General features: G+C 32.9%; 3 protein-coding genes across 3 annotated transcripts; 2 read left to right on the forward strand and 1 right to left on the reverse strand.

The window, feature by feature from the left end:
• Positions 1 to 8575: 8575 nt before the first annotated feature.
• On the reverse strand, positions 8576 to 9644 carry LOC140442465 (uncharacterized). Its single transcript, XM_072533535.1, has 2 exons — positions 9293 to 9644; positions 8576 to 8907 (listed from the first exon to the last, which is right to left on the reverse strand). Exons 1-2 carry the CDS (start codon positions 9426 to 9428, stop codon positions 8576 to 8578), a joined length of 468 nt encoding a protein of 155 aa, XP_072389636.1. The 5' UTR covers positions 9429 to 9644.
• A 16021-nt stretch (positions 9645 to 25665) lies between these two features.
• Positions 25666 to 26229, forward strand: LOC140442466 (uncharacterized). The gene has a single exon (XM_072533536.1). The coding sequence runs from the start codon at positions 25666 to 25668 to the stop codon at positions 26227 to 26229; it is 564 nt and encodes a 187-aa protein (XP_072389637.1).
• Positions 26230 to 31225: 4996 nt separating this feature from the next.
• LOC140442467 (uncharacterized) lies at positions 31226 to 52915 on the forward strand. The gene is made up of 2 exons (XM_072533537.1): positions 31226 to 31403; positions 52383 to 52915. The coding sequence occupies exons 1-2, from the start codon at positions 31226 to 31228 to the stop codon at positions 52913 to 52915; spliced, it is 711 nt and encodes a 236-aa protein (XP_072389638.1).
• Positions 52916 to 72089: the final 19174 nt, after the last annotated feature.

Raw genomic sequence — 72089 nt, forward strand, 5'->3', positions numbered from 1 at the left:
TATAAATTTATTTCGTAAGGATCAAAATAAATGAAGAAACTCAATTGCGTACAATAGAAATCCATTTCTTATAGAACTGGATTCTACTACATTCTTACGTCATCGTTTAAATATATTCCTACATCAGTTATATAATGAAGGTATGAGCACCGAGGATGTATCTTTTACAACTAAAGACAATATGTTAAAGAGGGCGCACCTTTATATATGCAATACATAGCATATACACTACTAAATGCTGTTTTGTGTGGAAAAGATGCTACAGTAACGACCGCGACGCTAACGAAGTCAATTTTATTGAAGTGGAGCAATATGAAGCTATTTGTGCGCATCGTATGGTCATAAAATTTTTAACACTGATTACCAAGTATTTTGCAGCAATTGTAGTAACTACGATAAAATGATTATTAGTTCAATATGCGGCACAATTTCAATCTAAAGTTCCTCCATGTGTCAACTTTGTGTGAAATAAAATCGATTAGAAGTGCAAAATAAATGAATAAAATATGAAATTGGGATTAGAATTTTGTTTATTAAATGTAAAAGAAGTAGATTTTTTTTTAATTTTCCTAAAGATGTTGTTTATTTTATTATTGGGTTTAAAATGGTTAAGATATTGTTACAAAAATGCATTCTACGTAGCTCATATAACGGTTGCAGGCCGGAACGAGGATGATCTGTCCTTCTAGAAACGACGGAAAATTGTCGACCGCTTGAGAGTTCGACCCGACAAGCAAACGAATTAGAGGTGGACTACGCCAGAATATTCTAGTACATATTAACTTTTATATATTATAAGCAGACCTTCTATGAGTTGAGTTTAGTTGTTAAGATACTACCGTACTGTAAAGTTATATATATATATATATATATATATATATATATATATATATATATATATATATATATATATATATATATATATATATATATATATATAACTCCCCGACTCCGGCTCCCAAACGCCACTGTATTCTGTCTTGAGTTAGGTCTTCGTCCAGATTTCGAGCGCTAATCGCTTTCCTAACTCCCAGGTTCCAGCTCTGTGGTGGTCTTCCTCGTTTCCTCTTCTCTGGGGGTTGCCACATCATCGTTTTTTTAGGCAATATTTCGTCCCCCATTCGGCTAACATGCCCATACCATATGAGCTGTTTTCTCTCAATATCCTCAACTATAGTTGCCCTCTATACCCATTAGTTGTTTTATCACTTCATTCCGTATTCTGTCGGCTCTTGATATTCTCATCGATCTTCTGATGGCATCCATTTCCGTGGCTTCGACCTTTTTCTTATATTTTTCGGTTATTCTCCATGTCTCAGCTCCATAAAGTAGGCTAGTTTTAACCATTGTCTCATAGATGTTCCATTTTCTTTTCTTTGATATTTCTTTACTCCATAGAATTCCGTTCAAACATGCTATAGCTCTTCGTGCTTGTATAATTCGATGTTCTATTTCTCGTTCGTCTTTTTCACTGCGGTCGAAGAGTTAAAAGTTATAAATAAATATATTTTTATAAATTTGAACCGCTCGTTTTATTTAAATATGCTACACTCGGTGTTACGGTGTGAGATTAAAAAAATAAATTTAGCAGTGACAAAGATGCTGCTAGTAGAACTGTCAGTAAAACAGTTGCGTGAGCAACTAGAAAAACGCGATGAAGACTGCAGAGGGTTCAAGAAGATCCTCCAAGAACGATTGAAGACTGTTCTCAACAAGAATGGAGACGATCCAGAGACATTCCAGTTTCAATATCAGCAGAAGAAGCAGTTTTAACGAAAATAATTGACGGACAATTTGAGAATGTCTCGCAAATGATCGAAGAGAGAGTTCTAGAAAGAATAATGAAAATGTTTCCAAAAGATTCGATAAAACGCCTCAAATGATTGAAGAAACTTCTAGAAAGAATGATGAATGATCCGATGAAACGTCCCAAATTATTAAAGAAACAGCTAGACAAAACGACGAGAAACTCGAAAATATGTCTAGAAGAAGTATGTATTCAGAACAATGAGACATCTGAAGAAGTTTCGAGAACATTCGATAAGATACAGAAAAATGTAAACGACAAGATAGAAAGGGGTAAAAGAGAAGACCAAACAGTGACAGAGCATGATAACCAATACAAAAGTGCTGCCACCAGTTAATACAGTACCTTTAGATCCGGTAGTGAAAGAAGAATCACCTAGAGAAGAAACTACACATCATTTGATGAAAAGTCTTCTTAATCCATATACCTTAGACAATTTGAAGCTATTGTGACAGCCAATCATTGGACAGAACAAGAAGAGGCTGTTTCCTTGACTGCTGCTTTACGAGGTGATGCTACAGATATCCTAAGATCGATTTCTAAGGGTCAAGAAATATGTTACCAGACGTTGTTCACTTGACTAGACAAACGTTATGGATATGTTCATCTACAACAAGTCTCCAAGGCACAACTAAGGAGTAGAATTCAATGAGAAAGTGAAAATTTGCAAGAGTTTGAAGCAGATGTTGCTCGTATAGTGCGGTGGGCTTATCCGGAGATACCAGATAACATTTTGGAAGAAATTGCTGTAGATACCTTCGTCAATGGGCTAAAAGAACGTGAATTACAGAAAGCTTTACGACTAGCAAGACCGAAAGTTCTAGATGAAGGGCTCGCTATTGCATTGGAACATGAAACAGCTAGTCAAACTTCACGGAGCCATCGAGTAAAAACCATTAAAGAAGGCGACGAATCAAACGATGAACGTCTGGAAGAAATGGTACGAAAAGTAGTTCGTAACACGATGCCGAAGAGACGCGAGCCCAGATGTTGGAATGAAATAGTCCATGGACATCACCAGTAGTGCTAGTAAAGAAGAAAGATGGTTCAACGCGTTTTTGTATTGACTACCGACAGCTCAATGCGGTAACTAAAAAAGATAGTTATCCTTTGCCCAGAATAGACGATACTTTGAATAATCTTTCTGGTTCTCGTTGGTTCTCCACACTCGATCTAAAAAGTGGATATTGGCAAGTAGACACGGAGCCAGCTGATCGGAAAAAACCTCATTCTCGGTAAAATCAGGGCTTTGGCAGTTCACAGTTATGCCCTTTGGTTTATGTAATGCCCCTGCAACATTTGAAAGATTATTGGAGGCAGTTTTAAAAGGTCTAACATGGAAAACATGCCTGGTTTATTTGGATGGTGTAATTTTGGTTGAAAGATCCTTCGATGAACATGCCAATAGTCTGACAGAAGTCTTTCAACGATTGTGGACAGCAAATTTGAAGTTAAGTCCGAAGAAATGTCGCTTGTTTTGATGAGAAGTGAAGTACTTGGGACATATTGTAGCAAGTAATGGTGTAACCGATGATCCTGAAAAACTTGCAGCAACTAAGGATTGGCCAGAACCAAGAGATAAACACGAAATTAGAAGTTTCCTGGGTCTATGTACATATTACCGACGTTTTGTCAAAGGATTTGTCAACATCTCGAACCCATTAACAAAGTTGAGAGAAGAAGGCAAAGAATATAAATGGAGCAAAGAGTGTCAAAGAGCTTTCGAACACTTACAAATGGCTCTGATCAGTGCACCGATTTTAAGCTACCCTAGAAATTCAGGAAAATTTGTGTTGGACACCGATGCTCGTTGCACCGTTGGAACAGTGGAATAAGAGCTGTTCCTTCCCAAATCCAAGATGGACAGGAGAAAGGCATTGCTTACTTTAGAAAAGTCTTGTCGAAACCAGAAAGAAACTATTGCGTTACCACGAGAGAATTGCTAGGCGTAGTGAAGCCTTGCGAGCATTTCCATAAATACTTGTATGACAGAAAGTTTCTTCTTCGTACGGATCACGCCGCTCTAAAATGGCTCCTACAATTTCGTAATACAGAGGGCCAGACGGCAAGGTTAGAACGATTACAAGAATATTATTACAAGATCGAACTGGATCAGTTCATTTAAATGCTGATGCCCTTTCGAGACGACCGTGCAGTGCAAATTGTAAACACTGTCTTAAATTAGAAGAACGAAGACTTTGCCCCGTGAGACGAACCACCGTCATTGATAATCAATGGCAGCTTCAACAGCTACAAGACACTCAAGCAGATGATCGATGTATAAAAAGAATATTGGATTGGATGCGTCGACGTGAAAGACCTTCTTGGCAAGACATTAGTGTCCCCTAAACTGCAAAGACAATGGGAGGGTCTATATGAAATTAAAAAGAGAATAAATGACGTAATATATCGAATTAAGAAGTTGCCGAAAGGTAAGCCAAAAGTAGTTCACATAAATCGTCTTGCTCCTTATGCTGGCTCAAATGAAACAGAAGAAGCCCGAACCATTCAATATGAGATCAAAGATGACCGGCGACCAAGCTTTAATGAATTTATGTCTAACTACGCACAGACAAAGAGTGCTAGATTCGGTGTGACCACAGAAGTTCAGCAGGATCTTTTTAGTGTTCCGCATAACGTCTCTCTAGCCCACTGTGTTGCCCAAGATCTTGAGATGACTAAAGAAATCTCATCCGTATTTTATAAGAAATTCGGTCGTTGGACGAGTTAAAAAACCAGCAGCCTAAAGTTGGAAGAGTATTTATATTAGAAGATGGTTCTCGATCTTTGCTGTATATGGTAACCAGGAAGTGGTATACAGACAGGGCAAGGAGGCTACGAGGATATATGGCATGCTCTAACTAATTTGAAGAAAATAGTCTGCAATTATGACATCAGGAATTTGGCCTTGCCCAAGATAGGCCATGCACTAGATAATCTGAATTGGAAGATTGTCAGAAGCATGCTTGAAGTGATCTTCCGAGAAACCCGCGTAAGAATTACTGTGTATTGCAATAACCCGATGAGATCGTGCTCTTTAAAGTCACTAAACCCTTATTCCTTTCTGAGGAGTTTATGCAGAGCTGAAGAGTCCTATAGATTCCGCCATCCTGGCGGAATCCCTACATATAGAGTTGCTACATATAGAGTTGCTGATCGGGACGCTCAGATCTAAGAGGGGAGCAGTGTTACGAACATGCACTCTACGTAGCCCATATAACGGTTGCAGGCCGGGACGAGGATGAAGCGACGGGAACTGTCGATCGCTAGAGAGTTCGACCCGACAAGCAAACGAATTAGAGGTGGACTACGCCAGAATATTCTAGTACATAATAACTTTTACATATATAAGCATACCTTCTATGAGTGGAGTTTAGTTGTCAAGATACTACCGTACTGTAAAGTTATAAATAAATGTAGTTATATAAATTCGAACCGCTTGTTTTATTTAAATACGCTACAATATATTAAAAATGAAATAACATTGTACATATGTCAAATAGTTTTATTTTAATCTTTTGTAATGTATTGTGTAGCAGATAAAAAGTTTTTACTTACTTCGATACAAATTTTTATCTGAATTTCAATTTCCTCTAATTGTTTAAGTTTAGAAATGTCTTAGATTTTACAACTAATAATTAAAGAAGTTTAAATCAACGAATCTTTCACAAATTGTGTGAATACTTGAATTAACATATCTCATTTTTCGAACACTATCGAACACCTCGTCAAGTTTTCTCTTTGGCGACAAGACGTGATATAAAAAGTACCGAAAACGAATAGATCAAAGTCTGATTCAAAAATAAAGTGAAGACACAATGGGGCTATTGATAATTCTTGTCACGATCGGTGCACTTCATGTCGAAGCCCACCTTAAGCCATTTTATTAAAGCTCATTTATTCTAAAGCTTCATCAAGGATGCTTCAGTCTTTTTTAAAGCCTCGCATTTCACAAGCTATTGCTTCGAGATCGAACCGCACTTCATTTACTTTGCGATGGATATGAGAAGTGAAAGACGAAAAGGAGCCGAAGTTAGGGAAATGTGAGTTTTGTCACAGAGGCTATAATCGAATTTAGATTGTATGGTAAACTAAATCCTTACTTGGAGAACACTTGTTAAAAATTAAAGGAATGTGAAAAGAAAATAAAAGTCAACAATTCTTATATATTTTTACATTAAAAATTCACAAAAATAATTTAGATCTTATAAATACAAACCAATTATAGGACTGTCAAAATATTTTGTTAAGAACTATTAATGATTTCAGCTTTGAATAAAATTAGATTTTGGTTGGTGTATGCCAACTATTAAAAACAGGTTTGTTACTAAAAATGAAACTGAATTGATTTCCTAACTAGAGGAAAGAAAAATTGTAAGCACAGTGTTTATTCAATCCATATAAATTGAAATCCATATTTGAAACATATTGTATTGGAATGCATTGACATACAGACATTTTAAAAAAGTCGAAAAGTCCTATTAATTGTCAAAAATAAAATGGATAGCAAATTAAAAACTAATACAGCAGTCACCAAACAATTATCAACATTTTGAATAGAAACGTCATGTACAATATCTTCCACATTAACCTGCTTCAATACCGTAAGCAATTTCAATTTACCAACTAAAGAATAAGCAATTGTTTTATCGTCAGTACCAAATATAAAAATACAGGAATATAAAACAATAGGAATTTTATGACAACCAAAAAATATCATTTTCACGTTCAGAATCTCCAACAACAGGATATGCATTTACCCTATATTATGCATTTATCGCAGAATCACAAATCCGTTTCAATACAAAGAAATTATATTGATATTAGGAGATTAATTGGATGGTCTCATGCCAGAGTGAACCAAAAGCCGAAATTAAAAATTTTCAGTACGACAGTTTAAAGTTATGAATGTGTTATAAAATATACGCAATATGTTATAATCTCTTATAGGATATAAAAGGTTCTAAGACTATTCAAAAGAACATTTCTTTAAGACTTTTAGTAACAGCACATGATTTTGTCTACTTTTAAAGCTGTTTGGTCAGCATTTGCAGTACATGGTTCACTTTGGCAAACTTTTTAGCACTTAGTTCTGTCTGGCACGAGAAGTATAAATAAATTGTTCTTTTTGTTTGTAATCAAGTTTATTAATACATCATTAAAACTAACAATACAAAAGAATTAAATTTTCAAGAATTATGAGTAATTAAATTATACAAATGTGTAAAAAAGCTAATAGTAGCAATATTTAGATCGCATTGTTCATCTCATTTTCCTCTTCATTGTTATTGTCATTCTCTTCTTCAATGTCATCTTCCAATACTTCACTTTGTTGAAGTTTATTGTAAAATTGGTGATGGCATGGTGGTACGAATTGCAAAAGTGATCTGATATCATTAAGTTTTGCTTGACTTAATTTTCTTCCTTCGGGGTAAAGAATGCTTAAGTTTAAAGAATCTAGGTTTACAGGTCGACCTTTCAATCTCTTATTTAGATTTACTGAATAAAATTGTATTTCTTTGTTATGTGTGTATTTAAATTCCATAACTCCTGGATGGTCTTGAGTAAATTTCATTTGTTTTATTTTTAACCATTCTACTTTTTGTTCATCTGAGTCTTTTTTGCGGTTTACCAGATTTTGTTTTAATGCATCCATACTCTTGAAATCCTCTTTTTCCATGCATACTACTTCAAATTTGTTCTTTTTAACTCTTGAGTTTGAAATTATGTTATGCCATTGTGTAGGCACATAAATTTCAGGATGATATTTCAACTTTTTTTCTATATCACCAAAATCGCTATCGTTTTGTAGATATGAATGTCCTGGCTCAGCAAACTTACGAACTACTTCCTTTATGTTTAAAGTAGGGGACTGCACTATGTACATCCATAACGCGGCAATATTAATGTTGCGGTTTTGGCCGCCACATGAGTCAGACCATGCAATCAATATGTCCTTATGATCATGGGTATTTATGAATTTTAAAATACATGATCCTATTTCCTGGGAACCTCGTGAGGCAGTGCTCTCATCCCAAACATGCATTGTCCCGACATTATTTTCAAAATTATGTATACCAAGATTGTAGCATGAAAGCTGCCTCTTATAGTAAACAACTCCTGTGGTTAGTTTAGGAAGAAGCATTACTTTCTGAAGATCAAAACTAATTACTGTAGCTTTCCCTTCTTTACTAATCTTAACGTCTTCATTTATTTCTGAGCGAGCTAACTGTACTTTTCTGTGGTGTAGTTCCTGGTTTAGTTTCTTAGTCTTTAACATTGCTTCATCTTTGTTTTCCTCAGCTGCCTTTATTTCAATGTTCAACCTGTCACATGTTTGACAGGTATCTTTTCGTGGAGCTTTAAAACTAAGATTAAAATCACGTCTGAACACTTTTTCATAAAGCGATTGGCTTGGAACTTTGTCAACATTTCTCTCTCTTAAACTATCAACATAGAGTCTGTACATTAATGACAAATTTAAATTACAATCCAAGTAATTTTTTTGGGATTGAGTTCTACAGTAATGACTTACTATGGTAGGGAAACTTTGTATATGATTTTTTATTGACTCCATTGTGGACGGTGAAGATTTGTTATGAGGCACTTTTTTCCCTCTAAGATCACTTAAATTTCCACTTTTTTTCTTAAGCAAAGCACGATGTACTCTACTACTATTGATTTGTAATATTCCCATAAACATTTTTTTGCATACTTTAATATCTCCGTTTTCAGAAGGGATATAAAATTCACGATTGCCTGTTTTTTTTAAATATCAGTGTTCTTACGACGTCTTATTATCGTTCTACATTTTACAGCACCACTTATTATGCTTGTTTGAGTTTCCCAAGACTGTGACTCGTTATAAAACAAATTAAAAAAACTTTCTTTTTGCTGTGCTGTAAGCTTATTTTGGCAGTTTATTTTGCAATTGCAGGAATAGTCATTAAAAGATTTAGAGTGTATGACAGTACCTGAAGTATTGATATATTCTTTACCAGCTGCCCTTTTTTGCTTGCGAATATTTTTTTTCCACTTCTTAGGATCAGATTTTCTCTTCTTGTCTTGAGGTTCTTCCTGCCCTCTGGTATTTTTTTCATCTGTAAAAACACAAAATTATTAATATTTTATATAAGTAAATATTTTACATTACTTTTTTATGTTATAACATAAAAATACTTTGAAACACACATTCACTATGCATAAGACAGACAATTTACGTTCTCTTTTGCCAAAGTGAACTATGTGATTTTAATTTTTTTTTACAATTCCAATATAAATTAATGGAATATATTGCTTCATTCTTATATAGATAGGTAAATACTATGTTCTTAGGTTGGTATAACTGCTCATATTTCACTAGCACTCCCAGTGGACACTGCAAGAAATAAATTTGCACATGGTTCACTTTGGCAAAAGAAACGTTCCAAAACATAACCAAACTTTGATAATGAAGTTTTATGGCAATAAATATTATTATCTTACCTGATTCTGTAATATCCGAATCAGAACTTGGATGGTAATCATCTGAAGACCCATTACTGAAATCAGCGTGTTCATCTTCACTAGAATTTCTATCAACAATGTCATGACGATGTGAACTATGTGCACGGGAAGCCATCTTGGACTGGATGATGGTTCACTGTGGCATATGACTACCAGTACTACCACCCTTTTGCTAAATAGAATTTACTAATTTCCAGCTGATGTTTTCTGTTATTCACATAGTTCGTTTTGGCATAAGTTTAGAACAAAAGTTTGCCTCATAATGGAAATGAAAAAGTTAAAACAAATAAAATGCACATAGTTCACTCTGGCATGAGACCATCCAATTGCTCTTGCTAGTCGACTAGTAGTATTAAATGTGTGCTCCAGAGTTCCAAACACTATAATCAAAGAAGAGATAATTAAATTGGAGCCTATTACAGTTTTCAAGATAACCTTTCTGAAAGTTGGCATGTCTGAATTCAAATATAGTCATATATTAAGCTTTAGTTGTCAATTATTTGTTACCAAGTACTTAAAAGTCAAGTAGTCAAGTCATAGCCGCATAAAAAATGGAATTAGCAAAATACGCAATAAACTATCGTTCTGAAGCTATTTTCTTGTGGCATTTTAAATTAATTAATATTTAAATGGGAATAAGCCACAATTAAAGGTTAAAATACATTTATTGACGTTTCAATTTCCACTTCGGAAATCGTTCTCAAAATACAAACATTAGTAAATTAAACAAATTTTGTTTTTGTTACTTAGTGAAAAATTCTTCTAATAATTTAATTTTATCTGACTCATCTATATTGACAATTCAGACATACATTATACATTTTAAAGTAGACGACTTTAAAATGATATTGCCAATATTGTTGAGTTGCGTTCCTGGGACGACTTTACTTATAAGATAGTTCATTCGATTACATGAAATCAACTTTAACGTGAGAATATCCGTCAGAAAAAATCATAACATGTAATTCGTCTTTAAAAAGACAAATACATGCCATGATGACAGTAAAATTCTTCCGTTAGTGATTCCATAGTAAATTATGAGGGAAAAACCAGGAAAAAACCTCATAATACTATCCCGACATGGTAAGTATTTGATCTTGCATATAGTTTACCTTCAATAAATACCAAATTCCGATTTTATATGTTTGTTATTTAAAAAATATAAATGATGTATTCTCTATATGTTACTGACTTACCAATACTGGTATTTTCCTTTTAATAACTTCCTCTTTCAATATGGGTAACCAGATCCTACTACATTCTGCCGAGGAATTCGCGACGCAATTGGTCTCATTTAGCATAATTAGAGCCGCTTCTTTGATTTTTCTCTTTTTACCATCAGTAAATGGAATCACTAACGGGAGAATTTTACTGTCATCATGGCATGTATTTGTCTTTTTAAAGACGAATTACATGTTATGATTTTTTCTGACGGATATTCTCACGTTAAAGTTGATTTCATGTAATCGAATGAACTCTCTTATAAGTAAAGTCGTCCCAGGAACGCAACTCAACAATATTGGCAATATCATTTTAAAGTCGTCTACTTTAAAATGTATAATGTATGTCTGAATTGTCAATATAGATGAGTCAGATAAAATTAAATTATTAGAAGAATTTTTCACTAAGTAACAAAAACAAAATTTGTTTAATTTACTAATGTTTGTATTTTGAGAACGATTTCCGAAGTGGAAATTGAAACGTCAATAAATGTATTTTAACCTTTAATTGTGGCTTATTCCCATTTAAATATTAATTAACGCAATAAACTAATTACACAACTAGACATTTCATTAGAAGTAGACTCTAACTACATCAGGCGAAAAGGGTTCGTTCGGAAAAATATTCTCAAGAGATGTTTTTGCATAATCATTTTCATGAGATACCCATAATAAGGTTTAAGAAGTTTTGCCTGTCGCCCAGGCGAAAAGTTGTTCAAATTTTTTTAAACAATATTTTTTAAGCAAATTATAACAATCAATTATTTCTTCGGACCGTACATTTTTTTAAATCTTTTAGACCATTCTGTACAAAACGGGTTTCTTATAGGTTTTCTGTAAACTTTTTGAGTTACAGATAATTTTAAACTGAAAAATCGCAAAATTGCGATTTTCAAGGCTCAAAAACACAAGTAAATTTTTGAATTTACGAAGGACCTAAATTCAAGTTAAAACCTTGTTCTATCGTTTATCGATAAGTATTTTGGGCCTTTTTTATTTTAAAACATTGTTTTTTAATCGTTAATGAAGCGCTTATGACAGGACGGGCGCTAGGGCTGCGGCGTGTATAAAGAAGAGAAACAAGATCTAGAGCACACGTTTTTGCTAGTTTAAATTCTAATTGTACAAATGAGCGCTCTTTCTGCCAGACTCGCTTCATTATCAATGAAAAAACAATGGTTTAATAGTATTTATGCACCAAGAGTGTTATTAAGATGATTACCCGGAGAGCAACATAATCCAGCCAGAGGCCATCTGGTCCGAGCAATGGATGTTGCTTAATGGGCATAATCAAAGCCGACATTGCAAGATGAACATTTTCACTATATTCTGCTAAAATTTGCTGTCGTGCTGCAGTTGGCATATCTCAAAGAAGTAGTTCTTTGGGGCATATGAAAAGATTTTGAATGGCGCAGTATCAATAGAATATGCTTTTAAATTTACTCACTGGTTCTGGAGCTCCAATACGGTCTCTAATCACAGAGAGCTGGAATTTTTTCAAAGATATACTTTTGGATTGGCTTTTAAGTTGAAATAGAATGAATGTGTTTACGAAGCAAGCATCCACAAAATAAAAATCTATGCCACCACTTGTGTGATTTACGATTTACTTATAAAGACTTTTCAGCAGGTCAAATTTGTCAACATATCCCATTATGTGAGTTGTAGAGCACTACCATTTGTGGACATTAACCTCATTCAGAGTAGCGTCTTTTTAACTTCTCTTTACAACTTCGTTTGCTGCTGAATTTTGGTGATTTGCTAAAAGAATTACACTTCTGCGATCCATTCACTTAAACCCTTACTCTACCCTCACTTAAACTTAAATCTGTTGAAATACGGTAATCTGAATCTCCTTGATTCATTTGTTTGTCAGTTTTGAACTCTGGTAAATCCTTTTTTTTTAGCGGTTTCACTTGCGTAAAATCCGTCCGACAATAAAGATCTCTGAATATCAATACAGTTAAAATAGTTGTCAAAGGACACTTGGTGGTGTTTATTTACTAAGACTCTTGTTAGATCCTGTACGACTCGTTGTCCTAAGTTTTCTAGGTGGAATTTCCCACTTTACCGGTATATATCTTGAACTCGCACATGAATCCGCTTGAATCTGCTCTAACCCATACTTTATAGCCACGTTTTATATCTCTATTAGGCATGTACTGTCGGATACTGCTTCGACCTTTGAATCGTAGCATGCACTCATCAATCGCTAGAAACTCGTGTGACTTCAGTGATGCAAGAACTGTTTCCGTGCAGTTTCTGGCTGCACATTTTTATTAACCAGTTATAAATTGCTTAGTAACCAAGCTTATCTGTTACGTGACATAGCCGAACTGATGAAAGGGTCTCGTAATTCATCACGTGACGACCAATAATCTCTGTTACTGGGCATTTCCTTTATACCCATTAATAAATTTACTCCAGAAAATGTTTTGACTTCATCTTCAGTTTTTGTTTTAGGTGTAAATCCATTTCCTCCTTCGCGTTATTAAACGTAATATAGATTGGTTTGAAATACAATTAGGTTAATAAGATTCTCAGGAAATAGTTGTAAAACCACATATGTGAGGTTCCCTGCAAAATTTGGAATGTTTAGGTCTGTAGTTTGAATAAATTGATTTGTTTGTGATATACCTATAGCTATATTTTAAAAATATAGAGATATCTCGCATTGCTAGCCGTACTGCTAGCGGTACATCGTCTTTACTATCTGATTCCGATTCTTGGTTATTTGGAGTATTGGTTGTTCCATCTTGATTGTTTAACACAATATCCATATTTCCAATATCAAAGACATCCTCAATATTTGGTCAACCTCGTTTTGGGACATATTTTCCAAATGCGTGAAGCTCCACTTTTGATTTTCCATATTGGCAGAATTAATATAGGAAATGTCCTGTGGTCGTGCCAGAATACCACATAAAGGACAGTGATCTACAAAAATAATTGAAATGTATTTATGCAAATAACAATACTTGGTGTGAAACAGACTTCAAAATTATCACTTGCCCGTAATTTTTGTAATTAAGAATAATTGAATAACCAAGAAAACAATTAAAATATGTCGCCCTGTCAATACCGAATGTCCGCTTCAAATGTGTGCTCGACTAATTATGTTATCCAGTCAATGTGATTCAATCAAATCGGTTCTAGACTGGTTAGACACACTTAGAATATAATATAGGCAACCAATTTTACACACTGGTATGACTAAAAAACCGCTGGGAAGTTTAAAAGCAATGTTTGTAAAGGTGGTCATCTCAGCATATCGACAGTCGTCAAAAGGTTTAATATAGCCTTCAATACTTGATTTTGGAAAAATATTTGTCCATTTAATTTTTTCCTGTATTTTTTTAATTAAAATGTATCAGACAGCCAGCACTAATCGATTACCATAACAATATTGCCTCCCCTACACAATAAAACATTAATTCTAAGTCAACAGTACGTACATGAAACAATATCAATAAACCTAAGTAAATACCTGAACGGATACAATAACAGGTGTGTACGTTTGATCGAGTTGATGTAAATTAGACCCTTTCTAAAATCTCAGTGAAATCAATGTTAAAACCGGGAAAATTTGTATATAAAAACTAAAAATCACCCTTTTTATTTTTGCTTCTTTTTAATTTTGATTATTTTGAATACGGTATTTCTTTTTATAACTTGTTGTTCTTCTTTGGCTTTTTTAGGTAAAATTAGTCGTACAATCACTGGCTAGTTATTAATAGAGATGGGAGTATAGACAAACTGAAGACAGATCATGCATATTTTCAGAATTTTATAAAGATATTTATAAAGATTCAAATAGCTTGGTGATCTAAGATTTCTCTCGAGACTGATATTGTAGGCTTATATAAAGAAAACCTATACCTTTTTTGCAGAGATTTCGGTGTCTTTTTTATTTATTAACAATTTAGTGTAAAAAATGCATTTTTTTTATTTTTTGTTTAGCAATAAAAATTTAATGTTAGAGGTAAAATTACAAAACTTTATCTTTTAACACGTTCCTTGCCGAGGATTTTAGCTAGACGCCGACGACACTTTCGCGCGTTCAGACTTTTATTGATTATTTTTTTTTTTTTACTAAAGACACAGAAGTGTACTTACATTAAAATCCGGTCAGTAAGATCAATTATCAATTTGTTTCTAACTTAAATTACTAATGAAATCTTAAAATTAGGTGTCTACTCACTAGTACCTTTCCTATTATTTCTAATAACTAGCATTAAATTTAGCATTCATACTCGCACAACACTTTACTCTGCTTTTCACTCACTCATTATACCAGTTCAAAAGGCTTTGTTCTTTTGAGCCTTCTCTCTAGGGTCGTATTGTCGAGGAGCTGGATAGCCTCGACGTTTACATGATGATGGAGTCGTTGTTCATGGCTCCCTGCAAATTTCTTGATTATCTGATTGACGTCTTCCATCTTGAGGTCCCGGTGAAGGTCGTTGTTCCTAACGTACCAAGGCGCATCTACGATGTTCCTCAGCACTTTATTCTGGAATATCTGGATTACTTTGATGTTACTAGGCTTGGCACAGCCCCAGAGTTGGCAGCCATAGGTCCATACTGGTCTCAGTATTTGTTTATAGATTAGAAGTTTATTATTTATGGATAGAGAGGAACGTCTTCCCATTAACCAATATATTTTCTTGTATCGGATGCCTAGTTCTTCTCTTTTCTTCTTTACGTGAGCTTTCCAGCAAAGTTTCGCATCAAGAGTGATCCCCAAGTACTTTGCTGATGTTACAATAGGCACTTGGACATCATTTATTCTAATTGGATTATTATTAATTCTCTTATTGGTAAAATTTATATGGACTGATTTATTCTCATTCAACTTAATTTTCCATTTTTTGGTCCATTCATAAATTTTATTTATTGAATTTTGTAGTTTTTCTGTAGCTTCTTCGACGGTGTCACTTACTGCTAAGGCAGCAGTGTCATCTGCGAAGGTAGCTATGGTGTCTTCTTCTTGTTCAGGTATATCACACGTGTATATTAGGTATAGAACTGGACCCAATACACTCCCTTGTGGAACACCTGCTTCAATATCCTTGAGATCAGTGTATGCATCTTCTTGTTTAACTCTAAAATGTATGTTCGCTAGATATGATTGTAATATATTTGAAAATTGTTTAGCCATGAATGATTTAAGTTTATGTATCAAACCCTTATGCCAGACTTTATCAAACGCCTGTGCCACATCTAGGAAGGTTGCAGAATAGACTTTTCTTTTCCCTAATGATCTTTCAATTATATCAGTTATTCCATGCACCTGGTCAATTGTCGAATGCTTATTTCTAAATCCAAATTGATGATCTGGAATTATTTTCTTTTCTTTAATTATTGGTAGGATTCTTCGCAGGAGGCGTTTTTCAAACACCTTGGACATCACAGGTAGGAGTGATATTGGTCTATATGATGTCACATCATTGGGGGGTTACCCAGGCTTTAGTATCATGATCACCTCAGCTATCTTCCATAAATCTGGAACATATTGTAGTCTAAAGGCAGCATTTATTAAATTGGTAATTTTTATTGATTATGATCTTTTTTATAAAAGTATTTTATAGCTACTGTTTTATGACCTTATAAAAAAACATGAAATATTTTCCTAATTAAAACAATCATATTAAAATTTTCAAACTTTATACTAATTCTATTAGATAAATTAGAACCCCTACACCACTGTATGATTATTGTGAAGTTTCGTAAAATTGGCACAGATAAAAGTGGCTCAAATTCACCCGTAACTGGTGGTGCGGGGTCATACGAGCCCCAACAGATTTTTAAAGTGACATACGTCCTAGCTTATTTAGCGCGACTACTGGACCGCCTCAGTACCTTTCCGTCAGTGTGTTGTGTGATATCGAGCGGGATAGTCGTGAGCAAATAGGTAAATGTTTACAAATTATACGGAAATAACTGCGCCGTGGAGACACTGTGACCCCACCTCACCGTTTACGTTTTTTTTTATTAATAATTTTTTTTATTTTCAGTTGAAAATGGACATATCACAATATAATAAAATGGATTCCGATGATCCTAGTTTTCAACAATGGGCTCAAAGTATTCTAGACGCAGATGAGAGTGATTTCAGCGGTAACTATAACTCAATGATTTCGGTTCGAAGAATGACACAAGGTTCGGTCTTAGGACCTCTTTTGTTTATTATTTATGTCAACGATCTGCCTAAATTCATACCTCCGCACAAAACCAAACAATTCGCAGATAATACGACAGACGTTATATCAGGAAAAATAATGATGCTTTAAAAATATCTCATGAGGAAGTTTCTACTAAATCTAGCTCCTGGTTTGCTGCAAACAAACTACAACTTAACTCTGATAAAACGCAAAATTTGGTTATATCTGCAAGTAATTTACACAATGATCTAGTTAACAAAGAGACTGTTAAACTATTGGGAATAACCATAGATAATCGACTCAAGTGGTCGGCTCGTATCTCACAACTTAAGAAAAAGCTATCAAGTTCATTATTTGTTATTCGCCAACTAGCAAGGGTTGTCAACTTTGAAACATTAAAAATGACATATTTTTCCTTATTTCACTCTCATCTAAACTATTGTGTAATTATGTGGGGCAATTCAACAAATGCACTTCAAATTTTTGGAATGCAAAAGAAATCTCTCAGGATTTTAGCAGGGGTTAGTTATCTAGAACACTGCCGGCTGTTCTGTATCAAATTCAAACTACTCTGTTGATATTTCAATTTCTAACTGAAATTCATAGAAAAATTGTCGATTTAATAAAGCAGTCTGACGTCCATGTTCACAATACGCGAAACTGTCACTACCTACGAAAAATCGCTGTAGATTAAGTATTTCAGAAAAAATTTTAACTATTACCCTATTTTACCAAAAAGTATAAAACAGCTAAGCTGTAATAGTTTCGATAAAGTTATAAAAAAAATATCTTTTAAAACATTGTTTTTACTGCTCAGAAGAATATATGACTTATTGCAGAACATCCACTGAACTGCTTACCGTAACTTTGCCATAAATGTTTTTCTGTTTAATATATGTTCTTGTTTGTATTTAAGTTACGATTTATATTCATTTTTTAATACTATGTATGTTTTGACTTACTACAAACAATAGTTCTATCTGTTGTGTAATTAAATAAATACTCTACTCTACTGTACTCTACACTTCAGGTGGTATGGTCTGGAACTAAAAATTTGTGATGTATTGTCAATGATGGTCGCAATTGTAAAACATATAGAAACATTACTGTTTTGGTTTTGGCCGCAACTAAATATCTGAGTAAAGTGTCACCGCTTTGATTTCAGTCGATAGAGAAAGAAGGGAATCAGATAAGTAGCAGGCTATTTGGATTGCACCATTTTAAACTCTTAGTAAATAAAAAACTTAAAATAATTTTGGTTAAACTGTCTTAAAACCACAGATATATTTGTTAATTAAATCAATTTAAATATATTTAAATGTTGTCAAAATGAGAATTATTTCCCATCGAACGAGCTCGATAATATGGCCGGTACTGTGTTTAATTACGTAGTAGATTAAGTGATTTATTACGAGAAACAACAATATTGATCTACTTTCTACAGCGATATAAAGTGATTATTTTCTTTCTTCACTAGAAACGATAACAACTGTTTTTATACGAATAAAAGCCTGTTTCAATAAGTTCGAGTTGTACCCAATGACAGCTTTAACAGTTATCGCAAACGTTAATTAAGCTTCACTGAAGATTAAACTGTAGCCGCAGAGAATGATGCTCGCCGTACAACTGACATTCGTGACGTATGGTTATTCACTCCATTTTACTCTCAAATCACAGCAATATCAACTGAATTACGAGTGTCGTAGTGGTGAGGAATGTAAATGCATCTGTCACAGTGAGATGCTACTGGTATTTCAAAAAGCTATGACTCAAGTTCACACATTTTCCTGAATCGCCAGCCGTAAAATTTGTGTGTAGTCTCTGTATTATTTTTGAAAATATTTTGTTACTACGATTTAGAGTTAAATTAAATATTTACAATGAACACACAAAATTAAAAAAATGCAACAAAATTAGTTTTATGTAAAATATTATGGACTGAGTGACTAAACCTACTGCAGAAGAATTCTCTTGTTATGTGAATTATATTTCCTGAAACTCCCCTTTTTATTCATTTTTTTACATTAGCTAGTTTATCTTTATTTACTGGGTAATATACATTCATGGACAAAAATATAATTTTCCAATCATTTGTTTGTAGTCACTATTATTTTAAAATAGTTGTATATTACTGATGGTATTTATATATTAGGCTGATATACTTAACTGGTTTGAAATATTTTGATGTTTATTTTGGCGTTTATTCAGCGTTTAGTGTCATTCGTACATTTTATCATAAAAATCCTGTTTCACTTACAGGAAACATCATACTAATTCGGTTATTTTTAGTTTAATTTATCAAGTTTAATTAAATATTGTTTTGATTTAACTAAAGTTAAAACAATTATGCCACTAAATCGACACTGCCATGAAGCCCAAGCAGCACAGATTGTAATTTTGTACGGGGATGGATATACACAAAAAGATATAGCACGACGTCTCAGGAGAAGTCGATCTTCATTATCGGATACTCTAATAAAATACTGCAAAACAGGAAATTTTGTACAAAAACTTAATCAAGGACGCCCAAGATGTACAACCGCAATTGACGACCGTTTTTTTCTTAATTCTACACGCTCATTGAAATCGATGAATCTCAGAAATGAGCTACGAAATGTATTCTCCAAAATCATAAAGCTCGTCGTTTAGACTTTACAAGAATACATATTCAGTCAAATATCGACAACTGGAAAAATGTTCTTTTCACTGATGACACCAAAATCCTATTATGGAAGCCAGATGGTCGAAAACACGTCTAGAGAAGAATTGGAGAACGATTCACCACCTGCAGTCTCGCCCATACCGTTAGTTTTAGAGGTAGTGACATAAAATTTTGGTAAGGTATTAGTTCACTTGTGAAAGTGATTTGATGGATGACTGGTGCCTCTTACGTTTAAAACATTCTGCAAGATCATGTTTTGCCATATATTACATTGGATATGACAGATTCATGTAAGTGCACGATGATGCTCGATCACATGCCGCCGCCATAATTCAATAGAGCACTTGTAAGATCAGCTTGAAACGCCGCATACAACAAAGAAATTCCGTTTAAAACATAGTAGAGTATCTTTGACTTGCTACATAGGATGATTGGAATGCAATTTCCCAAGGATATGTCCAAAATTTACTAATATATGTCCTCGTTTCTGATCTTTGTACTTCTGTCAGTTTAAAAGACTTACCTAATAACAAGCAATATTTTTTTCGCAATTTTTTCAGTATAAAAAAATTGTTCATCTAACATTGTTAAAATAAACTCGTCTTTACTATCAACAACTTAAATGACTAGAATTTGTTTTGAAAAAACAAAAATTTGAAAATTTTAAAATATTCAATAATTTTGTCTGTGAGTGTATATTCTCATCTTGTTGTCTAAAGGGGTAATGAAGCGCAATACATGATGCCGTATCCTGATAGCATCACTCAGCCTCTACTACTCTTCCTATTTCCTATCTTAATTCTTTCTTCTTATCTTCACCTCCAAGTTGGTACACACCGGTAACCTGAGCAATCCCACTGGAGATTGGGTATCCAACCCCAGTGAAAGGTGGGGTCAAAGCTGACGAAGAAGGGAGCCTTAGTCCTCCGATGAATTTCGCCGGGGTTAAGCGAAGGGGTAATAACCCTTCCCTGTAAAACTCAATTGTTGCGAATATAATGGCTAATGAAACAAACGGACGGATCTCACAACGACGCACTCAGCAAAAAAAAATTTACGTGATGTGACATGGATTTAAAATTTAGAACCTGGAATGTGCGAATCCTCTTAAAGGCAGGAGCCATTATAAGTAGGGCAGAAGAAATTGAAAAATACCGGGCCAAAACATTGGCACTGCAGGAAATCAGATGGAAGAGTCAGGGAGAAATTCGTAAAAATAAGTTCTCACTATACTACTCCGGAAATGAAATGAGACAAGGTGCAGGGTTTATAGTACCCAAAAGACTCCGAAAAGCCATTATTGCATTTACACCAATATTAGATAGAATTTACACCATAAGACTCAAAGGTAAACTGCATAACGTGACAATGGTTAATGTATATGCACCGACGGAAGAGACTGATGAAGACGAGGTTGAAAGATTCTATGGAGAACTTCAGGAAGTATGTGGTAAAATCCAAAGACACGATGCTGTTATAACATTAGGCGACTTTAATACTAAGCTGGGAAAAGAAGAAAGTTTCGTAAACCTATTTGGGAAACATAGTTTGCATAATGAAACCAGTCAAAATGGACTTAAGGTTGCACAACTTGCAACAGCAAATAATTATGTAGTTGTCAGCAGTAACTTCCAGAGAAAAGATATCCATAAAGGAACATGGAAAAGACCAGAAACCAATGAAGCCGATAAAATTGACCACATTCTCATCTCAAAAAGATGGGCAACAGACATATCTAATGTCAGAACGTATCGCGGGGCGAACTCTGACTTAGATCACTATCAAATGGGAAAAACTCGCGACAGTGGCAAAAGGGAACAATAGCCAAACTAAAAAATGGAATGAAGAAGAATTCAAAAGTCCAACAAATACACAAGAATATCAAAATACTTTTCGAAAACTCGAAAACAAAATACTTTCGAGAACGGAATCAGAGAGGAAGGTACTGCAGAGAAAGAATAGAAACAATTAAAAACAATAATAAAGGAATCTGCAGAGGAAACTGTCGGAGTAGCCAAAAATCAAAGAAATACAAAATGGTATGATGATGAATGCAGAACTACAGTAGACAAAAAAGGCAAGCTAAGCTTAATAGATTAGAATATGCAGAAGGAAAAAGAGAGAGGCTTTGAAAAAACAAGTACAAGAAATCCTAGAACATAACAACAGACATTGCGAGAGCAGAAAATTCTATTGTAACGATAAGACTACCAAAGAGAATTGAAATACTATTATAAAATAATACCTCAAACATCTCTGTATGCTTTGCCCAGCTCAGTCTTTTAAGTATGAATCCGTCTTGTCTTAAACTATGAATTAAACAATGAAAATTTAGCAAACTCTGCCTATTGCTTTACAATAAACAAATTTGAAATTGATACTAACTTCTTCAAGTTGTAGACAGAGTAAGTTGTTGATGGCTCCTGATGGTGGTTGGATGAATTGTCATTAAATGAGCATATTTCAAGTTGATGTAACGCGTTGTAGTTTAAAGCAGTTGTATAGTTCTACATTATACTGCAGTGGTCTTGAAGACAGCTGTAGATGTGGTTAATCCATCGTGTTCTTTAATAAATTATTCCATAAATTCATAAATTATACCATAAATTAAATTATTCCACAAATTATTTCATAAATTATTCCATAAATTATTCCATAAATTATTTCATAAATTATTCCGTAAACTAGAATATAACACAGGGTGTATTATCGAGACATCAAAGGGGGTTAACTTCCTTGCCAATTATTTTACAAAATCACAATTAAACAAATAGCAGATGACAAGGATCTCTGGTATTAAACCAATACCAGAGAAACAACGCCCCTTTTAGTAGCTGAAATGCAAGAAGCAGTTACCAGACTTAAAAACAACAAGTTACCTGGATTAGACAACATTAGCGCAAAATTATTAAAGGAAGGCGGAAACTTTCTATTGAATGCGATACACGAACTAATAGTGAACATATGGAATAATCAACAACTACCAAAAGACTGGAATACCGGAGTAATTATCCCACTACATAAAAAGGGAGATAAAGGGAGAGAAAACTACCGGGCAATAGCACTACTACTGTGGCATATAAAATACTGTCAAATATTGTGTATGACCGATTGAGACCATATGCGGAACAAATAGCTGGGGGGTCCACAACAGATCAGATCTTCGTCTTGAGGCAAATCTTGGAAAAGACTAGTGAATTTAATATAGACACACATCATCTTTTCATTGATTCTGATAGTGCCTATGATACCATCCATCGAGAATTTCTGATCCACGCACTGAAAGAGCTTTATATTCTAACTCAACTCATTGATCTGGGTAGTAAAAGAAACAGTTAAAGTACAACGCAAAATTCGAATTCAAAACGCACTACAACAGATACAATCCATGTGAAAACAGGCCAACGACAGGGAGATCCCTATCCTGTATTCTATTCAACATCACATTAGAGAAAATAATTAGAAAGTCAAAAGTCAACACCAGAGGAACAACAGTAACAAAAAGTGTACAAATATTGGCATTCGCAGATGATGTTGATATCATAGCTAGAAGCGAAAGAGAGATGATTGAAGCATTTAATGCGATAGAAAGAGCGGCACAAAACAGTGGCCTAAACATTAACGAAATAAAAACCAAAGACATGAAGGTCAGCAAATCGACAGGCCAAAGAAACCTACAGGATCTGACAATAGGAGACTATAACATCGAAAGCGTGAAAATTTTTACATATCTAGGTACACTAATTACCGCAGATAACAATGTCAGTGAAGAAGTTAAAAGAAGAATACATATCGCTAATAAAACATATGATGGACTAATTAAACATCTAAGATCTTACAACATCACAAGAAAAACCAAATGCAAAATATACAAGACCCTGATAAAACCGGTCCTTGTGTATGGATCAGAGACATGGACACTGTCGAAAAGCGATAAGAACCTATTAGGTACGTTTGAACGAAAAATCCTTAGACACATAATATAAGGGCGTGAAAGAAAATGACATATGGCGCAGAAGTAAATTTTGAACTATACACGGTATACAATGAACTCGAGGTCATAACATCCATAAAGATCGGACGTCTGCGCTGGATGGGCCATGTTGAACGGATGTTGGAAACTGAAACACCAAAACATATAATGAGGTAAACACCAGTAGAGGGAAGGTCGAAGGGAAGACCCAAACTTAGATATATGGAACAAGTGGAACAAGATCTGAAAATACTTCAGATTACCAACTAGAAAAACAAAGCAAGGAACAGAACAGAATGGCGAAAAATCCTAGCACAAGCCAGGACCCAGAAAGGGTTGTCGAGCTACTGATGATAATGATAAGATTGCAAGGATAAAGTAAAGTAGAATTGTTCTTAAAATTAGTTAAGTTTTGTAAAATTCCTACACGCATAAAATCGAGAACGTGGCTGTAAAAGAAGTGAGGTTATGAATATTGAAAATACTGTCAGAATTATAAAATATAGGTTACAATGAAAGTACTCACCCCAACAGAATTCTGCATACAATAAAATGAAGTTCATATTAATTGTTACCTTTTTTTATAAATTTCAACTACACATAAAAAAGAATATCCCACCACGTTAGAAAAGCTGATTAACTAAAATTACACGGGAATGACTACAATGAATATAGCACAAACTAACATACATAGAACATTATGTCTATGATGGAATTAGCTCTTGTGTCAATATAGAACAGAATATTTAGTCTACCGGACAGAAAGAGAGAGGGTGCCAACTATTTTTTAAAGAAAAAATAGTAAAAAAGAAACTGAAGGTTAAGGAATTATTAAATTAATAAAGAAATAAAAATAAAATAATTATTTAACTATAAATTAATAATGATGTGAACTTTATAACGTTACACTATAAAAGAATAAAAGAAAACACTATGGTCATTTAGACCAAAACTGACCATATGCAAAGACAAGGACGGAGAACTACTAGCAGAGAAACAAAAAAATATGAGATGGAAAGAATACTTTGAGGAAAATCGAAATGCAGACAATGGAAACTATTAAAACGAGGCAATATATTTTACGGCGGAGCAGCGCATTGAAAATCCGAGTTATGAAGAGGTATTTCAAGTAATAAAGAAACTAAAAAAAAGTAAGCGCCAGGAACGGACGGAGTTTCGGCAGAATTGTTAAAATATGGAGGACCCGAACTCTGGGAAAGAATTCATCACCTGATAAAGTTTATATGGACCAAGGAGCAAATGCTGGAGAAATGGGCAGTTGGTCTTATACAGCCAATATATAAAAAAGGAGATAAGAGGGAATGCTAGAAATACAGACCAATTACATTGCTAAATGTAATATACAAATTTGTTTCTGGCATTATCTACACTAGATTGTCAGAATAGTCCGAAAATATAATTGGTGATTATTAAAATTGATTCAGACCAAATAGAGTCACTACTGACAACATATTCATACTTAGAACAATACAAAAGAAAACATATGAATACAACATAAAACTATATAATATGTATATAGACTTTAAACAAGCTTTTGATAGTGTGAAAAGACACAAAATGCTGGAAGACCTCCGAAATCTAGGTATACCAAATAAATATATAAAAATAAAAATGACATTGCAGATTTCAAAAGCCTCAGTTAGAGTAGATAAATAACTGTCTCCCCTGTTTGACATCAACATGGGGGTGAGACAGGGAGACGCACTTTTAACCATGCTGTTCAACCTAGTTCTTGAAGCAATCATCAGACAAACCAATGTAACCGGCCATATATAAACACCAAAACAGATTACTGCATATGCAGACGATGTCGCGATTATTAGTAGCAGCAAGATACGACTAATGGAAACGGTCAAGGAAATTGATCCTGAAGCACAAAAAAGAGGGCTTAAAATAAATGAAATAAAAACTAAGTACATGACAATCAAAACAACACCTGAGCATAAAAATAATAAAGCAATAGACAACTATACTATTGAACGTGTGAATCCCTTCACATATCTGGGCACAGAAATCAATCAGAAGAATTCAGTAAGTAGCGAAATTAATGCACGTATTTCCAGTGGAAATTGTACATACTATGGTAAAAAGAGATTGATGACATTGAAATTATTAGACAAAAGACTATCTACAGAATTTTGTTTAGACCCGTAGTAACCTTTGGTTGTGAAACCTGGGTAATGACGAAAAAAGAGCAGACACAACTCAGACATTAGAGAGAAAGGTACTGAGAAAAGTATATGGCCTGGTGCAAGAGAAAGACGGCACATGGAGAATCAGGAGAAACGACGAGGTTAATGAACTGAATAAAGGGTATGACATTGACAGACGAAGGATATACATGGAAAACATATAATTATGATGTTCTTTCTCAAATTCCTGTTGGCTCAGAAATTATAGCTGCTGATGGTACACTTTGGAAGATCGAAGCATTGTATAATGCATCTGCTGGTAGAAGAGCACATCAAAACATGTTCAAAGATATTTCCGGGCCTACACCATATGCCAATCTTCGTGTAGATGAAACGTGTAACAGTGCTTGGCGACTTCATATTGCCGATAAAATTTTAAAATATATCACCGACTGTACTATTAAAAAAACACGCCGAGTTCATTCAAATACTTGGTCTCTAACAATAGAAGAGTTAGAAGCATTTATAGCTATAATATATGTACGAGAATCCATGGGTGCTAAAGGTATAGATTTGGATTCGCTGTGGTCCGAGAAGTGGGGCAATGCTTTTGTAAAAGCGGCAATGTCACGTGACAAATTTCGAGAAATAATGAAATATTTTTATTTAGTCGATGTCAGGTCTACACGATCGCAAAGACTGAAAGATGACAAGTTTGCATTAGTGTCGGAAATTTGGTTACGTTAGGTTAGATAAGATTAGGACTTAGTTGGAATAAATGCCTAGATATTATATAAATCATTGAATAAATCGCAAATAATCCGCAGAAATTATATTCTAAAGCTAGGAAAAGAACTCCCAGAAAAATACGCAGGCACTAGAGCTACTGTCAAACGAACTGCCATCCCAGATGAAATCGATGAACCTCAAAAAAAGCAAACACGTTGTGGACTCAAATCAGAGTGCCCTGGAAACAAATCATTTATAAAATGCCAGAAGTATAAAAAAACAGTCTGTAAACAATGCATTTCCACACAATACTTTGTATGTTCATTATGTAGGTAAGAGCACTATCTAGTAATGTTTTATATTAGATTTTAACTTTTTTTGTACTATTATTAGATATCAAATAAATATATGATATTTTGTTTCAAGTTTCCTTTACATTTCTGACTTAGATCATACGGGTCAAAAATGACCCGTTCGCGCTTATAGGACTGGCAGAAATGTCAGCGCTTCCAGTGTTAATATATTTAACCTGGTAATAATTTTATCGAAAACCCCGTAAAATAGTAAGAACATTGTTTATTGTTAGTTTCTTGTTCACCAATTTGATCTGTTCAGTTTAGCTCAAAAATTTTATTTTATCCTGTAAAATAAATAAATCTACTCGGGAAAAATACATCAAAAACGGGCAGTAGGCTATAATTTGCTTGATGATAGCGACAACACCAAAATGAGACCTTTCTGACACTGATTGCTCTTATTTGCCATCATTCCACATATAATGGTCCTAATATTCGGAGATTTGGTTTTGGTAATGCCTGAACGTTTTTCCGATTTTGAAATACGTGCTTTGATAATGTTCATCGTTACAAGAATTGGCGGATGTTATTACACAAAAAATGTCAGTCATTTCATTTGCGGTGTGTTCCTCTGCGCTTTGGTATAGATTCGAACTACATTAGTAATAAAAATATAACAGAAGTGGAATATTTACAAAAATATATGTATTTCATAAAAGAAAAGTTTAAAATAAATTTATATAAATTGACAATAAAAGTAGTGGTCTTTCTGATCATTCACTTATTACTGCTCACATTTAATTTAGTTTAACACAGCTTTTTAAAAATAATTTCGAAACATATGTCACTACTAATTTGTTTAATGTTAATTCAGTTTTATCCTATCACTTACCCATCGTTAATGTGGGACTCTTTTCTTTATACTGCTATTACAACTATTCTGTAATTTCTGATCACACAACCAAACGCCAGCTATACAGAAATCGACTAAAACCTTGAATTAACCCCTCAGCTATCCGCTTAATTTGACTTAAGCAAAAGCTGTGGCGAACATATAAACTCACTGGTTCCCTTGATGATTTCCTTGCTTACCGTAATATTTCTAACTAAGTCAAACAAGCGTTGCTAAAGTTTAGTTGAACAGAATTTAAAGAATTTATCATTGCAAGTGGAGGGTAGTAGTAAAAAAGTTTATCAGTACATTCGCACATCTTTATCTTCTAAAGTCTATATATATATATATATATATATATATATATATATATATATATATATATATATATATATATATATGTATATATATATATTATATATATATGTATATATATTATATATATATATATATATATATATATATATGTATATAAAATAAAGTTTTATTTTGGGGTTGCAGTCATTAATAGGGCAGGAAAGTGAAACTCTTTGTTCTTTATCTAGCTTTCGCAAAATTTATTTGCTTCTTCAGGATATGCTAAAATATGGTATCAGTAAATAAAATGAAATTAAAATTAAATAGCATTGTATAAAACTAGTATAAAAACTTACAACATGAGGTTAATCCATTAAATTTTCAAATTTACAAAACATTAAAACTTAACTTATTAAAATTATCTAGTTATGTAAGTACAATATTTTAATTTTATTTAATTTTGTCCAAATTCATTATGACATTAATTATGTTGATGTTTGATTTATGTCAGAAAGACACTCGTTTCTGTTTATTATATTTTTTGTTGTTGATAACTAGCTCTTGATTGTTATTATGATTACGTACAAAGTAGCGCCAAATATGAATATTTAAATTTTTTGAAATTATAGTATTTATAGTCAAAAAATCTAATATTAGAAAATTATAGTATTAATTTTTGTAAGACAGAATGTAATTATAGATATTGCTTAGTTTATCAATATCAGTTTTTTATTAACGCATTGATATTTATTGATGCATACCATTTCTAAGAAGTATTATTATGCATTAAGTTTTAATGTTTTGTAAATTTGAAAATTTAATGGATTAACCTCATGTTGTAAGTTTTTATAATAGTTTTATACAATGCTATTTAATTTTAATTTCATTGTATTTACTGATACCATATTTTAGCATATCCTGAAGAAGCAAATAAATTTTGCGAAAGCTAGATAAAGAACAAAGAGTTTCACTTTCCTGTCCTATTAATGACTTCAACCCCAAAATAAAACTTTATTTTACATAACGTGTCAGTTAATAATACTTAACTACTTTATATGTATATATATAATATAAAATTAGTTTTCCTTGGGTTTAGGTTCAATAAATTATATTATATGTGGAACTAGATTTTATTTTCCATAGAAATCAACGTTTCGGTAGGAAACCCTTGCCTTTGTCAAGTTTCTAAAATGTACAAGATTAAGAACAAACACGAATCAATAGAAATAAAAAGAAATTTCAACGCAATAAATGACAAAAAAATTACACAAAACCTAAATAAAATATATTTCAATCTGATTTAAATAATAATAAATATAACATCATAAAAAGCTCTTAAAGTCATAACATATCTCCACTTTACCTTTTTCGAAAACATCAATGATACGCCTATATAAAAATAATTGTCCTAATGACAGTAAACCATGAGATATCAGATATCAACTTTTTCTAATTGAAATTTTAGGTCTTCGTTTCAAAAAGAGTTCTAACCATTTTTTACCAGCTTTAACTAAACGTAGAAGATAAGTAACTGTTGTACCTGATGAATATGAATTTAAAAATTTACCTTCTTCAACATTAAATTTATTTGGGATTCCTAATCGCTTAACTAAATTAGAGGCCATAATTCTTACTTCAGTTCTGGTTGGTGCAAAGCCTGCTTTTTGTAATTTTTTTATATGGCTAACGATTTTAGCTTTAACAGCAGTTCCTAAAGAACAGTCTGGACACAATTGGTTCATCTTATCTATATTGTTTGTTTTCATTCGACGTTTAAAATTCGTTTTGGGCATTCCAAATGCTTTGGCGGCTTCATTAATACCCAAATCACCATTCTCTACAGCATCTACGGCACCACATAGCTCCCTAGAGGTGAAGTTACCTCTCTTAGGTATATTTTGTTTGCGAACATATTTGTTGGGCCTAATCCTAAAACAAAACATGCTGGTATAACTTTTCTCCTCGTAAGTGGTCAATCTATCCTCAAATAAGAGAACAGACTGACTAGCCCGTATTGTTTAAGATAAACAGACTACATCAGTAGTTTTTATTCTATAATATACATTTTACATATAGTTCAATAATAACCTAACAAATAATCGGCCAAACTTCCTTGTTTTTACAAAAATTGAAATTTAAAAAACTCAAATAAAATTATCACGCGTGGCAGTTTCAATTATCGTAAATGACAGTACTACAAGCATGCAGCAATGCGTTACAACTGGCGTCTCTTAAGCAACTAACGTTAAACGATACAACAGAGTAGGATAGACTTTCCCTGTTGCCCAGCTTAGGCAGGTATACCTAGCGGACCAACTATCCTCCTAGTCCATCTCTCCTCCCTTTACCTTTTTGAAATATGTCTGAAAAAGTTGAATTTAAACTTACACATTATAAACGTAATACAACGTTTGTAACTGCTTCCTTTTGATTACAAAAGTAAGTTTTTCCACACGTCATAACCTTAGCTACAAAATCCATCAAATAAAGCCTTTGTAAGGCCTTTCCCGTGACGTGTGATAGTTTGTACTTAAAAAGTTTAAATTCTACGTTTCTTGGGCATGTTTCCAATGCCTCGTAATTTTTGCCAAAACCGAAGTTTTAAAAATTAGGCTTTAAAAATAACTGTCGAGTTAATACAAATTTTATTTAAATTTAAATTAATTTTATGCGCGTAAATGACATTTAAAGTCGATGGTTGTTTCTAGCGTTATTTATAAGAAAACGATTTATTTAAAAATGCTAGTAAAAGTGATTACTTTTAGCAGCAAAATGCAAAAAAATTTTTCCAAAAATTTTTTTACATCTTTTTGGGGTACCAAAATTGACATTCTCAGAAAAATTCAGCTTATTCGTATTATTTTAAGAGGTAAAATCCCTGACAACAGAACTATCTAGACAATTTAAATTTAGCTTCAATAAAAAATCAAAACAGAATATTAGAAATATATAGGTAAATATGAATTGTTCATTCAAGAACAGTGGTGGGTCCGAGAGACCGGAGTTGCCCAGTTAGGTAAGTAAAATGTGTTGTCCGGATACAGGTCAATAACACTTTATGGCAAACTGGACATATAAACACCAAAACGAAATAAAATAGTAATACAGTTACGATAAAACTAATAATAATGACGTATGGATCAAAAATATACATGGAGGATGTTGGAGCTGTGATCAGCGTGCTACCTCTCTCTGATAGAGACATTCTGATGAAGCTGCAAAGCAGACCTGTTAATACAAACATCATTCAAATTTACGCTCCAACATCAGAAAAGCCAGATGAGGACATCGAGGAGTTCTACGCACTTGTACAAAAAGCACTAAAATATACAAAGAAGCACGAGCTTACCATCATCATGGATGATTTCAATGCCAAAGTTTGCAAAGCAGAATAGAAGAGATCGTCGGACAACACAGCTTAGGCAAGAAAAACGAAAGGGGAGACCGACTTATCCAATTTTGTTGGAAAGAAGATTTTACCATTGCTAATACCTGGTTATGACTTCCCCCGAGACGACTTTATACGTGGATGTCACCTGCAGATACAGCCAACAATATCACCAGAAAACAGATATTCTTTATTCTCATTAAAAAAAGATTCAAGAACAGCTTGACTTCGGCGAAGACCTTCAGAGGAGCAGACGTCTCCTCAGACCACAACCCATTAGTGGGCCATATAGAACTAAAACTAAAGAAACGCATCAAAAGTAAACCTAAACAGAACCTCTAAAAGGCCCCGTAGTTAATTAGAATGTAAAAGATGTAATGAGAGAAAAACTAGAAAGCGCTAGATAACAAGAACAGAGTGTAGAACAAAAATGGAGTTATATCAAAACGTCATGCTAAATGCGGGAAACGAACATCTTTGAAAGAAAACAAGTGAAAAAAATTAAGAATAGATGACTGATGACATTCTGCAGATGATGGACCAAAGAAGATTAATAAAATACAGGGACGCGAAGAAATACCAAGAAATAAACCCAACAATTAAAAAAGAAATACGAAGAGCCAAGGAGACATTGATACAAGAAAGATGTAAACTAATCGAAGACCTCCAAGTTGGTGACCTGGAAAATGTATATCGAAGAACTTTTCTGGGACTACCGAGGTAATCTTCGAGAAATAAATTGCATGACAGGGCTGTCAATACTAGAAAGCGAGGTAAAAGCAGCTTTAAAACAGTTTAAGAATGGTAAGGCCACAGGTCCGGATGATATACCCGTTCAACTTATTAAGTTATAAGTAAAGTGAGCACAAAGGAGTTAACTGAACTGTTTAACGCCATATACGATTCAGGTAATATCCCAGAGGAACGGCTATTGTCAACATTTGTAACACTACCAAAAAAACGATCTGCGAAAACGTGCGATTCCGAACTATCAGCCTTATGAGTCATGCACTTAAGATTTTTCTTAAAATCATACATGCCAGAATTTACAAGAAATGCGAAGAAAATCGGTGTCGGTAAAATGCAATTTGGATTCCGCAATTCCATGCGTACACGTGAAGCACTTTTCACCTTACAAGTCCTACCTCAGAGATGCCGCCATGTCGGTTGTGATGTATATATTTGTTTTATTGACTACGTCAAGGCATTTGACCGTTGTCAGCACCAAAAGATGTTCGCTGCCCTACAAAGAGTAACAAAAAACACAAATGGTATAGTAAGCCATGCAAAAAATTATTGTTAGAATAACAGATATACATTTATTGGTATTTAAATTTAGATCAAGTTATCTCGATCTATAAGTCGTACATACTATTAAAGCAGGACCAATAATTAAAAGTAAATATAATAAAACCCGTCTAAACAAATGTGAAAATATTGTTAGGATTACAAAATAATACAATATTAATAAAAAAATATACACAGCTTAAATGATGCAGTAGCTACTTCATAAAATTAGCTTGTGTCAGTGGCTCGGTATTTATTAGAAAAAATTAGAGACTGAAATTAAATTACTACAAGTCTTTTAAAATAGTAGAAGGTTTTTTTTGGGTTCAAAATATACCATACTTAAATAACTTGTGTACTTTACTTGGGATAAAGTGTACTTTATGACTCTCACGGGCGTAAAGATACAAACAAAAAGATAATAGGATTTCCGTAGCGTATCAACATAACACGGACGATATAACACGGACGATAGAATGTCTACTAGTTAATATATTGTTAAAATGAAATCGCATTTTTTAGAACATATTTATTTGTAGATGCAATAACGAACTAGTATGACATAAAAATTTGTATGCAGAGGCCCTCGGGTTTGTTTTATTGTCGCCCTTTGGGCATAAACATCTATTTAATACCCTTGGTATATAAATAACTATTATGTATGATTTTGATGTCACAGCTGAAATTATTCTAAATGTAAAACAAGAAAATTAATATAGAAAACAAACAAACAAACAAACAAACAATGATTGCTTATATTTTGTAGGTCCTCCTTCATAATTAATTACAGCCTACAGTCCTTTAGGCATTGATTCGACTTGTATTGTATCTGGCGAAAGTGTGTCCCAAGCTTCAGTAATTGTAACTTTAAATTCATTTCTATTTGGGGCGCAATTTATTTTATTTTTTAATGTCAACCACAAATGTTTAATAACATATAAATCTGGTGACTCGACTGGTGTATTCATAACATTTCTGCAATTAGAAAGCAACCAAGTACGAACCCGATATAACGTGAATTTAGGATCGTTGTCCTGATAAAACCGGTAATTGTTGTTAATACCTAATTTTTGAGCACTAGCGGCAATATTTTGCCTTAGTATATCAAAGTACATATATTGGGTCATTTTTCCTTCAATAAAATGCATATTACCTATTCCTGCAGATTACGTTACAGCTCCACATTAACACTCCACCTCCACCGTGCTTTACCGTAGCTTTCATATTTTTTAATTTTAGTTCTGCATTTGGCTTTCTACACACTAATATTTTTCCATTGGACCCCAATAAGTTTATTTTAGTTTTATCAGTAAATAATACTAAATTCCTAAAGTTCAAATTTTTGTTAATATGCTTTCTAGAGACCACCAATCTCATTTCTTTGGCTAACAAAAGGTTTATTTTTAGCAGTTCGACCATAATATAGGTTATTCTTTCGTAATATCCTTTTATTTGATTCGGTGCTATACTGTTTTCCAAACTGTCTTTTCACTACATCTCTCAATTTTGGTGCACTTTTTTAGGATTATTTGCTATTTCTCTTACAATCCATCCTTCCTCTATTCTCTATTTTTATTTCGGTAACATTCAATAATGTGCCGAATTGTCGATGAATATTTATTTACCGTTTTGAGTATGTATCTTTGACTATATCAATTTCTATGATGAGTAATAATTCAATTTCTTTCACTGAGCGTAGTTCGGCGACTCATTTTCAAATAATATTGTTATTTTCCGTAAATACTTTAAAATATCAAGTTAAACATAAAAATAACTGCAATATGAATTTAACTCAACGCATACTTCGCAAATTTTAAATTGGTAGGTTGTGTCATCTTATCTGCATCATTTTAGCTGTAACATCAAAATCATACTTAAGAGAATTTTAAATATTTATTGTTATTTAAGTATGGTATATTTAACCTTTAACTAAGAGGCGCCCCTCCATTAGTCATAACTACGTGCGCGGTGTATTCTGTACACCACCGACTAGAAACGCAAATAAAAGCCACAACTAGGTAATTTTAGTACATATATTGTATATAATAAATGTAGGCATATATTTAAGAGAATGTCTTAACATAAAAAATAATACATAACGAAAATATAAAGATTAGCAACAAATATAAGAACAAAAACTCAACCACTTCTTTTTCTCTAAAAATAACCTTCTTGAGATTCTTGTATATTAGCTTAACATTAAAAATATTATAAAACTAGTATATAAATCTAAAAACTAGGAGTAAATAATCATTCACAAATAAACATATTTGAGAATATGTGTGCTATTCACTTTCGTTTTCTTCCTCGTTTGCGTCTACTAAATTACAATTTGCACAAATTGTAACAAAGTGCTCTTTACAAACCATTCTATTACATTTGTTGCAAGATATTGTTGTAACTCTATTTTTGCTCCTTCCACAACAATGGTACCTCCCCGGTTTTTTTGCTGGTGGTTCTTCATCGTGGTCGTCTTGTACGTTTTTGTATTTCTTCAAGAATATTTTTAAATCCAGAGGTAAACTCTGTATTTCCGCCCTCTCAGAAAGATGAGGTCTTATCAATGCCAATGATAATTCTTTTAGAAAAACTCTTCTATATTTTTGAGGATTGTCGATGTTGGCAGCATTGTACAGGATCTGGCTGTTAATTCCGGCAATATTCAGGAGTTGAAAAAACAATGCCATTGGCCATCTTCGTGTTCTTCGGGATACCGAATAGGTACTGCACATTTTGTCTACAGTGTCTACGCCTCCTTTATGTGAATTATAGTCTAAAATTATCATTGGTTTTCCTGTTTCGGGATCTACTGTAGAATTACTGTGCATGGTAGATAGGAGAATGACAGCTTTATTTTTTTTTGGTGTGTAGGATACAATGGTAACTTCTTTGAAAGCCAAAAGTGGATGATCCAATTGGTGTGTTTTTTCTTGGTAAAAACTCTGGAGGTAGTTCCCTTTTATTTCGTTTAAGTGTGCCAACCATCGTTATCTTTTCGTTCAAAAGGTCAATTGCCAACGGATAACTCGTATACCAATTGTCGCATGTTAAATTACGGTTTTTACCTTTCCAATGTTGAAGCAGGCGATGGGTAATATCCGTTGGTGTGTTAGATTTTTTGTAGGGCCCTTCTGGTTGTTGACCACAATACACCTCAAAATTGGTGACATAAAAGGTCTGCGCGTCACATAACACAAACACTTTTAAGCCAAACTTTGCAGGTTTACTTGGAATGTATTGCACAAAGTTGCATCTACCTCTAAAAGGTATCAACATTTCATCGATAGTCATTTCTTCTCCCAAGGAATAGTTGCTGCTACAGTTTTTCATAAACGTATCAAGAGTAAAGCGAATGGCAGCAAGTTTGTCAATTGATTTTCGGTCCTTTCGAGTATCTTTGTTGTCAAACCTAAGAGCAGAAAGCAAAAATAAAAATCGATCTGCGCTCATACAGGCTCGAAAGATTTCTGAGCCGGTACTATCTTTTGTCCACAATTCGAGGAAGTGTGTATGATTTTGTTTTTTTTTTAGTCCCTGCAAGAAATAATAATCCTAATAATGCCATGATTTCCTGTTTAGTCGTATCTTTAGCCCGTCTTGGCCGTTCATAATTTAATCGAATTTTTGCAATCTGCAAATTTGTACATTCAACTATATTTTCTATGATTTCATTTGTAAAGAGTTTTTCAAAAGCACTTAGTTCCGTAGTAACATCTCTCGCACAAACTGTTGGCCCAGGAAATATCTTGACAATATTTTTTGAAGGAGTTTTAGTAAATTTGCTAAGAAGAGATTTCTTATACCATTTAGTTTTTCTGTCTTTTGCTATAAAATAATCATTGTCTTCATCAAGATCTGAACTGTTTTCAATGTTACTGTTTGTGTCCGAGTCAATCGTATATTGATTTTCGTCATTCAGATCAACTTCTGATTCAGTGTCGTGCTCCGTTTTTTCTATTAGCTCGTCGTCTGAAGTATCTGGGTTTCCACCAACATCTTCATGAGATTCTTCCTCAAATATAGCTTGAGCCATAGCTCTAAGTTTATCTTCTGAGAGTTTTTGGGGATTTCTTACTGGTACACGATCCCTGCAAAGTAAATATTTTGTAGTACCTCTCGATTTATAAACGTTACGAGAAATATATAGAGGCAACGTTTGTAATTTTTATTATTTATTTCTAATTAATATTTCAAAGAGACATGACCGTATTGCTATGGAAGAAAGAACATGAAAAAACAAGACCACAAAAACAACTAGAAGGTCGTTAATAATAGGTACTCACAAATATCCAAATAGATAATGGTATATTAAGTTATGAGAAAATGCTAAAATAAAATATCTGATCAAATGTATTATCATAAAACTAGTTTTATTATAATAAAATGAAAGTTTTATTAAAATTTTAATAACAAATTACAAATTCTTTTATTCAAAACGTTGCAAAATGTCTAGCTTTTGTTACATATAAGTCGCTATACATTAATAATGCTATTTTTTAGTAGATAAACGTAATATAAATCTCACAAAATTTACTTACATAACTAGGTGCTTGGTGTACTACATATACCACTGGTAAACTTCTCCTGAATTTTTCCAACCGTCAGTCTATCTCTGCAGCAATCAATTTTACAACTGTTGAGGTTTATAGCTGACACATCAGAGATAGGTTAGGTAGAGGGACACGTGCGCAACCAGTGCTTATTAGAAATAGTGGCCAATTTAGTGCGACTGGTGTACTGAGTACACAGTAGCCCGTAGTTAAAGGTTAAAACCCAAAAAATAGCTTATGCTATTTTAGAAGGTTTATAGTAATTTAATTTCAGTATGTAATTTTTTTTCTAATAAATAGCTTTTATTGAGTAGCGACTGCATCATTTAGGTTGTAAGCCACTGTATGTTACCAAAGTTATACTTAAATAAGCAAACCAAAACAAAAAGTTATTAACAAACTTTATCTCTAAAAAATTAGAGCACTAAGATTTTATAAACCTTCGATAATCCGAGAAATTCATGGCAACCCTGATGCCTAATAGAATTTTATAGTTACGAGATTAAAATTAAAATTCAACAGAATTTTAATTAGGTTATATTAGTGAATTTGTTAGACTATGTAAATGAGTGTGGCAATCGTTGCGTGTGTTTTCGAATGATTGAATAAACTAGGCATATTGCTACTGATACTAGCTAGTGAAAATTCACAATTAATTATTGTTATTGACAGTTATTTTTAATTAAATAGCCTACTAGGCCATATACTAAACAAGAACGAATTATATATATATATATATATATATATATATATATATATATATATATATATATATATATAATATATATAAAGTATATATAATATATATATATATATATATATATATATATATATATATATATATATATATATATAAATAAAGTTTTATTTTGAGGTTGCAGTCATTAATAGGACAGGAAAGTGAAACTCTTTGTTCTTTAATCAAGCTTTCGCAAAATTTATTTGCTTCTTCAGGATATGCTAAAATATGGTATCAGTAAATACAATGAAATTAGAATTAAATAACATTATATAAAACTAGTATAAAAACTTACAACATGAAGTTAATCCATTAAATTTTTAAATTGGCAAAACCATAAGACTTTTAGCTTTTAGTAACAGCTAACAAAATAGTTACCGAATTAAAAAATAAAAAAATCACTAAAGAAGAAGCCTCAACTCTCACTATATATAACTCTGTCACACCACGCTTTTATGCACAACCAAAAGTACATAAACTTAACTTAACAATGAGACCAATTGTATCATCAATTAATTCACCAAACAGTAAGGTATATAGCAAAATTTTTGAATGATATTCTTACAAGGTCATATAACTTAGATAATAGTTTCTCTATACAAGATTCCTTTGAACTAAGTAATTTTATCAATAACTATCAACTACCAAATAATTATATAATAGTAAGCTTTGACGTTATATCTTTATTTAGTAATTTACCACTACATATTATTAATGATAGTATAAACAGACATTGGGATGAAATCGAAATAAATTGCAAAATTAACAAAAAAACGTTCTTAAGCACTTTAGAATTCATTTTTGATTCTAATGTATTGATTTTTGATAATGCATTCTATAAACAAATTTTTGGCACACCTATGGGCTCAAGTGTATCGTGTATATTATGTAATTATGTACTAGACGATTTAATTAAGATTCTTTAAATAAGTTTCCTTTTCATATCCCATTTATCAAACGGTTTGTGGATGACTTAATACTTGCTTTACCTGCAGACAAAATAAATGAAACTTTACAAACTTTTAATAATTATAGTGAACATTTACAATTTACATGTGAAAAAGAGATAGAAAATAGCATCCCATACCTTGACATAAAAATGAAACGTAATGCAAAAAATGTATTAAGCACTGAATGGTACAGAAAACCTATATTTAGTAACAGATTTATTAATTATTATTCACAACATCCACCTCATATGAAAATAAATTTGATATTGCCTTTAAAAAACAGAATAGTCAAATTATTACACATCAATAACATCAACAAAGGGTTATTAGAACTAAAAGACATTTTATTAGAGAATTCATACCCAATTAAAATCATCATCATCATCCAGCCTCAAGAGTCCACTGCTGAACATAGGCCTCTTCCTCATGTTTCCAACCCCGTCTATCTTGCGCCGCTCTCATCCAGTTTTTATCGAGTCTTCTTAAATCGTCAGTCCATCTTGTAGGTGGTCGACCGACGCTTCTCTTGTCTTTCCTTGGCCTCCATTCCAATAACCTCTTTGTCCATCGCCCATCTGTCATTCTGGCTATGTGTCCTGCCCATCTCCATTTTAGTCTGGCTATCTTCTCGATGATGTCAGTCACTCCGGTTCTTCTCCTGATGTCTTCGTTGGTTATTCTGTCTCGCAGAGTTATTCCTAACATGGACCGCTCCATTCTTCTCTGCGTGACTCTCAGTTGGGTAGCTGCTGCTTTTGTTAAGGTAAGTGTTTCTGCTCCGTACGTCAAGACTGGGAGGACGCACTGATCAAATACCTTTCTCTTTAGGCATGTGGGCAGCTCACTTTTAAAAGTTTCTCTCAGTTTTCCAAACGCTGCCCACCCAAGGCAGATTCTTCTCTTCAGTTCATTAGTCTGGTTATCCCTGCCAATCATAATTTCATGTCCCAGGTATTTATATCTATCTACGAGTTCTATTTCTTTTCCACCAATACTGATGTTCTGGTTGGGTACCAAATTGGTCATGATTTTTGTTTTCGAGATATTTATATTTAAACCTACACTTTCTGTAGCCACAACAAGTTCCTGTACCATCTCTCTTGCCATACCCAATTAAAATAATTAATAAATTTTTATTTAACAATCCTAACATAGACCCCTTACGGATTTTAACAAATTTCAATTTCCCCAAAAGTAAGTTGTACATTGTTATTTTACGGAGTCTCACTGAAATTTCGACATAGACCACTTTAGTACTAATAGATTACTAGTCAAATATAACAAAATCTTAATTTTCATACATATGCGACATAGACCACTTTAGCTCCAGGCTAGCCATATATCTGTGTAACGTACTGTAACGAACAAGCTTATTTCGACATACCCCATATAACGGCTACATTTCGAAACGATGATGTGTGTTCGAGAATGTTCCTGATATATCGACCGTATGAGAGATCAAGGCGTCAATATAAGCAAATGAAGAGGTGGAATATTCCAGATTATTCTAGTCTACAATAACTTGTATATATAAGCAGCACTGATATTAGTTTAGTTAGTTGATAAGATATTATCGTACTGTAAACTCCTAAGTAAATATATTTATATAACTTAGAACCGCTCGTTTTATTATTAAACATGCTACAGGTTGGTTTTACTGTGTGAGGTAATTTATTTATTTTAAAATAAATTCACCAGTGCCTTTTAAAAAAGACTTTTGAACTTTTAAAACGTATTTTTCGTCGAGAAAGTCCGCGTCGTTCCTTAGTGATTTTCTTAAGACAGAACATTTTAAAGTATGTAGTGTGCCTGACCAAAGATGCTGCTAATAGAACTTTCAGTAAAACAGTTACGTGAGCAACTAGAAAAACGGGATGAAGACGGCAAGGGCCCCAAGAAGATCCTTTAAAAATGACTGAAGGATTTTCTCAACAAGAATGGAGATGACCCAAAGACATTCCAGTTTCAGTCAGAAGAAGAAAATAAATGAAGTGTGTCTATATCCATAAAATAGTTTCGAAACACAATTCAGATATCTGCCTTAATCTGAGCCTTCTATAAATTGCAAGGCATAGCCAGACGTTGATAAAGATGTTAATAGATGGCTATGCCTTGCAATTTATAGAATGCTCAGATTAAGGCAGTTATCTGAATTGTGTTTCGAAACTATTTTACGGATTTAATATCAGATGTCGCTATTGCGTCCGTTTCGAAGCCATTTTATTGTTGCTTCTTAAGACAGGAAAGATCTATTTTTCACGTTGAGAACGCCTATGAATACCTGTTCTGATAAGCTTTATTAAAGCGAAATACGTATAAACAGATACATAGACGATTTGTACGTGAAATGGAATCTTAACTGTCTTTTTCATTTTATTCGGATCTACTCTGTATGAGTACAAGAAACCAATTCGCTAACGATTTCTGCTTAGTTGAGAAGACATGTCGTGGAATGCAAATTTTAGATTCCCCATGTCTCTATTAACATCTTTATCAACGTCTGGCTATGCCTTGCAATTCATAGAAGGCTCAGATTAAGGCAGTTATCTGAATTGTGTTTCGAAACTATTTTACGGATTTAATATCAGATGTCGCTATTGCGTCCGTTTTGAAGCCATTTTATTGTTGCTTCTTAAGACAGGAAAGATCTATTTTTCACGTTGAGAACGCCTATGAATAACTGTTCTGATGAGCTTTATTAAAGCGAAATACATATAAACAGATACATAGACGATTTGTACGTAAAATGGAATCTTTACTGTCTTTTTCATTTTTTTCATTTTGTGTCATATATCTTATTGAATAGTGCTGTTATTAAGTGTAGGCTTTTACTTTCATTATCTGCAATTAGTTTTAGTATTTCGACATTGATATTGTCTGGACCGGTGGCTTTTCCATCTTTCTGACATTTTACTACATGGATCACTGCTTCTTTGGTTATTTCTGGACCTTTTTCATTTATTCAATTATGTGTGGATGGTGGAGAACAAGGTCTATCATCGACAAAAAGAGTTTATATGTATTATTTTCATCTCTCTTGTTTGTCTTTTGTACCTATAATTATTTCTGTATTATCATTTTTTAATATTGTTGCTTGTCTCTTTTTGTGTCTACCTGTTATTTCTTTTACTTTTTTATGAATATTAAAGGTGTCGTATTTTTCTTGAAGTTATTCGATTTCTAGGCATTTTGATAACATCCAATTTTCTTTCGCCTCCCTGCACTTTTTTCTAATGATTTTGTTGATTCGATTGTATTCTATTGGGCTTGTTTTATGTTTTCGTCTTACGTCCATGAGGTCCATGATCTCTTGCATTATCTATTCTTGTTTTTTGTTGTGTTTTATGAACCCGATGTCTTCTTCTTGTATCTTTGTTATTTTTGTTTTTATAGCAGTCCATGTTACTTTAATGTCTGTCTGTACCCAGTTTTCGATCGTTTTTATTTGTTCCTCAAGCTTGATGCTTATTTGTTTTTCCTGTTCAGGGTTCAGGGTTCTGACTTTGAGAAATCGTTAGATCTAAAATCCATTATAACTGGATTGTGGTCGCTATGTATATCAGCTCCAGGGTATGCTTTCGTAGATTGTATGTACTTCTTAAAAGTGGTATTGAGCAAAATTAAGTCAATTTGATTTCTAACAATTCTGTCTTTTCTGTCTGCAGGTGATTTCCATGTGTATAGCCTTCTAGGATGTTGTTTAAAGAAGGTATTGGCTATTAACAGATTGTTTTTTACGAAGAATTGTACAAGTCTATCTCCTCTATTATTCCTGGTATCTAGACCGTATGCTCCGATGTAGTCTCCTTTAGCACCACGACCAATTTTAGCGTCAAAGTCACCCATGATCATCGTTATCTCACTTCTTTTTGTCAGTCGCATTATTTCATCTATGTTGTTATAAAATTTTTCGATTTCTTCGAAGTTTTGCATACGATATTAATATTAAACTAAACCAGTTGAGTGGAAAACAATTAACAACAAAAACAGACCTTCCTGCTATGGTAGGCCATATTGTTGTGTTTTGTATATTGTTGTTCTTGTTTTCAGTACAAGATTTTAGCATTAACGAAATAGCGTAAAACACATTTCTTTTTTCTTCTCTCATTGTTGCATTTAGGTTTAGACCAAATTAATCATAATGTTTAATTTTTATGGTCAATTTGTTGGTCTAAATATTATTGAAAATTATTTGTTTTCTCTTAAAAATCTATAAACTTAAACGGGTTACAGTATCGAGTAGGATAACTTATCCTATTGTTTACGTGCATGTATTCCATCAAATGATTAAAAATTAAGCACATACCTATTTTCATCATAACATCTCTCAGTGTCGCCTCTGGTATATGTGTCGAGATCGTAACAATTTGTCAAGTGCTGTCACGAGTAAACAATTACCACCGAATTTATAGCATTGTTTGTGACGACATCTCAACAGTTCGAATATTCTCTGAAATAATTGTATAGCTTTTACCGGAATCAATGAATTGCGAATGGTTGGGAAACGATTGCATTGCCACCAATTAAAAGTATACTGTAACTAATTTTGACAGAAGGGGGATCTAGGGGAACTATTTTATTTAAAACGAATAAAAATATATTATTTAAATGGAGAGATTCATATTTCGCTGAAACAAAATTTAACTATTGGTAAACCCAATTAAATACGTTTAAATATTTTATTCATTTTTTTTACACATATTTTCTTTACTGGTTATTATAAAGGTACGGTATGCAATTATGATGATTATTACAAAATAATTAGATATACATTTAACAAAGATAAATTACAATATGTTTTTACTTGATCAACAAAGATCACAATCGTATTTCCCTTTAGTATCCCCTCCACATGTTTGATGAACGTCTATCCGCATAGCGTTGGCAGGGAAAAAATTTAGCGAGATAATTAACAAAGATAACTTACATTATGTTTCTACTAAATAGACAAAGATAAAAACCATATTTACTCATGGTACAATATACACAAGGTATGATATTGCGCATGAGATGTGACAGCTGAGCCAGGCATGTGACGTAACAAAGATCCCTCGAACCCGTTATTTTTAATGATGGTTTAACGACTTCTTTTGACAATATTCTTGTAACAATTTACCGAGTTCTTCCTTCAGTCAATGCATTATAGTGTCTTAAAAAATACCTGTAATATTTATTTGCTATTTAGTTTATTATATTGTTTAGAATTTTTGTTGTAAAATTTGTAAATTTCCTACTTCTGCCATGTTGTTACATTTTTAAATGTTTGTTATCCTGTTTAAATAGGTACTTTCAAATACATTTGGATATAATGAGTGATGTGCATATTTATGCAATTAGAAATAACTGCAATATATATCTTTCATCTTGTAGATTAACGAAGATCTAGAACTCATATGAATATATCAGTTTAAAGCTTTGTACCATGTTACTGTAAAATTTATTGATATTTTTATAGACAGCAACCTTAACTTGTCTATTCATATGGATTTTTTAAGTAATAAACTAGCCTACGTATTCTATGCAATCAGATCTGTTTTGAAGAAAATCAATTTGGCATCTTCCAAAATAACATATTTTGCTTTGTTCGAGTCTCATTTTTATATTATCTTTGTTTTTGGAGTTCTAGTCCATCTGCTCAATCTGATGTTAGTTTTATATTACAAATAAAAGGTATCTATTTGGCCTTAGACGAACAACACATTGCAGAAGAAAGCTACGTCAAAAATAACGATATTTTAGAAACTGTTTGCTTAATTCGTAAACACCAACAAGTCTTTCAAGTAAGACCTATTCATGACTATTCAACAGAAATTCAACCTTTGATGTATATTTACCGATCCTGTCCACTTATTTAGTAAAGAAATCTATATTATATTTAGTGTTGCCCAAAATCGGTCTTGGTCTTGCAGTCTTGGTCTTGTTCTTGCGTTTTCGCAAGACCAAGACCAAGACCAAGACCGCCTAATTTTAGCAAGACCAAGACCAAGACTGACCCTGCAAGATTTAAGCAAGAACAAGACTAAGCCTGCGAGACTCTTGTGTCTTGCAGTTAGGACTGAGTGTGCTTTTAGCGAGTATAGTAGTTCGGGTATATGCTGAAAGACTCTATGAGACGCAAAAACATCCAAAATAAAATTAATATCTACCTGCACCCGTACCCACACAAATTACAGTTATATGCATAACATTTTGCATACCATCAAGACAGGTTTAAAAATTAAAATCACCTAAGATGGGCCTCTAGTATTTCTTAAGAAGAAATATGATATTAAGTACACCTAATTACTTTTTAATCATAGGATTTTTTCTTTTTGTTCTCTATGTGCCAGAGTTAAAACACACCAGTAAAAGATGACAACAAAATTTTTACTATTTTTACCTAAATTTTAAAGAATTTTAAAATGTGTTTTGTACACTATTTTATATTTTATGTGTGTGTTATTAATGTTGAGTGTCTATGCCTTTATAAATAATCTCAACGACTAGTAAGTTGCACTGAAGATTTGTGATATTTTATAAATATTTACACTTTTTCTTATTACAGTGTCTTGAAAAAGGAATAAAACCATTCCGAAAGCTAGACAAAAAGTCATAAGAGTGTTTCATTAACATCCCGGCCAATTTTCTGACTGCAACCCTAATAAACTGTGTTGTTTGTTTATATTGACAGTCACTAATATCCAGTAATTCTTATATATATATATATATATATATATATATATATATATATATATATATATATATATATATATATATATATATATATATATATATATATATATATATATATATATATATATACCCGTATATACGTATTTACGGTTGCCTTCCACCTTCATCTATTTCTTTTTTCTACTAAGTTGCGAGTGTTCAATATTTTAACAACTATTTAAAAGTAATGAAATACGAAATATTCATTTAATTATCACACATTAATAATACATTTAATTCCATATCGGGGTTTCCTCAACCAGTGCTTTAATCACTTTCCTCTAACTAGTAGCGACAATTACAGTGATTTATGATCTCATATCGTGGAAATGACCTCGATCAATCATTCTATCAAAACCTGTTTACAATTCTAACAATATTATTTTATATAATTATAATAATAAAATTGATAATAAAATTGCGTTACATATTTTGTCACCTTAATTATTGGTAGTAATGATATTAGATCTTGAAATGCAACCAACGTAACGCTTTCCTAGTTCTGAGCTTGTTGCGAAATCGTTATTGACTATGATGGATATCCATTTCCAATTTTTATAAATGATTGTTTTTTTTTTTTATTTATTTTGCTTCAACCACTTAGGGTTATTAGCATAAGAAAAATACAAAAGTGATAAAGACATAAATAGGCATATACAAAATATCAATTACATACAATATATATTTTAATTATTAATGTATTGTATTAAATTTTATTGAAAAGGTTTATAGTTTTCAAGAATTCTATCAAGTCAGCTACGTATTTAGATTCTCCTAAAAGTTCTTTTAATGTTTTTGGAAAGTGATGATATAGTCTTTCCACTGAGTATATTGGACACTCAATCAAAATGTGCTTCACTGTCACTTTACATTCACAAACAAAACACACTGGTTCCTCTTCTTTCTTCACCAAGTATTCATGTGTTGTAGAAGTGTGTCCCAATCTAAGACGTGTTATTAGGACTTGATGTTGTCGCTTTGAAGGCCAGAAGTTCCATGGAAGGATGGAAGATTTTATTTCTATCAATTTAGTGGTGCTTCTATTCCATTGGTTTTGCCAAACATCGTGCAATTTTGATTTTAAGTAAGGTTTTAAATCCAAATGCACCGTTAGATTTTCCACTAATGCTGCTGTATTGGTTACTGCGGACCTAGCTAGACTATCTGCCTTTTCGTTACCATCTATTCCAACGTGTGACGGTACCCAGAGGAACTCTACTGTCAAATTGTTTTGGTATATACGGTATAAAATTAACTTAATCTGCTACAATGTTGGATGAGAGGGATAGATCTGAGAAATTGATGTCAGACAACTAAGTGAATCAGATATTATAAGAGATTTGGGAAGTTTTTTTTCTAGAATATAGATTAGGGCCTTATTGATCGCAAATAGTTTTGCTGTGAAAATACTTGTCTTAGGAGACAATTTATAGATGGAATGTTCATGGGATGTCACAAAGCATGCTCCTACTCCATTTATGGTCTTAGATGCGTCCGTGTATATAAAATGGAATTTTTGTACTGTGTGAGAACATGGAGAAAGTGAGTTTTAAAAAAATTTGGTATCACGTTATTTTTGTTATATGCTGTAAGTTTAAGGTTACAAAGCGGAGAGGGAACAACCCAAGAAAAACATAAATTTATTTCACAGATAGGATAAATGGGTGGTAGTTCAATATTAAAATCGAATAAGTATCTATTAGCTCGTTCATAGAAAGGTACAGGACCCCTATTTCTTTTTCGATAGACCTCCTGGAACCTGTTAGCAACAGCATGATGAAGAGCTGGATTTTTTGGGTTAGATTTTATACTCGAGACATACGATAGAGTTAAGTATTTTCTTCTTAGGTTTAAGGGTGGCTCTCCAGCTTCACAGAGTAGACTGTCCATAGGACTGGTGCAATATGCTCCTAGAGCAAGTCTAACGGCTGAACTCTGAAAAGTATCCAAAGTTTTAAGCAATGCTTGGTTTGCGGTGTTATACACAACACATCCGTAGTCCAGTTTTGATCTAATTAAAGCTCTATATAAATTTATTAGAGTTGGAAAATCTGCTCCCCAATTTTTATGTGATACAGATTTCATAATGTTTAGTCCAGCTTGGCACGATACTCTTAGCGAGTGTATATGACTTGTCCAACTTAATTTTGAGTCCAGTTGCATCCCTAGGAATTTAATTTCTTTTGTATATTCCATAGAAAAATTGTTTAAAAATAGATTTGGGAGCTTTTGTGTATTTGATTTTCGTGAAAAATGTATAGCTTTTGTTTTAGTGTTGGAAAACTGGAGCCCAATATTGTTAGACCACGATTCTATCGACTTAAGAGCTGCAGAAATATAAATGATTGTGATATTATCATTTTTAAAAATATCTTGTTCTTAGTAATTAGTAAGGTGGATACAACTCATTATTTTAACAGTGTTTACTCCTGTTTGATATATATTCTATTAAGAAAGTCGACTAAAATTTTAATCTTTATTATTTTTATAGTGCGTAAACTTTGTGACTTATACAGTATGAAATATTTTAAATTATACAAATACACTATAAGAGTAAAAGACTGAAAAATATTCATGGCATTTACCAAAGAAATAAGTTTTTTTTTATTAAATTTGCAAATTTACTGTCTGCTCTTGAAAGCTATTAGTAAATGTAAATATTGGATACATAAGGGATGATATTATTTGCTGATAATACTTCCAATATTTACACTAACAAAGTAAATTATTGTTGGATTAGATTTCAAAGTAATATTAAAATTAAAACTGAAATTAAAACTGAAATTAAACTATGAAGTCTGTTGGCCAGTTCGTCTTCAATCTTCGTCTGACTTCTGCTTGGAGGTGTAGTTGCCTTACTTTCTCATTGGGTTGGGCTATTGGAATTTGTTACTTACGTAAAACGGCGTGTTAAAAATCATTCTTAGTATCTTGGATTGGATCCTCTGAATTTTTCTGGTATTAGAAGGCTTGGCACAACCCCATATTTACACTTCGTATGTCCATATGGGCTTCATTGTGCCCTTATATACAAGAAGTTTATTATTTGTAGATGTCTGCGATTTTCGACTTATTAGCAAATTCATTTGACGTATATTCATGTTAATATGGGTTGTTTTGCCAAGATGTGCGCTTTTCAAGTGAGCTTTTGGTCAAGTGTCATTCCCAGGTATTTGACTTATGTTTTACAGGCAATAATGCCCAAGAATCACATTAAACGATATAATGTGACGTTTCTGTTCGTGAATGTAATTTGAATAGACATGGTGTAGTTAACTTTGATTTTTCATCTATTCATCCGGTCTTGTAGTAAATTCAGGTATATTTGAAGGTTACTGATGCTACTTAAGGCTCATCATCGATGGATGTTATGGCGGTGTCATTTACGAATATGACATTTGTAGTAGTATTTGTTGTTAGGATATCACCGTGTATAAAAACTACAGCAGGGGAACAAGGACACTTCCTTGAGGGACACCAGATTGTATGGGATAGTAATGAGAAGTTTCTGTAAGGAATCTGGCTTGAAAGTGACGTTCTCTAAGGTATGATTTTAATAGTAGATGGAGAGGTGTGAGAGAGGATGACTTAAATTCATATAGAAGGCCGTCTTGCCAAAACCATCGAAGGCCTGTCTCACATCTAGAAAGGCAGCGATGCATATTTTTTTTCTTCGAGGCATAAATTAATATTTTTGATAATCATATGACACTGGTGTAGAGTTGAATGGGCTTCGCGAAAACCAAACTAGTGTGCTGAGATCACTAAATTAATTTTGATGTCTTCTAAGATTCTTTGGAGCAAAAGCCTTTCTGAGATTTTTGACATTATTGGAAGTAAGCCAATTGGTCTATATGGAGTGGTAATATTTGGTGGTTTATTTGGTTTACTAATCCTAATTATTTTTGCGAACTTTCAAATAGTCGAATAATAGGCTAATCTTATAATAATATTATATATCAGGGTGAGTTGGACAATTGCTTTCCTCGGTAATTTTTTTAATATTAGCCCGGTCATCATGTGTAACTCTTCATTGTTACATTGTCACATTGTTAGGGGTAAATTATTTGATCGGTCGCATCATTGTATAGAGAAGTATATCTAAGAATTGTTTGACTTGTTTTTGGTTGTTATTGTTTTTAAGTTTAGGTGCAACATAAACGTGTGACAGATGTTCTGCAGATATTGATACCTTCTCTTTTTAGTTTTTCTTCCATTGGCATTCCTTAAAGATGGTATGTACTGTGTAGGCCTCTTGGATGATTTCGTTGCTTTCCAGATAATGTGGACTTTTTTGATAGGCTGTTGATGAATAGTTTAAATTTGTCATTCCTCGCGTCTTGTAGAGCAGTTTTAAGTTGCCGTCTTAATCTATTATATTAATTCTTATCTATAGAATTACGACATCTCCGCCGTATACGCCTGGGTCCTCTTTTTATGCAATAAGACGTTTTATGTACACGGGACGTTGGTGTCAAGTTTTTCTTTGTCGTTCTGAGGATGTGTAGCTATTTTACCACCTGTGTGTATATTTTGAGTCAAAGAAAGCACGGCAAACTCGATATTTTCTGGTTGCTTTAATCTAATATTTAATTTTATATTTTCATTTATTTTAGAATAAAATACATTCTAGTTAATCATTGGTGTTGTCAACTTAAGGACATTCGGACGTTTTATAATTAGCGTGCATATTGTGACAATAATGAGGGTATTGTCAGGTGAGGGATCCCAGAATGGTTGTATATTAAAATAATTTAAGGCCATGCTATGGAGAATGAAGAAGTCGAGTAGATCTGAAAGTTTACTTGGATATGCTGGCCAGCAGGTGGGTTGCCTTGTTGATACGTAATAGCTGTTTATATTAGCTCTGGTTTGTCTTAGATTCTTTCCTTTTGTCGTACATAGTCTCGATCCCCAGTTTATATGCTTGGCCTTAAGGTCGCGGCATATTATCGTGCACGTATAGTTTCCGGCACGTAGCGTTTCCACTCCAGCAATTGGACTGCGCGTTCACATTTTCATACATAGAACGTTTCGGTTTGGTTCGGTGAAGATATGATCTCGCTTTTCTCGACAAAAATTATGTGCAATTACTCTTCTACTTAACGATTAAGAATGAAAAACTGTGTTAAAAAGAAGGTTTGAAGTACATTTAATGTTAAGAGAAAGGAAGAAGGAATGTGAATACTGGACTTTATACAGAGAATTAATTGATGACGATGAAAAATATTCTGGATATTTTAGAATGAATACGATTCAGTTTAAATATGTTTTAAATTTAATTTCACCTTCAGTTAAAAAACAAAATACATTTAACGAAGCCATACATATCAAACCAAAAAGTATTTTTAAAAAGAAGAGGTATCACTTCCGTACAAAAGTCCTAATTGTTTATCACTTCCGTGATTAATTGTCACAAAGCAATAAAAACACATGCATGAATGACAAAATAGCCTCGAAAATTATTTTTTTTAAATACTCTGTATCAAAATCAAACAAATACCTAAATAAACAACGGGGGAAAAAACGACGGACATCTAATTTACATTATCCTTACCAACCGGTTACGACTCGTTACGTAGCCGTCGGCATCAGTAAAATATTGTTTTCAAATATACTGAACGGAAACGTTAAGTGTCTGAAACGCTATCCGGACAGTGTGCGTTGTTCATATTTAAAACCATTTAAATTATATTTTTCGGAAACTAAACGCTATGTGCTGGAAACGCAACGTTCACGATAATATGCCACGACCTTTACAGTCACCTCTAATTAAGGACTTTTCTGATATATGTCTAAAGAAGTCTTTACATTTTACTGTGGTAATATTATGCCTTGAAGGGCTGTACATCGCCGCACTGTCAATGGACCATGGTTGAGAACTGATACAGATTACTGCAGCTTGTATCTTTTCCGTCTAATACATTATTTCCTCATATTCAGCTTATCATCCACTGCTTTCCAGCTACAGCTGGAAAGCAGTGGATGAGAATTGCAAAAGATAGGGAAGCGTGGAAACAATTGGAGGAGGCCTATGTCCAACAATGGATGAATGAAGGCTGAAGAAGAAGAAGAAGAATTCAGCTTATATTGAATAAAGTTAATAATTTCTGTCTTATGGTTACTTAGGCCGTTGGAATTCCACAGTGCTATTCGTAATGACTTAATTTCCACCACTGAATTTATTTATTACTGTGAAAAGCATGTTTAAGATCATGCTATTTTGATTTATTAGTCGTAAGAACATAGCTTTGAATTTGTTAGAGAAACTACTTATCATCTCTCCAAATTGGTGCTGTATTAGGTTGGAAAAAAGCGTTTGATCATTCTGGCTGAATTTGCTGTTGCTGAGATTAAGGATGTATAGGTTGCCCATTAAAATTAGTATTATAAAACGGAACACTCACCGCAAAATATGATTGAGCACTTATTTTAAATGTTAAAATTGTATGTTTAAATTTTTAGATAGTTTATAAATAATTTATATACTTATTACCCGCCTATGTAGGGGAGGGAAGGGTAAAGTGAAATGGTGGGGTAAAGTGAAATAGCACGTTTTCAAATTCTTCTGCAAACGGAGCCGCCACTGTTCACAATCCAGTCAATGTTTAGAAGTAGTACGTGCTTATCGACCATTTTGTGGCAGTCGTCTGTCGGTGTTATTGAAAATATCACTGTTTATACATTTTTTGGCGACAATTTGTAATATCTGCAGGTGGGTGTAATTGCTAAATCTTCTATCTTGTTTAACTAAACATATTTTTGAAACTTACAGACAAAAAAAATTATAGTTAACCATCTATTATACAAAATATAGATTGTTAGGTTAGGGTTAATAATTTTTACTGGACCAGTATTGCTTTTAAATCCATTTGGGGCAATGTGAAATGTTGATAGATGGGGCAAACTGAAATATCGTTTCACTTTGCCCCACATGTAATTATACTTGATTACCACCATTAAATAAAGAATATCTGTCTTTCCAGGTGTAAAATGCGAAATTATAAACGAAAAACGACCCAATAACAATGGTCTGTGAAGTCAATCAAATCTGCAATCAGGTCTGTGCGAACTGGCATCCTTAGCAAAAAATCAAGCTGCTAGGCAATACGGAATTCCTGTTGCTACGTTAAATCGGAGAATCAAATCCGGTAAAAATGAGGAAGAAGCGTCAAGAAAGAAGCTAGGCCGATTTCAAACCGTATTCAGCCCGGAACAGGAAAAAACATTAGTTGACCACCTTATTGGTATGGATAAGTTATTTTTTGATCTTTCATATTTAGAACTAAGAAGTTTAGCTTTCCATTATGCAGAAATTAATAAAATTCCAAACAACTTTCATAAACAAAACTGTTTAGCTGGTAAAGACTGGTTGTACCTATTTTTTAAAAGGCATCCCCAACTGACATTGAGAACACCAGAAAACACATCAGCAGCTAGAGCTTCTGGCTTTAATAAAGTTTCTGCCGACACATTTTTTACTCTATTGGCTGAACTTCAAGATAAATATGCTTTTTCTGCCAGCAGAACCTACAATTGTGATGAAAGTGGTATAACACTGTCCCAAATAAGCCAACCAAAATTATATCCGTAAAGGGTAAAAAGCAGGTGGGAAACTTGACATCTGGTGAAAGAGGCACTATAATTACAGCCGAAATTTGTGTTAGTGCTGCAGGTCATTACGTTCCACCTCTTCTTATTATTCCTCGTCAGAGAAGAAATCCTATTTACGAGATAAACTTGCCTCCAGGAATTATTGTGACTTTCCATAAATCTGGATGGATGCAGACAGAAATAATGAGCAATATCTGGTTCTCCCATTTTCTGAAATACACACATCATCATCATTGATGCTACAGCCCTATAGAAGAGCCTCGACTTTCCCAAGTCTATTACGCCAGTCAGTTCTATAAATTTCCAACTGTTGCCAGTTTGCTGCGCCTATTTGTCTAACATCCTCATCTACACTATCCCTCCATCTGAGTTTTGGTCTACCCCTATTTCTACTTCTCACAGGTTGTGACATACTAGGAGGGTTGTTCTGCTGTGATCTTGCCAGATGTCCTGCTTATCTTAGTCTTCCTATTTTTATAAAGGATACTACGTCTTTACCACCAAATATATGTTTATATCTGTGACATATCTCGTAGTTGTACCTCCTTCTCCAAACACCATTTTCACAGATGCCACCAAATATTCTTGTCAGGATCCTTCGTTCAAATATAAGCAAGAGATTTTCATCTGCCTTGGAAATAGTTCATGTCTCCAACCCATATGTCAACACTGGTTGTATAAGGGTTTTGTATATGGTTATTTTTGTTTTTTGGCTTAAGTTTCTGCTTCTCATATGTCTACTCAGTTAAAATAGCATTTGTTTGCTAGGATTATTCTTCGCTTGATTTCTTCCGTCATGACGTTCTCCTTGGTGATCAGGGAGCCTAAGTATGTGAATTTGTCCACTACTTCAAAGGTAAAATTATCAACCGTGAATTGGTGGCCGATGTTTCTGGCTCTATTGTTGGGTGTTGATGCCATTATCTTAGTTTTATTTTCATTTACTGACAGACCCATATTTTTTGAGGCGTTTGACAAAGTGGTATACATTTTTTCTAGCTTGCGCGTTGTGCGGGCAACTGGATCAACATCATCTGAAACAAACACATCCAACTGAAAATGATTCTGTACTCCTAATATTAGATGGACATTCAACACACGTTAAAAATGTGGCTTTAATTGAAACAGCAAGATAACACCATGTTCATATTTTAGTAATTCCTCCACATACGTCACACAAGCTCCAGCCACTTGACGTAAGTTTCATGTATCCTTTAAGCAATTATTATATTCAAGAGGTTAGAAACTGGCCGAAAAACAAATCGAATAAACTTATTGAATTACAAGATGTAGGTCAAATATTTGGTAAAGCGTATGCAAGGGCAGCCACACTCTCAAATGCAGAAAATGGTTTTAAATCAGCAGGTATTGTCCCATACGATTATACCAAATTTTCAGACATAGATTTTGCACCGTCACAAATAAGAGAACGAGAAAATATTTTTGAAAAAACCCAAGCATTTTCCAGCAATAACTTATATTCAACCTGAGCCAATGAGTTGTGAACCTTCGGCTTCTCGTGATTGAAATAATCAGGTAACTAAAGAAACAGTTGAACCTAATATTGAAACATCAGCAGGTAACAATAATGAAAACGACCAGACACCTCCGAGCAAGAGTGATTTATCAATTTCTTGTCGTTTATTTTATAATGTAAAGAACACTTCCGACAGCTCACACACATCTCCTTTAAAAGAATTACGATCTCCAAGTGATATTCTTCCATTACCAAAAACAACATCAAAACTGACAAAAAAGGGTGGAAAACGTAGACATGGTAAAACTGCTATTATAACATCTTCCCCGTATTTGTTAGAGCTAAAGCAGAGTTTCGAAAAACCGAATACAAAAACCGTAAAAAATGTTAAACGAAATTGGAGCCAAGAAAATATTAAAAGTAAAGGTAAAAAAATGAAGTCCTGAAAGACATCGATGGAATCTGAAAGCTCTTCAGAAGAGTCCACGAATATATGCCAGGATTCTGATTTAGAAGAACTTATTTCACTAGATGATGAACTCGAAACAACAGAGTTACTTCGTCGAAAAGATATTAAAGTAAAGGAATTTACTTTAATACAGTAGAATATTGAAAAAGATAATTATGTCGTGGTAATTTTATTTAAAACAGATAGGAAAGGGAACAGCCATGAAATTTGTTGAAAAAATTAAAGGGCAGTGTTTAGAAAACATTTACGAGGAAGAAGCATATGACATAACTTACCTGAGAAACTACAGAAACCACCAGGACTCATTTGTGTTCCCAGATATACCTGACGACAGTGTTATATTAAAAAGTGAAATTGTCGGCGTTCTCAGCAATTTTTCTGCACTTCGATATAGAATAATTAAATTTTCATAAATGTTTTTATTATTTTTAAATTATTATTTGCAACAAATATTAGAATAGGTACTTTTGTGTTATTTTTCTTAATTAAATTTTTATTTTAAAGACTTTTTATATATGCTTGTTATATCTCACATTACCCCACCAACTATTTCACTTTACCCAACCGTGTGGGGCAAAGTGAAAAAAAGACAATGCCTGACAAACCCTCGCATAACAAAAAATTTACTGACTTAATATTTCGAGATAATGATCATAAACGTTACTGTTATAAGATATGTTTTTTACAAAATCTTATTTCGAAAAATGTAAAATTTATTTAATTTCAAAGTTTAGTTATTCCACTTTACCCTACTCTCCCCTACACGAAAAAGACGGTAAAAACAAGGCCGGTGGTCTGTTTCTTATCACCACTACACTATCGGTAAATTCAAGTCGATGTTTCAGGTCGGGAGTCAAATGAATAATAAAAAAACAAGTTTGAAAGGGAAATTTGCTGTTTTTTTTTTGTTACTTTAATAACCTTGACTAAAAAAATAATTCACACAGATTTTAGAGGAGTCTAGGTACCTGGCGAAAATAGATCAATAAGTTCTCCGGTTGTATGGGATATAAACGATTTCTCTTTCTACTCATCGCTTTCAGATTTGACAAGAGAAATGATCGTCTACAAAGAAAATAGTTTTAAGGTTTGGCTACAATTAGAAATAGTTTGGATAAGTTTTTCAGCAACTATCAAAAAAATATTATCTAGAACACATAACAATAAACAAAATAAAATAAATACATTTAAAAATTTATTGTTAAAAAATGATACACGAACAAAAATATATTTTTTAAATTTTTAAAGAAAAAACCATTTTATTTTTAACAACGGGATCCCTCTTTAATCATGGCACTTTAAATTAACCATAGCGCTGAGGATGGCTTTGGAATCCAAAAGCTTTTTTAATTTAAAAACTTTGTGCTTGTTATTTATATTTTGAAAAAGCTTAGTATTAAATGTAAGACCAGAAGATAATACAAATTAGACGGTAGAGATATAAGAATAATCTTAAATCTATACTGGAATCATACAGATTTAGACAGTAAATACAATAACCGAAGAAATAGAAACTTGTCAGTTCGTAAGTTTGTCAATGCTGAATCTTGATTTTATTTTGTTAGACCTGAACCGTGGTTCCATTTATTAAGAAGCTCTTGATACTACAGAAGGAATACCTAATAGTCAATAAAGTAGTATTAATAATTAAGATAAGATATGGTAAGGAGACTATATTATTCGCGATTTCTTTAGAGAATCTGAAAAAGCTAATCGAACGATTAAGTTATTATTGTAACAATTACGGTCTTGATAGCAGATGAACATAGTTTTTGAAGTCAATATTGCAAGTAAGCTTGACAGACACATATACACATAAACACAAACACACACACACACATTATATATTAATGGAACTGTGTTATGAAATCACAATAAAAGTAAGAATTCGTTTATCATAATTTATTATTCTCTTTAAGACAGTTTAACTTTTTTCTACAAAACACTACACAAACTCAAATGTATTAATTTATCAGTTTGGGTTGTAGGGTGTTATTATGTTATAAGTTCAAAATGTCATGTTGTACCTATCTTACACTACAAGTTTTAAAGTCATAACATGTGAAACTGATAACTATGCAACAATTTTTAAGTTTCTGACCACATGTTTGACCCTAATATATCAAGCTACCTAGTATTTTTTAAATTCAGTGAGTTTGTAATTCCTTAAATACCCAATAGAATACATAAAACTTTGATAAGTACCCAAGCTCAAAATTAAGTCGCAGGCATGGTCCTTTTGTGTTCGCTAAAATCGGAAGCCAGTAATCAGTAAAGGGTCCGAGGGTCTTAGTAATCAATAATCATTGTTCGATAGCGGCTCAGTATACGGTATTTAACGGTATCATACAAGTGAATCCGGCAATGGTTATTGTGTTCCTAGTCTTTGGCCTTATGCATCTTAATTTACAAGTTAAACGGGAAAACTACAACGTGCATCCTACTGCACATATATTTACAGGATGTTGATTTGCTTTAGATATAAATAATAAGGATGTAGAAATCAACATTTCTATTTTATACTATACTACGTGTTTTAAAAATATCGGCATTTGATCCGAAACATTACATAGTGAATATCGGGAATACAGGCGTATGTTTACATTTTTGTAATAATACTTCTAGTAACTTCTTTTCTTTTAAGTAAGCTTGTTAAACTTTATAGTTAATCCTTAAGTCTTTTCGCCAATTCTAACAAATCCGATAATACTTTGTTGTCCGATCTCTTATTAGTGAAAATTGCCCGTCGCAGTAGAATTTTATGTTAAGATGTTTGTACCATGTATTCTTAACAATTTGGTCATTTATACGATCATTTATATCTTATTTCTTATTTTGTCTTAGGGTGTTTTTACTTCCCTAAACCGTTAATCTATTTGTACCATATTGATCATTTGTACGATCCATTGTATCATATTATTGTTCTTTGGCAACGGCCTTTATAAAGGACTATATACAAGAATTTATAAAAAATAATATGACAATTTCTAAAAACTTCAAACAAAACACAATATAAAACGTAAACGAGTACGTAAGCCATAAAAATTTAAGCCAGCTATACTCAATGGCGTAGAATACCATAAAAAATAGAACAATGTCAGTAGGCACTATATACCCAAATAAATATGTTGTTCTCTTCAGTTAAAATTCTCTGAAAATCTTCAGTTTCTTAGAAAAGTGTCATATTATTGACCCGCCTCCTTTCTGTAAAGCTGAAAACGTGGCAGTTTTACAGAAGTTTTGGAAAACATTTTTTGTCTAAAAATCGACAATTATCTCTCTTAGTTATAACTCTAAAACTAATATTTTTTTACAATTGCATTTTATTATCCTAATAAACTTCTTTTTTTAGTTCCATGACCGTTAGCGATCGTTGGATATCATGTTGGCTATCATAGTCGATATCATAACTTTACTGACAGCAGCTCTTAATAGTGATGTAGTCGATTCTCCGTAACATTGTCTTAGATTTTTCAGCCATGATGTTCTTGTTCTACCAGGACTGCGTTTATAATAGATCTTTTCCTGAATAGTCAGATGTAAAAGTTTATATTTTTCAGGAAGTCTCATAATGTGACCGAAGTATTCCAGCTTGCGTCTCTTTAATATATTGAGAAGTTGTGTTGTTTGATTCAAGCGTCTAAGGATCTCCTAATTTCCTAATCTGTCGACCCAGATTATTTGTAGTAGTCGTCTATATAACCATATCTTAAAGGCTTTCAAGCTTTTAAGCATCGCCTCATTTAGGACTCATGTTTTCACTTCATATGGTAGCACTGGAAAAATAAAGCAGTGTGTCATTCAAATGTGAAGATCAATGCTAAGATTATTGCTGCAGAGTATGTTCCTCTTCCTTATTTTTACAAAAGTGGCTCGGACTTGTTCTCTACGGTTTTTAATTTCTACGGTTGGATCGCAGATGACATTGATATTACTGCCGAGATATATGAGTTTCTCTACCTACTCTCTATAGTTAGTCGGCATCTACGACTTTTATACCGTCATTCTGTATATGGTTTTGTTTACTAACTATTTTGTAACCTAGTTTAACTTTTCTTTTTACCTCGTAATGCCAGTATAGATTTTTAATTGTCCATAAAGCATTTTCAAAATCGATTGCACAAGATATATACATTTTGATTGATATCTCTGCATCTCTGAATCAGAACTTGAATACTGAACAAGGCTTCTCTCGTACCCAAGCCACTCCTAAATCCGAATTGAGTACTGCTAGTTCCTTCTTTTATTATTGTGTATTGTATACTCTGCTATATATTACTTGCAAAAAGATTTTCGAAACGTTACTTATCAGAATTATTGTCCCATAGTTACTGTATATCTTTGCACAATGTTTCTTTGGTCTCTTTTAGATATTATCTTAAATGGTAAAACACTAAAACCAGTAAAGCCCTGTACTTTATAAATATTACAATGAGCATTATTAAAATCTATTCCTAATTGAAGGAAAATAAATTCGCGTATTTTTATGTTTCTCTAGTATTCCTAATAGGTCTTAAAACCTTTTAAAATTATTGCTTTGTATTAAAATATATTTCCAACTAAAATTTTCAATGGACTTTACTTTTTAACCATCACTAAAGCATTAGCCTTTTGCGGAAAGTGTATTAATAGGTTTATATATTTTGTTCTCTTACAAATATCATAAAAGTTTCCAGAAATAAACCAGAAGAAATTGTTCTGCAAATAAAATGTTACTTTTTAAAACTCTGCGCTCAGTTTTATTAAAAAAACAAAAATCCATTTTTCTCAATTTCTCACCATAAAAATTGAGAAATTGAAAAATGCAATGCATATCAAATAACGAAGTTGAGGACTATTTTCAGTATAACCAGAAACAGCACCTACTCAGAAATATATTCATTAACAAGTTCTCTATCAACAACTTATGTAGCTAAATTTTTAGCTCTGAAATCCATTTAGATTAGCAGATACGTGTAATAAGCTACTTACCGTGAGACACCTGATAAAAATATATCAGTTAAATTTTAAAGCCAACGGATTTAATGGCGCCAACACAAACAAAAATCAGAGTCAAAGGACTAAATACGGAATCTACGGAATACTTATTCAAAAATAGAATAGTAGAGAAAATTGATGGAAATAAAATATTAGCAAACTTTTACATCGAGGAAAGCTGGGAAAAACTCCAAAATAACAGAACTAACGCAGCAACAGAAACACTTGAAGGGAGGAAGGTAACGATCACTAACATATCAAAAAAGAAAACCCCATGGCTTAGAGAGGGAGTGAAGACAAAATGTGATAAAAGATAAAAGCCTTGTTACAATACAGAACACAACAAATATAATAGGCTTACAACCACTATAAACGAATTAGAAAAAAAAAATGAATACTTTAGTTACGCAAATAAAAAAAGAACACTGACAGAGTTTCTCAAAACTGATGGAACACGATTTCTACGGAACACAAATAGAAATACGAATGATCAGAGGACAAAGAAAAGAGATGAATGAACTAATAAAAATGAAACACATTTAAAAGGAAACATGGGTGGAATACTTTCGATCCCTATTTGATAAAGCTGACGATAATGAACCACCAACCAGAGGTGACGACAAACAAAAAAATAAATATTTAGGAGCAAGGGGTAGAGAAAGCATTAAAGAAACTAAAAAAAAGTAAAATCACCAGAAGAGGACAGAACACCGAACGAACTCCTAAAGTACGGAGGTCCAGATCTGACCAAACAACTATTAAAACTAATCCAAAAAATATTAGAACTCAACAAATTTCCTCAAGAATGAAGATCAGGTATTCCAATCCCTCCCTTCAAAAATGAAGACAAATTGGACTCGGAAAATTACAGAGAAATTAATTTAATAACCTTAGAATACTAACCTTATTTTTACCTTTATTTACACTAACTATCTTAAAATTTACTGCGCTGCGACAAAAAAAAATGTGGTGAAGAAGTATCTTATTTTTCCTTATATGTATTACAAATTATTTTAAATCGAGAGATGTTTCTAAAATCTAAAAATCACAAAAAAGTCATAAATTCTATATTTTATAACTAAACTACTGACAACAAAGGCCGCGATGTTCACCACAAATGGACGTCGGCAGTGCTCGCAATGATGAGTTGTCATTCGACGTTTTTTAGACGCACAAAATTGGCACATGACACATTTTGACATAATAGAGCATATTCTTTCTTGCTGCTGCTCCAGATTTAAAATATTTTTAATCAACAACTTTACCGAGCTTTCCGTAGTTGGCCAATTTCCACGATGCTGTAGCCAATGTTTCGTCAGTATTTCAGACAAAATGACCATACATTTTTTTCTAGTGATGGTTTTTTTGCTGACGTTGTTAGTTATGATTAAGAATTATCCCACAGTTTATGCAAGCTATATTTATCATGCCATAGAACAGGCAAAGTGGCCATCTTCTTGTTTTTCTGGAGATGTTCATGTTTCCGCATATTTGGTCAAATGTGTCTACTCCGTACTTGGTTGCATTATAAAATTTAATGATATCTGGCTTTTTAGTTAAATCAAATTTTACTGAACCGTTGCGCATTGTCGACAGAAGAAGCAAAGACTAATTTACTTTTGTCTTATAGGATACTATTGTTTCTTTACCATCAAAGCAAAATAAGAAATGACCAATTTTACGTTTTTTGAGATTTATCATCTCCGAAGGTATTTCTCTTTTACTTTGCCATAAAATACCAACTATAATTAAATTGTAACAAGGTTTTAAGAGCTTTAATGCTAGTAGTACTGACGTAAACCAATTATCCATGGTTAACCATGGTTATATTACGGTTTGGATTATCAATCATCATCATCATTCAATATTCTCTTATCCACTGCTGGACATAGATCTCCCTCATAATTTTCCATCTATTTAGATCTTGTGCCTCTTGCATCCAATTCCTATGGCAACGTTTTAGATCGTCAGTCCAACGTGTTGGTGGACGACCTCTACTTCGGTAGGCATCATTTCTTGGTCTCCATTCCAGTATCCGCTTTGTCCATCTATTGTCTGTCATTCGAGCCACGTGACCTGCCCAGTTCCATTTTAGTGTTGCTACTCTCTCTACTGCATCAGCCACTCCTGTTCTTTGTCGTAGCTAGCAATTTGGGATCTTGTCTCGTAGTGAAACGCCCAACATAGCACGCTCCATCGCCCTTTGACACACACGGATCTTTTGAACTGTTTTCCTTGTCATGGTCAACGTTTCGGCACCGTAAGTTAACACTGGCAAAACACACTGATTAAACGTTTTTCTTTTAAGGCATATTGGTATATCAGACGATTTGAAAATATGGTTCAGCTTGCCGAAGGCTGCCCAAGTCAGTCTTATACGACGGAAAAGCTCAACGGTTTGGTTATCTTTTCATTTGCGAATCTCATGACCTAGGTATTTATAGGCCATTACCTGGTCTATGGATCTTGTTCCTACGCATATATCTTCGCTGACTACAAGATTTGTCATCATCCGGGTTTTAGATATATTTATTTTCCATCCCCCTTCTAGCGAGGAAAGGTATTCAGTAAAGGTAAGGATTATCAATAAACACCAAGAAAACCAAATTTATGAGGATATCAAAAACCCAAAATAATGGTGAAAGCCTGACAATAATTAACGGTAATGCTTTAGAACAAGTTTAAAACTACCACTATCTTGGCACAATAATTAATCACACAAACGATTAATCCAAAGAAATCAAAGTTCGAATAGAGAAAGCACGTACAAACTTCAATAAAATGAGAAAGGTACTTTGTGGAAGAGAACTAAAATTGGACTTAAGAGTTAGGCTGGCAAGGTGTTATATTTTCTCGACTCTGCTTTATGGGATAGAAGCATGGACACTTAACGCGTCGACTGCTAAAAAGTTGGAAGCATTTAAAATGTGGGTGTATAGAAAAATCCTGAAGATATCATGGACCGAGCATGTAACAAACAATGAAGTCATGAGAAGAATCAACAAAAGAATGGAAGTATTGGAAACCATCAAGCTACTTCAATTGATTATACAAGGGTTAATCCAGGGCAAGAAAAGTGTAGGAAGAAGAAGAATCTCATGGTTGCGTAACTTGAGGGAATGGTACGGATGCACGTCAATTGAACTATTCAGAGCAGCAGCGTCTAAGATCAGAATAGCCAACCTCCGCCGCAGAGATGGCACGTGAAGAAGAAGAAGATGTTACGGTTATCTCCGTACACGCCCTGAGTTAATTGTTTTACATAATATTCTCCTAGAGGCAGTCCATTGGTTTTAGTTCCCTTTTCTAAATACAATTCTGCATCGAATATAATTTGGTACCTACGTCGTACAGCATTACTATTTTCAGTCCATATTTGGCTGGCTTGTTTGGGATATACGTCCGGAAAGAACAACTTCCCTTAAAAGCCAGTAGCTGCTCATCGATTGTTAGGTATGATCCAGGCTTATAGGACGTTTTGCAGTTCTGTATAAGATCATCCCATATTTCACGAATGGTTGCTAATAGATATGTTTCTTTTGTGTCTGGTTTAGATATTTTATCATCAAAACGTAAACATTCTATAAGAAATTCAAATCTTTCCCTGCCCATAGTTGCTTTATATATCGCACCAGAAATTTTGTCATCAAACATTTGTCTTGTCGCTAAATTATTGTCTTTTTGGTCAGTAGCAAAAATAAGTAGTCCTAGGAGTGCATGCAATTCATCAATATTCACTTTTGAATTTGTAAGTTTAAAATAAAAAATCCTTTATAAAAGGTATATAATTTAAAAAACCCAATCGGGCTATATCACAAAACGTTTTCGGATCCATATTCAATCATCAGTGCACCTAAAAATATATAACCACTTAATTAAAAAGAACGTGAAATTTAAATTTTGACCAAGGTTAATACAAAATGTGATTAATACTTACTTCAATATTCACTTTCGAGTGACTTTATATTTTTGTACCCTAACAGAAATTTCAGCATTTGGATATCCCACAATTTTACCAGAGACTCTGGACTCATAAAAAAATGAAAAGCATCTAAGGGACTTTGTGCTTTCGTTTAATTAATGATTTTAAAGCCATTACTTTCTTTTCTTGACAAAACTGTTTTTCCAACTTATTACTTTTTTTTAAAAAACTTCTTTTTCTTTTCTTAACACTGGTTGGCAAGTCATGGTCGGAATTTGAGTCATTTTCGCTTGATGGTTTAAACTCTGATTCATATGGACTAGAATGCTAGTAAAACGGCATCGTTTGTTTCAGATCCACTTTCTGATTTATCAGAATTGTTATCCAATCCATCTGGCCAAAGTTCTTCCAGACACAATTGCAACTCAGCTTCCAACTAACGCTGCGCGAGAGGTCTGTGCATGTCTCTATTTTTAGTATTCATATTTTACACTAAAACAAAAAAACAAAACTGATAATATCGTTGTTTCTGCCATAAGAACTTTATTACATACCTTTGTAATATTTACGAAGCTGTGCTTATTTGCAGGTACTTCACTAATAATGTAGGCGTAACTGTGATTGTAAAACGTTTCGATATACACTACATAATGTAAATCCCTTTTTCAACAACCTACAACAATGATATTGGCGTCGTAAAAATTACGATAGTTAGTATTCTAAGGTTAAGTACAACACAAAAATTAGCAACCGTAGAAATAACAACTAACCTTATTAAAATTATAATACTAGCAGAAAAACAAGAAGGTTTTAGGTCGAGAAGATCATGCAGTGACGGTATATTTATAATGAGGCAAGTGCAAGAGAAATCATTAGAATAAAATAAATTGGCATATTCATCTTCTGAGGACCTTAAGAGGGCACTTGATTAGGTCAAATTAAAGGACGTTATCCACTACGCAAGAAAGATACCTCTGAAAATAATTAAAACGATCCTAAATATCTACCAAAACAACACAATAAAAGTAATGGTAGACGAAGAACTAATTGACCCCACTAAAGTTGGGAATGAAATACGAAAGGGAGACCCTATTGAGTGTTCTATTGTTCAACCTGATTATGGATACAATAATAAAAAAAAGTACGGACTAAAAAAGGATACCAAATGGGAGAAAAACAACTTAAAAAAATCTGCCATGTAATTGACACAACACTACAATACAAAGGAGTTTAAATATCTAGGCATCTCATTATCCAGCTACGGAAAGCTCGAAACGGAAGTGGAATATCAAGGGAATGAAGCAAACAGAGCCTCAGGTAGTCTAAATGAAACAATATGAAAAAATAAAAATATCGGAAAAGCAATGAAAGGCAGAATTTACAAAACAATCATCAGATATCAGAATAATGACATACGTGGCAGAAATACGACCTGACACAGAAAGCACAAAAATGATGTTAGAAACAGCAAAAATAAAAACACTTTAAATTAATAGTAAGACACTATGGAACAGAGCTAAAAGTGCCGATATACGACAAAGATGCAATATGAAGAACATCGAAGACTGGGTAAGAAATATAAGAGTAAAATGGAACGATCATATAAGCCGAATGACATCAAATAGAGTAGTAAAGACAGCAGGAGACGGCTCCCCAATAGGAAGATGATCAGTAAGAAGACCATGTAAATAATGAACCGACAACTTGGAAAGCACAACGTGGAAAAGCACATTGAAAAACAGATAGTCATATAAAAAGAAAAAAAAAACAGAATTTTAAAGCAATTTGCCTTAAATTAATTTCTAAATTTAAAATGTTACCACGTAAACATGAAGTGTAATAGGTAGCAGGCAATCTTCTGAATTAGAAACCAGCAGCAAGTGATTAGTTTACGGATCTCTAAAGGATGCCAGTGACCAGTTTGCTATATCTTGGAAGGTCTAATAGTTGTGTAGAGAGCTGTAAGCTGATCAGTTCGTGCACATCCCTCTATATTGAAGTATATTTGCAAAGTATGTAATCTTCTTTCTTCTTTCAGTATCCTGTCCGATTACCGAACGCTAGCGATCATATTGGCAATAGTAACTTTGTTAACGGCGGCTTTAAATAAATTACCGGTGGTCTCTTGATACCATTCTCGGAGATTTTGGAGCCAGGGTGTTCTTTTTTGGCCTGGGCCTCTCCTTCAGGAGATCTTACCCTGTATTACGACGTGTTGAAGGTTATAACTCTCTGGATGTCCCATTTCATTACATTACAATCGGGTTATATCACAAAACGTTTTCGAAATTCATATTCAATCATTAGTGCACCTAAAAACTATATAACCACACTTAATTAAAAAGAAAGTGAGATTTAAATTTTGACCAAGGTTAATATAAAAAGTGGTTAATACTTACTAGGTAGGTATACATGTATTAAGCCACTAAATATATGGGTAAAAACCCGTTAAAAATTGTTATTTAAATTTGGTTTACATTATATGGTGATACATTCTATGATGTTAAAGTTACCTTTGGATTTGGTAACATAGCGACGTATGACTCCACGTGAAGTTGCTGGTCCTAAGACGATGTGTCTACGAGGACCTGATGAAAGCAACTGATTGAAATGACAATCTTGATAAGTTAGGAGACGGAAGTCCGATCAAAGCAGTCAGTGTAACTTTATGTGTTAGTCCACTTAAGATAGAAGCCAACGCTATTTAAAAATTGAAAAAGTTAAAATTAAAATAATGTAACAGTAGCAACCATCAATGTTGTTGTTTTAAGTTATTAATTTGTCCTGAATTTATTTTTAAGAATATAGTGGAAATTGTTTTATTGATTAATGCATGTGGTATTGTTAGGCAACCAACTATACATACGTCTTACAGTAGTGTGAATTGGAGATTTTAATATAAGGCCCCTTATGTTTTTTCAACATTTGGTACCTACCTGGAAAAAGAAAAATAGACATATGTGGGAAGTTGGAGTCTTGAAAATTTATTGTTGATAGGTGAAATAGGAATTGATATATTTTATATTTGGAGGTGGTGTTGAGTGAATGAAATAAAAGCTTATGTAATCTAATGTTCATGTAATATTTAACTTATAACTTAAACATGGAAGGCCCTATATGTTAAAAAGCAACTTGGTACCTGGTAAATGTAAAACTTTTTAAGTTACAAGTTCATGAACGTAGATAACTGATTAGGTGTTCCCGGAAGAAGTTGGATTGTTGTTTTGTGTGTGTTCACAAATATATGAGATGGACAAAAATTGATGGTTGGGACGTGTTTTTTTGTAATGTGATGATCATATAGTACCTACTCAACTTATAACTTAGAAGAAAAGGCCCTATCTGTTATAAAGCAACACTAGGTACATGAGAAGTATAAAAGGATAAGTTATAAGTTCATGAGCTTAATAGACTATTGGTATATCTTGACAAGAACTGTAAAAATAAAATGGTTGTGGGTGGCTCTGTTAAATTTAAGTAAAAAAGGAAGTTATGATGTTTTTAAAATTATGAAAAGAGGAAAGACTACAGAAAATTGAGAAGATTTATTTTCAAAGTTTTCAAATAGCTCTTTAATAGGAGATAAATTATCAACAGCTCTCCTTTCTGGTCTGGTTTGACGAACATCAAAACAAATATCTTGCACAAGTATTATAAAAGCGCTTCTGTGTCATAGTGGCAGCAAAATGTGCAGGTGCTGTTCTATCGTTCGCCCACAATTCATGGATGTTCAAATGCTGTCCCTTTTTTATTCCAGCCAAATATAGAAGTCCAATTAATTCACATATTTTATGGAAGTCTGTTGACGGAAAATCTTTTTTTAGTTTATACGATTTCCGCATAACCGCTAGTTGTTTATTTGTATGTTGTACAATATTTTCTAAAGTACTATCAGGAAAAAAAAGTCTCCAACAGTCCAGAACAGTACAACACTATGATGCTACTGCTTTTGCACCTGAAAGTTGAATAACAATATTTTGTCTTTTTGTTTTTGATACAGGTTTTATCATTTTATGTTTTTACCAAAGTGTTTCATCTTTGCTAATAAATTAAGGACATTTTGAGGGAACTGTAGCGCCGCTTCGCAAGAACGTAGGCTTAAGTCAAAAAATACGATTTTAGAGGAGAGACATTTTAAAGTTTTGTAGAAATGATTATGCACATAACTCCGAATAAGTTGTTACTTTAAAGGAAAAACCTATACAATTTGGTTAGAAATTCATCGAAATATAAACTGTGATAAGTAGATAAATTTATTAATTGTAAAAAGGGTTAAATTTAGATTTAAGTCTTTTTTTCCTAAGAAACATTTACTTAAACTTTGTTAATAGGGCTATTATATATATATATATATATATATATATATATATATATATATATATATATATATATATATATATATATATATATGTATATATATATATATATATATATATATATATATATATATATATATAATGAGTCTTACACACCGGTCCAATATGTAAAACAGAGTCGGTACTGAACAGAAGAGATGTCAAAGCTCAAACAATAAAAGGCCAATGAAATGAAATCGTTTATTCTTTTATATCTTGTTTTTTAACAATACTAAAAAAATTTAAAAAAATTATAAGCTTTCGTAAAATGGTTGATAGTGCCCAGGAATAACTTTTTTTTGAATCAAATGCAATAATCCACTTTTCTTTTTAGCAGTGATAGACGGTTTTTTTGTATAAACATTTTTCAAGGTATAAGTTTGGTTAAAAGCTTTTGATGTTTTGTTACTAGTTGGCACTTTAACTACTTTGTATTCTTGTTGGGCAAAAGATGTCTTATAAAAAAAATAACCCTCATGATCACTACTTACATGTATTATTTTGATATCATTTAGTTTTAAGATTTCGTTTTCTGTAGTTTTAGAAAAATTACTACCAATATCTGCTGCTAGAGACTTCAAGTCAAAAAAACTTGTGGAAGACATTTCAAAAACTTTGTACGGCGGACCCGACTTTTTGGCATTTCTGATAATTGAAATATACTGGTCGGGTGTGTAGATTGGGCCCGACTTTAAGGATTTTTCTATACTTCTTTGAATTACAGAATGGGCTGAATCGCCCTCATTCTGTGTATGTCCCTTTATGAGGAATTTATGTGTAATGGTGTTAATGTAAGGTAACTTTTTCACAGCGTATATGTATAGGGAAATTAAGAAGCGGTTTTTCTGTTGCCCACAACAATTGTCTGAAAAGAAAATAACATTAATTTTCTGATCATCTATTACTGTAGTGTGTAGACTCTGTAAATAATTAAAGACGCAGGTACCAATCTCATTGGCACCTCTATTGGCTTCAGCCTCATGCCAAACATAACACGAGACATCTTTAGATTTTAAATTAAATATTGTGAAATTATACGTGTTTAATTTCGACACATAATAAAAATTTGATACGTCACCTCGCGGACATGGCATAGACGCTTGCAGGTCATAAACACAGACAACAAGTGATGGATCGTTTTCGGCTCTTAATTTGTCTTTATTTTTTTCATCTCTTGCCAAATCTTTTTCTTTTAAATGTATATCAATATTAAGACGCATTTTTTCTCGTTCACTTACAGATGCATTTTTAAAAGAAGTACAGTCTTCGCATTGGTCTTTCTTCGGTTGGAAATAACCAATATTAAATTCTTTTTGGAATATTTTGTGGAACATAACATAATTAACGTAAGCTTCTTTGTTTTCTTCTTTTTCTTTAATATAATCTCTGTGTATATCTGAAAGTGATCTTCCACCATCAATATATTCTTTTTTAGAATCGGCTCTACAATAGTGGCTTTCAATTCTGGGTATATTATTAATGAAGTTGCGAGCACCTTGCTTTATATTCTCATCAATATGATAATGATTCTTATGTTTTCCACGTAAATCATCAAACTGTATACCTAAAATGTCTTTGCGTGATTTATCCTTAACAGTTCGTACAACCCTATCAGAAATATCTAACGTGGATAAGAAGAATGTTTTACATACACGGGTTCGTATCATATCACCATTTGTAAGAAAAAATGCCATATTTGGTTGTCGTGTTCCTTTCTTATATTGATATTTCGGTTCAATATGTGTCATATTAAAAGATATAAAATCTCTTTTTCGTTCAATGTCTGGTAAGTCATAATACCCTTCAAAAATTATCTGCCTTTGCTCCTCTGTGAATTTAGTAGTACATTGTAATTTGCATTTATCTGTACACGGTCTTCCCACTTTTCTCATTGGTTTTATTTTTTTTTCTTTGGACTTAGTAACGTATTCTTTTCCACTATTTCTTAATCGCTTCGCCTTATTTCTAATCCACTCATCAGGTTGTGACTTTCGTTTCATAGGTAATTTCTTATCTTTCTTAGTTGGTTGGGGCATGTCGTCGTCTGAATCTGATAAATCATTCTGATCTTGAGTGTAATCCGGGTCCGCTACGCTGTCGCTAGATGAAAACTCTTCTAATTGTTCTTCGATATTCCGAATCTCATTCTTATCTTGTTCAATGGTTTCAGCAGGATTTTTTATTCTATTTTCTTCTGTCTCAAAATTATTTATAAGTCCTGACCCTGTATTTATATCATAGTTTACATTACTTTGATAATTTCTAGCATCCATATTAGTTTCAATGCCTTCCTGGGTACATTCTGTATCCGGGTCCGCTATGACGTCGCCAGATGAAAAATCTTGTAATTGTTCTTCGTTATTTCCAGTCTGATTTTCATCTTGTTCAACGGCTTCAGCAGGATTTTTTATTCTATTTTCTTCTATCTCAAAATTATGTACATGTCCTGTCTCTGTATTTATATCATAGTTTACATTTACATTAGTTTGATAATTAATACCATCCATATTAGTTTCAATGTCTTTATCCGTACATTCAGTATCCTTATTATTAGATGATTCAGAGTCGGATGACTCAGAATCTGAGGAGTTAGATGACGACGAAGAGGAGGAGGTAGATGAAGACGACGTAGAGGACGTAAATGAAGCTGATTGATGATTAGTGATTTGCTCCATATTATCAGATTTATGAATAAAAGTGTGCACTGGTTCTAACTGCATACTAAGTTTCATAGTATCTGTAAGGAAAAAAATATTTATATATTATCTTAGATATCATAGTTATTATTAACGTAATAATAAACATGATAAATTCACAAACACCTACGACATATATTTCGACTCTTTTCTTAAAATAAATTGAAAATTTTTCAGGTGGCTCAAAACTATGACTTTATTTAAGAAAATAAATTCGGAAATTTTGTAAAGAATTGTTGGATGAAATTGGCGCAAAATGGGGATTTTATTTACAGCAACAATTTATTTATATTGCATAAAAGCCTATAAGAGCTATCTTTTAATACCAAAAAATAATTTTTATGAAATTTGCAAAGTGGAGGTATAGGTAAAGAGTTGATTTATTATCACTCACGAATTCTCTCGCAAGTGCACTAAATACTAAATTAAACCCATAACATAAATATCCGTTAAAATACACAGTAAGATAATAAAAAAAATTACCATCCACAACGGAATCATCGTCTTGTCGGTTATTTCCTTTTTTTAAACGTAGATTTAATATCACATTTTCATGATTCAAATCATTTTCCAAATTAGCAGCTTGATCAATTTCATCATCTGAAAATTAAGAATACGAAAATAACAGGTAAATATCTTACCAAATAATAGACTAGAAATTATTATTTACACATTATTTCATATACAAATATTACCATAAACTTGAGAAGGGCCAGGCATTGTTATTGGCAATTCATCTTCTTGATTCACTGATTTTTGTTTTGTAATATTTTCTCGCAGTTTTGCTAAGAACCCAACCCTTTTCGACATTCTGAAACAACACGATCATTTAAGTAAAAAAATATATTTATATAATCAATGTACCTAACTATTATTTTCATATAACACAAGAAATTAAACATTCTCGTAATATACCATAAAAACAATTCATATTTTGTATGAACAAAGACTGATTTTGTTATTGTGTCATTAACCCTTAACAAATATTCTCGCGAACACAGACTTATCATTGTTGTAACTTAACAGTATACTATAATTTCGCGTGGATATAGACCTAATTCAATTCCGTCTATAATATTACCTAGTATTTCTTGTAAAAATAGACTCAAAACATAAATATATCATAAAATTGTACTTACTTTCTCAAAAACACTGACCTAATACAAAAAGGGTCCTTATTTCAGACAAAACTTTCACAAAAACTAATCGTAAATCTAAGATCGGTCGTTCTTGACGAAAAGTCAACACACATGTGCTT

This window comes from Diabrotica undecimpunctata, chromosome 5 (genome assembly GCF_040954645.1).
Source record: "Diabrotica undecimpunctata isolate CICGRU chromosome 5, icDiaUnde3, whole genome shotgun sequence".
NCBI lineage: Eukaryota > Metazoa > Arthropoda > Insecta > Coleoptera > Chrysomelidae > Diabrotica > Diabrotica undecimpunctata.

Bases quoted from the DNA above. Each gene is read 5' to 3' on its own strand.
- LOC140442465 (XM_072533535.1), bottom strand. From the start codon at position 9,428: ATGGCTTCCCGTGCACATAGTTCACATCGTCATGACATTGTTGATAGA. The intron at 8,908-9,292 runs GTAAGATAATAA...GTGTTTTTACAG, and splicing joins TTCGGATATTACAGAATCAG to ATGAAAAAAATACCAGAGGG.
- LOC140442466 (XM_072533536.1), top strand. From the start codon at position 25,666: ATGACATTGACAGACGAAGGATATACATGGAAAACATATAATTATGAT.
- LOC140442467 (XM_072533537.1), top strand. From the start codon at position 31,226: ATGTCACCTGCAGATACAGCCAACAATATCACCAGAAAACAGATATTC. The intron at 31,404-52,382 runs GTAAACCTAAAC...ATCTGCAATCAG, and splicing joins ACTAAAGAAACGCATCAAAA to GTCTGTGCGAACTGGCATCC.